A 60,948-nucleotide genomic window follows, 5' to 3' on the forward strand; every position below is an offset into this window, starting at 1 on the left:
GAAGAGGCTTCTCAGCTCTCTGGCCCCTGGGCTACTAGGATCTAGAGAGGGAGTGCAGGCTGCCCCATCTAGGACACAGAGAGCCTTGGAGCCTCGGAGTGGGGCTGTTGGGCTGGAGGACTCCAAAGGCAGCATCCCTGCTACCTCTAACTACCTCATTTTGACCTGAAAGCCAGCCGCTCACCCCGCAGGACCCCTGTACTCTGTTAGGATTCCAGGCAGTGAACCACAGACCCCACCCCCACCCCTCCTTTGCTCCACTGGAGAAAAACCTGCCTAATTCAGACTTGATCAGTGGGAATACCTCTGTTTGTCAATGCCAGGGTCTCTCAAGTGTCCTGCTCCCCAACTTTGTTCCCCGGGGGTGCTCGTTCAGGTAGGCAGAAACCTGGCTTGTCTGAAGAGGTCCCGAATCCCAATCCCCTTGGGTTGGGAGAATAGGAAGAGAGTGCTTGCAGTGGACTTGGGTCATGGGAATGGGGTGAGGGGTGAAGGGGGCATTTGACTCCACCTTCTCTACCCTCTGCGGCCTTGGGGGTCAGGAAATACTGAGTGGCAGTCCAGAAAAAGTTGACGCCCCCAAGCCTTAGTTTGGGACACTGCTAATCACCCTTCTCATTCCTGCAGTTTTAATGGCTCGTTCTTTTTTTTCTTTATGTTAATATATTTATTTTGAGAGAGTAAGCATGAGCAGAAGAGGGGCAGGGAGAGGGAGGCAGAGAATACCAAGCAGGCTCCATGCTCCACGCAGAGCCTGATGCAGGGCTCAATCTCACAACTGTGAGATCTTGACCTGAGCTGAGATCAAGAGTCAGACATTCAACTGACTGAGCCATCCAGGTGCCCCTTAATGGCTCACTCTTAACTCTTAAGTTGCCTCTGTGCGTGTCCATTTCTCTACAGGGTCAACCTATCCTCTCCCACCTCACTTATTCTTTTGGGATCCTCACCTTCTGCTCATGCTCCAGTCCTTCCACTGGTGGTTCTGTCTGATGACTTCCCAGACCCACGTTCCGTGGACATTTCCACTCCTCTTGACCAGTATCTCAGCTGCCTTGGACATTGCCTCCACACGTTGCAGTTGTGGTTACAGGAGGGAGATGCCAGGGGGGGACAAATCAGCTCCTCGGCATTGGTTTGAGGCCTGATGAAAGTAGCCATCCCTGACCTCCTTGGTCCACCTTCTTTGAAGACCACCATCCTTGGGGTGGAGAGAGACAGTGAGTTTGTTCCTTCCTTATCTTTCCAAAGAAGCAGCAAAACCAGAAGTCAGGATGGGTAGGTCTTGAGATAGAAGTGACTCGTGATGCCCCAGTCTTCCCAGTGGCTCCTTTAATAAGCAATTTTTCCTATTCTTTTTCCTTTGGAGACTTGGGGTTAGTTTGCAACGGAGCTGGTAGCCTGGTTGTTCCGTTTTAAGGATGTACAGCCCTGGAAGAAAACACCAACTAAGAAAATGAAACACCTATAAAAGTCAGACAAAGGAAAGATAAGGAATGGCTAAATCCATAGTCTTAAAAAATTTAGTAAGAAAGGGGCGCCTGGGTGGCGCAGTCGGTTAAGCGTCCGACTTCAGCCAGGTCACGATCTCGCGGTCCGTGAGTTTGAGCCCCGCGTCAGGCTTTGGGCTGATGGCTCGGAGCCTGGAGCCTGTTTCTGATTCTGTGTCTCCCTCTCTCTGCCCCTCCCCCGTTCATGTTCTGTCTGTCTCTCTCTGTCCCAAAAATAAATAAAACCCGTTGGGAAAAAAAAAAAATTAAAAAAAAAAAAAAAAAAAAAATTTAGTAAGAGAAACACAAAAAATATTAGTGAAAAGTTATGAGCTCAGCTATGGAAACATTTCTAAGCATAAACATCTTCAGAATATATATTGTTCTTAATTCATTTGAATACATTTTTTAATGTAAAATTTCTCTATGTTAAAGAGAATAATTTCTATGGGTAGAAAGAAGAATGTATACAACTACACAGGTTAAAGAATAAAGTATTTGAACATATATGAGAAAGTCAATATCCTTAATATATAAAGAGCTCTTATAAATCAATAAGAAAAAAAAACAAAATCCCTGTTTAAAAAGAAGTTCAATAAACATGAATATGTAATTTACAAATGAAGACATATGCATGTAAAAAGTAAATCCTATCAAGTAATAAAATAAGTCCAAACTAAAATAACAATGAAATTCCATTTTTTTCCACTTACTTTACTGTCAGTTATTAAAAACCAACATTTAATGTTGCTAAGAGTATGGGAAACAGGAGCTCTGATTCAAAGCTAGTGAAAATATGAAGTGATACAACATTTCTGGGGGCAGTTTGCTAATATGAATTAAACCTTTTTAATCCCTTGACTTAACCACGTTCATGTCAGGAATGTCACTTAAGACAATAATTAGAATTGTGTATGAAGATTTGCATATAAATAAATTAATCACAGAGTTCTTCATATACTTTAAAATTAAGAAGAACCTAAATGTTTGTAGAAGGACCTAAATGTTTGTAAATAGGGAATTGGTTTAATATAGTTTGACATAAATATATTGGATAGAAACTATACAGCCAATAAAAATCATATTTTCAAAGAACATTTAAGAACATACAGAAACGCTCACAATGTAACATTAAGTTAAAAAAAAAAAAAGCAGACCACAATACTTTGTATGTGATGGAAGACAAATATGGTTAAAAAAAGAAAAGGGAAAAAAACTAAAGGAGATTGGGAAGCTATGCCCATCCCTGAGCCAAATACTTGGCCAGATGGATAGACTATATGAGTGCTTCCCCTTAGATAGTTTACCCCTGACACAGGAGGTAGGGCTCTGTGATTAGCAGCTCATCAGAATCACAAGACGTGGGGCAAGGAATTTCCCCAAGGGATAGACTGCAAGATAGACAAATACGTCCACATGTTTGCAGTTGTGGAAGTTGGCTGTGGTGATGGTTGTGGGCGGGGGGGAGGTGCGGAGGAACACTGAGGGGGTGCCGTCTGCCATGCCGGAATTCCCAATGGCATTCTAACCATGTGCTTGGACAGCCACCTACAAAGCAGGGTGCAAGAAACTAATTTTTAAATGTTTCCAAAAAGCTTCAAAATAAGGGAAAACCAGAAATTACTGATTTCCTTATTTTTATTTTGTACTTTAGCATTCTATTTATTTGCCAGTTTAGTATTGTTTTCCTTTTACCTACTCCTTATAGTTTATTTGTGGTTTAGTATTGTTTTTCTTTTGGATTAAATGTGGAGGGGCAAAGAAGGGGCACAGTCGTAGTCTGGTGCTCATTATCACTCTGTGTCACCCCCAGACTGCTGGGCAGGGGGTGATCTCCAGCCCACCCAGAGGAGAGGAGCTTGGTCCCTCCTACCTGGGGAACTGAAGGGTGGGAGGAGATACAGAGTCTGGAGAGTCTCCTGGAGAGTGCCAAGGCTCTCAGACCAGAGCTCAGTACAACCCCCAGAGGACAAAGTGGGAATGAAGAGTCAAGATGGGGAACTGGGGCTCAGAGGACCTTGTGTCTGATTGAGGAGGGTATGCCTCCATATCTTCTGCGTAGCTTTTATGCCAACGCCTCCCCCCACAGCCCTCATTCCACCCCCACCACCAGGTCCTGATGCACTAAAAGCATTGAAGTCAGGTGATGCAGCAAAGAAGACGAGGGAAGCCCCCCAGATGGGGGTCGGAAAACCCAAGTTTTCACATAACGATACACTTGTGTCCGAGCACGCTGGGTGTGAGGCTTTGTACCAGGAATTTACATTTAGGACCTCATGCAATCCTCAAAGCATTCCCGTGAGGTTGGAATGATTCTTCTCTTTCTCAGAGTAAGGGAATTGGGTCCAAAGTTAAGGGAAGGGAGGAAATAAACATTTATTAAGTACATCCTATGTACAAGACTTTATATTCTTTGCATATGACAGCAGCCTGGGTTTTGTTTTGCTTGTTTAATTTATAGATGAGGAAAGGAGGCACAGAGGAGATTAGTACATTATACAAAGTGAGTGGGGAAGGTGAAGTTCAAATTCAAGTCGATTGGGCCTCAAAACTCACTTCCTTCTGCCTCCCCACTTGTTAAATAATTTACCCAGCTAGTAGGAGAACAAAAATAACCATTAAAGTAGCTAACATCCATTGGACACTTTCTTTTTTTTTTTTGTAATGTTTTATTTTTGAGAGAGAGAGCATGAGTGGAGGAGGGGCAGAGAGAGAGGGGGACCAAAGATCCAAAGCGGGCTCTGTGCTGATAGCAGTGAGCCCGATGTGGGGCTTGAACTCAGGAACCATGAGATCATGATCTGAGCCAAAGTCGGGCGCTCAACTGATTGAGCTACTCAGGTGCCCCATCATTGGGCACTTTGTATATGCTCATCTTGACATAGTACCTGCTATAGATTGAATGTTTGTGTTCCTGCAAAATTCATATGTTGACACATAACCCCCAAGAAGATGGTGTAAGGAGGTGGGGACTTTGGGAGGTGATTAGGTCATGAGGGTGGGGCCTTCATTAATGGGATGAGTGCCCATTATAAAAATGACCTGAGAAAGCTCCCTTGCCCCTTCCACCATGTGAGGTACAGCTACAAGATATCATCTCTGAACCAGAAAATGGATTCTCACCAGACACTAAATGTGCCCGTGCTGTGATCTTGGACTTCCAGCCTCCAGAGCTGTGGGAGATAAATGCTTGTTGTTTATAGGGCACCCAGTCTGTGGTATTTTGTTAGCAGCCCCAATGGATGAAGACCTTCCATCTCGTGCAGTCCTCACGCTGACCCTCTGAAGAAGATTCTGTTGTATTCATTCCCATGTTATAGATGAAGAAACGGAGGCTCGCAGAGAAGCACCCATGGTCATCTGGCTAGCAATGGCAGATCAGTTTTCTCAAGCTTGAAGCTCCTATCCTCTACTCTGCTGCCTCTGGCCATGGCCCTACTCCTTGTCCACGACTCCCCAAGGTCCTCAGGGTTAAGGAACAATAGTGACAGGACGTTGCCTGACAAAGTAAGAGATGTGCAGGGACTCTGCCATTTTGTCACTGTGGCCTGGACAAAGTGTCATCCTTTCTCATGTGTATCAATTCCCAAGGGCTGTGGTAATAAAATCCCACAAATTTGGTGGCTTAAGACAATAGGAATTTAATTTTCTCAAAGTTCTGGAAGCCAGACGTCCAAAATCAAGGTGTCAGTGGACCAAGTTCCTTCTTCTCCAAAAGTTCTACTAGGTGAAGATTCATCTTTGCCTCCAGCTTCTGGTGGCTCCTGGCATTCCTTGGCTTGTGGCCGCATCAGTCCAATCTCTGTCTTTGTCTTCACGTGATGTTCTTCTCTGTGTCTCTGTGTGTCCAAATCTCTCTTTGTTCTTATTTAGACCCTGGTCATGGCAATTAGGGTCCACCCTAAATCCAGGATGATTGCATCTTGAGATCCTTAACTAATCACATTTGTAAAGACCCTATTTCCAAATAAGGCCACTTTCTAAGATTCTGGGTGATTATGAATTTGGAGGGAACATTATACAAGTTACCACACCATGGTTGTTGAGGCAGGCTTCAGTCCCTTTAAAGATGGTGGTCAGAATGATGCACTTGACCAGTTGGGCACAAAAAAATCCACTAGTCCCTTTGGAGAATCCTTCTGCCTATTCTCACAGATGAAGGATTCCCCGGGTTATCCTTGTCTTCCTTAGAACAGTGTCTTCTTCTGGCAAGATCCTCTGTCTAGACTGGATCCTGTGGCTAAACATTGCAGTCCGGCTTTCTTCAGTCAGAATCCCCATCACCTCAGACTTTTCAGCAGCCTCTTCCTGCAACCCCAACCCCACTGTCGGCATTACGCCACTGCCAAAGGTCACACAGCAAAGAGTGGAGATGAGGTTTGAACCCAGTCAGATGCCAGACCCTAAAAGCCTAAGCTCCATCCTACACAGTCTAGGTTCCTGCTACCCAAAGTGGAGCTCGGGGATTAAGAAGCCTCGTCATCACAAAATCCCCACTGGCTCATAGGCACATTTAAGAAACACTGGGATGTTGTGACATTGCAAATCCTGATTTAGCAGGTCTGGGGAGCACCTGAGATTCTGCATTTCTCATCAGATCCCCGTGGACGTGCTACTGCCGGTCCGCGGATCACACTTGGGGAAAAGAGGGTCCACTTTGCTCCACTCTGACACAGGAGTGGGACGCAGGATGCCCTCTTCCCTCTCACCTGCAGAAGCAGGGCTCGATCTCTCTCACCTGTTCTCCACAGCCTCCCACTTACTACACCACCTGGCTCCACCATGGAGCCCTGACCCCCCCCCCCCCGCCTCCAAGTTTAAATCTCCTCCATTGCCCACCCACCCCCACTTTCACTGACACATTTTCATGACTTTCGCTCTTCCTTTTCTTCACCGATTCCCTCAGAAACAACCCTAGCAATGGCTTCAGATCTCCCTCCCTCTCTCTCTCTCTCTCTGCTAACTAGATTTTCAAAAGTTATCAACAATCTCCTAATGATTATTGATCTTTTCTTAGTCTCCGTCCTTGACCTTCTGCCCCATTGAATGCTGGTGACCAGACCCACACAGCTCAGCATGAAATCTTTATCCTGGCTCATCCGGATCGCTTCCCACCTCTCAGGCCTCTCTCCTTCATTCCAGCTCTTCATTCTGTTCCCCAAATTGTATGCCCACTTGCAAGTTCAGGTGCCATGCAAAGCTAAATCTTCAGCCCCAACTTCTCTCTAAATTTCCAGCCATGTATTTCTGATTCCTGAAACTCAAAGTCTCAAAAGAAATTCATTATCTTCCCATTTAATTCGTTGGCACTCAATAAACAAGAGTGGCTACGTGTTGTGCCATGGAAACAAAATGGCAGAGCCCTTCCCGTGAGGGGTTCCCAGGAGCAAGCCCGCCTGAGCCCACAGGTGTGCTGGTAAACCAGCTTTCCTAAAGAGAAGGCTCTGCCTTGTGGCATGTGCCAACTCTGTGTAAATATTCCATGATGGCTGATTTCAAGCTTCTAACATAACATTACTGAACATGGAGTTGGGAAGACATGCACAGAATCAGTTCTCCTGAGCTGGTATGAGCCAGCTCCAATACACCACTGCATGACCTTCACATACATACTGGCTACTGGCTTTTCTCCCAGTCACCCACTGTCAAACCTTAGAAGCCTCCTTGACAGTCTCCTCTCCCATTCATCCTCACGTCTAGTAAATCAGCAAATGTCATGATTTGCAAATGAAGCCCTAAAATTCTTTAAGGTAGATGTGATCAGTTAAAAAAAAAAAAAAAAAAGAATTAACAGCACATCAAAAAAAAAAAAAATAGCAAGATGGCAGAGATTTAAACACAATCATGTTGATAATTACATGAAACATAAACGGCCCAAACACTCCAATTAAGAGGCAGAGATTATCAACAAAATGGATTTTTTTAAAAAGACCCGATTATTTGTTGTCTGTAAAAAACACACTTTAAATATAAAGACATAGATTGAAGGTAAAAGTATGGAAAAAGATAATACAACATACATAGGGAAGTTAGCTATATTGATATCAGACAAAAATAACTTCAGGACAAGGAACATGATCAGGGATAGAGAGAGATATTTCTTAATGGTTTAAAGGTCAAATTTATCAAGACATATCGATCAAAATGTGTATAAACTAACAAAATTAAAGCAGAAATAAAAAGAAATCCACAATTGTACCTAGAGATTTTTTTTTTAATTTTTTTTTAACATTTATTTATTTTTGAGACAGAGAGAGAGCATGAACAGGGGAGGGGCAGAGAGAGAGGGAGACACAGAATCTGAAACGGGCTCCAGGCTCTGAGCTGTCAGCACAGAGCCCGACGCGGGGCTCGAACTTGCGGACCGCGAGATCATGACCTGAGCCGAAGTCTGCCGCCCAACCGACTGAGCCACCCAGGCGCCCCTGTACCTAGAGATTTTAATCCTCTTTTTCAAAATTGGTAGAGCAGATAGATAGAAAAGCAGTAAAGATGTAGAAGACTTGAATGCTGCTGCCAACCATACTGACCTAACTGCCATTAATAGAACACTCTACCTGGCGTCAGTAGAATATACATTATTTTCAAATGCACACGGAGCATTCATCATGGTAGACCATTTGCTCTACCATAAGTCAGCTATCGATACATGTAAAAGGGTTGAACCCATAGATGATATTCTCTGACAACAGAATTAAATAAAAAACAAGACAGAACGATCTGGAAGATCCTGAAATATTAGGAAACTGAACAATATACTTCTAAATAGCACATGAATCAAAAGAGAAGTCAAAGGAGAAATCAGAAAATATTTTGAACTGAATGATAAGGAAATCACAACGTATCAAAACTTGGAAGGTGCCCCTGAAACAATGCTTGGATGCAAATGTATAGCTTTAAATGTTTTACAATAGACCAAAGATCTGAAATCAACTATTTAAGCTTCCAGCTTAAGAGGCTAATGAAAGAACAAAAAAGAGCAAATGAAGCAGAAGGAAGGAAAAAGGGACAATAAAAGCAGTAAAGAAATGGAAAATAGACTTGCGGTAGAAAAACTCGGTGAAACCAAAAAGCTAACTCTTAGGAATTATCTAAAACTCCAGCTGGAGTAACCAAAGGGAAAAAAAGAGAAAGAACATGTAAATCATCATTATCAGGAATGAACAAGGGACATCATTACAAATCCTATAGATAATGAGAGGATAATTAGGAAATAATATAAATATTTTTTGTTGATTAATTCAACAATGTAGATAAAATGGACAAATTACTGGGGTGCCTGGGTGACTCAATCGGTTAAGCATCCGATTCTTGATTTCAGCTCAGGTGTACTGACTGGATCTCGTGGTTCGTGGGTTCAAGCCCCACTTCGGGCTATGCTAACAGGGCAGAAAAGACGGATGAATTACTTGGGCAAAAATTTACAAAACTGGCCCAAGAAGAAAGAGTCAACCAGAAAGAGCCCTAATCTATTAAAGAAATTTAATTTGTCAAAATTTAAAAACGATTTTTTTCTGCCAAAGAAAACTCTAGGCCAAATGGCTGCACTGGTAAATCCAAACACTTTAAGGAAGTTATATGTCAATCTTTCACAAATGTTTTGGAAAATCGAGGGGGAAGGGACCCCTTCTCAAGTCATTAGCAATTCAAAGCCAACAATAATTAAAATAGATAGCACATTATGACTAACTGGGATTTACCCCAGAGACACTAGAATGGTTTAACATTTCAAAAATCAACCAACGTAGGGGTGGCTGGCCGTAACTCTGTAGAGCATGTAACTCTTGATATCAGGGTCATGATTCGAACTCCATGTTGGGTATAGAGATTACTGAAAAAAATTAATAAACTTAAATAAAATAAATACAAAATAAAAATCCACCAATGTAAATCATCTGACTCATAATAAAAGGGAAAAATTCAATGGTCAAATCAACAGACGTAAAAAAAAAAAAACAAAAAAACTATTTGACAAAGTAAAACTTACATTCACGATAAAAACTCTGAGGAAACAGCAACACAAGGGAACATCATCAACCCGATCATCTGCCACCATCTGCCACTAACCCCAAACCTAATCATGAATGACTGGACACTTTCCAATTAAGACTGACAATGAGCAAGGATATCTGACCTCATAACCTTTACTTAAAATTTTATACCAGGTCTTAGTGCACAAAATAATTGTGTACATAGAAAATCTTTATGAAAGTATTTTTCAAAAGCTAAAAAAATAAGTGAATTCGGCAAGGGCATATGATACGAGGTAAAAATAAAAAAATCAACGATATTTCTATATACTACCAAAGAACAATTAGAAAATAACACCTAGGGGCGCCTGGGTGGCTCAGTCGGTTGAGCGTCCGACTTCGGCTCAGGTCATGATCTCGCGGTCCGTGAGTTCAAGCCCCGCGTCGGGCTGTGTGCTGACAGCTTGGAGCCTGGAGCCTGCTTTGGATTCTGTGTCTCCCTCTCTCTCTGACCCTCCCCTATTCATGCTCTGTCTCTCTCTGTCTCAAAAATAAATAAACGTTAAAAAAAAAAAAAGAAAGAAAGAACACCTAAAATTACCATTTATGTGATGCCTCGTGGCTCAGTCAGTTAAGCATCTGACTCTTGATTTCAGCTCAGGTCATGATCTCACAGTTCATGAGTTCGAGCCCCGCACCTGGCTCCACACTGACAGTGCAGAGCTTGGTTGGGATTCTCTCTCTCTCTTTCTCTCTCTATCTCTTTGCTTCTCCTGTGTACTCTTTCAAAATAAATAAATAAACTTACAAAAAAATACCATTTACAATAGCGTCAAAAAAAAAACCCATGAGATACTTAATGATAAATTTAACAAAATATACCCAAAATATGTACACTGAAAATGTACAATTAAAGAAGGCCTAAGTAAATGATAAAATATGCTGTGTTCACAGGCTGGAAAACTCAGTGTTGTTAAGATGTTAGTTTTACCGAAATTGACCTATGGATTCAACTTGGTCCCAATAAAAACTCCAAAGCTTTTTGATAGAAATTGACAGACTGTAAAATTTGTAGGGAAATTCAGAGGGCCTAAATGAGCCAAAAACATTGTTAATGATTATGAAAGAATAAATTGAGAAGACTTACACTACCTGATTCCAAGACTTATTATAAAGCTACAGCAATCAAGACAGTGTGGTATGGCATAAAGAAAGATAAATTTATTTATAGAACAGGCTAGAGAGAGTCCAGAAATAGACCCACACATACGTATGCAATTGGTTTTCCAATGAGGATGCTTGGATAATTCAACAAGGAAAGAATAGCTTTTACAAAAATGGTGCTAGAAAAACCGGATATCCATATGAGAAAAAAATTAGCCTTAAATCTTACCCTACATCATAGACAAAAATTGACCCAATATCAATCACAGAGCTCTACTTTATAAAAGCTAAAATCATAAAGAATAAAAATAAAAATTGGATAAGAAATAGAAAGAAAACCTTTTTGACCTTCGTGTAGACAAAACTTTTTTTAGAGAAAAACCATAAAATGCACTACTGAAAAAGAAGAATAAATTTGACTTCACTGAAATTAAAAATATTTGCTCTTCAAAAATGCCATTAAAGAATTAAAAAAGAAAGCCAAGGACTGGTAGAAAACCTTTCAAATACAAATGTCTGACAAAGGACTCGTACCCAGAATATATAAAGAACACTTATATAACTCAGTAATATGAAAAACACTGATATAATTTTAAAAATAGGTAAAAGATGTGTTCAGCTATTTCCCAAAAGAAGATATATTAATGCCCAGTAAGTGCACAAAGGTCATCAATGTCACTAGTCGTCAGAAATGCAGGCACAGGCGGGTTTAGAATGAAAAAGACTTGTCTTCCAAATGTCAAAGAAGATGTGGACCAGCTAGAACTCTCATACATTTTCACACGCTTTCAGTGGAAATATAACATGATAAAACCACTTTGGGAAAGAGTTGGGCATTCTTGTAAAGTTCAAAAAATATGCTCACATTCATCTCCGTGATTTCACTTCCTACCGAAAAGACGTAAAAGCATACGCTCACCAGACATGTAAATGGATGTTCCTAGTAGACTTGGTCACTGTGTCCCCATGTTGCAAACAGCCCAGGGGCATCCGGACGGCTCAGTTAGTGGAGGGTCCAACTTAGGCTCAGGTCATGGAATCAAGGTTCGTGAGTTTGAGCCCCACATGGGGCTCTCTGCTGTCAGCACAGAACCTGCTTTGGCTCCTCTGTCCCCCTCTCTCTCTCTGCCCGCCCCCTTCAAAAATAAATAAAACATTAAAATAAGCTTTAGGGGCGCCTGGGTGGCTCAGGCGATTAAGTATCCGACTCTCGGTTTTGGCTTAGGTCATGATCTCAGTTTCATGAGGTCGAGCCCCCAGTGGGGCTCTGCTGGCAGCACGGAGCCTGCTTGGGATTCTCCCTCTCTCCCTCCCTCTCTGCCCCTCCCTCACTGGTGCAGTCTCTCTCTCTCTCTCTCTCAAAATAAATAAATAAATTAAATAAATATTTTTTAAAAAAAGTTTAAAAAGGAAAAAGAAAACAGCTCCAACGTCCAGCAACAGGTGAGCAGATAAAATGAGTTATGATGCAGCCACACAATGGACTAACACTCCACAAGAAAAAGGAACACACTCTTCAGACGCTCAACAACAGGGACGAATCCCCAAACCTGGACTGTGCAAAGGAAGCTAGGCACAAAAGAGCACATTTTGTAGGTCTCATGTATGTGAAATTCTGGAAGTGTCACCTGTGGGTGATTTTGCCCTTCGGGGGACACTCGGAAATATCTGGAACCATGTTTGGTCTGTCACAAGTTGGCGAATGCTACCGGCATCTAGTGAGTAGAGAGGCTGGAGAAGCCGCTAAATATCCTACTTTGGCCAGGTCAGCCCCACCGCAAAGAATGACCCCAAATGTCCTTAGTGCTGAAGCTGAAAAGCCTCAGCTAAGTTAACCTACAGTGACAGGAAGCAGATGGGTGATTGGCACTGGCTGGGGGTGGGAGAGTGAAGGTTGCCTGCAAAGGAGTGAAGAAAATGGTTTATATCTTTTTCTTTTTTTAATCTTTATTTTTTTAGAGAGAGAGAGAGACAGAGCACGAGCAGGGGAGGAACAGAGAGAGAGGGAGACACAGAATCGGAAGCAGGCTCCAGGCTCTGAGCTGTCGGCACAGGGCCCGGCACGGGGCTCGAACTCACAAACTGCCAGATCATGACCTGAGCCGAAGTCGGAGGCTTAACCAACTGAGCCACCCAGGGGCCCCCCAAAAATGGTTTATATCTTGATTGTAGTCAAATGAAGCATTGTATTTTATGGACAATATACCTCAGTAAAATTGGTTTTTTTTAGAGAAACGACTGAAATCTTTCCTGTCATTCCCATCGGTCGGGTAACTTAAAAGTGCATAATCCTTACCGTAAATGACGCTGAGCAAATCTCTCCACCTTAAATAGACTGGAGATACCACCCCTCACGTCCTACAAAATTGAATACTGTAAAACATGGGATTGTGAGTAACTTGTTCCGCGAGTGTGCCTCAAGAGGAGCAAGTATTTCTAATAAATTTTAACCTGATAAATGAGCAATGTCTTGCAATACAAGTCGTACGTGATGCCCAACATCCCATGATCACAACTGAGCCAGAGGTTCTTGAAACTCGCTTTGAAATACGAGAGCTTTGGATGGCAAGCATGTTTCCGGAATGAGTTATGCTTGCAAACCAAGGTTTTACTGTACTTGCTTTCTAATTAGAATATGACGAGACAGAACAAAGAAAGGGGCAAGAACAAAGATGTCCCTTGGGCAGTCAACAGTATGATAGTATTTCCTACATACACGTGTGTGTGTGTGTGTGTGTGTGTGTGTGTGTGTGTGGACACAGGCACACAGCCATTTAGCTGCACATGTGCCATTTGCATGGTGCCCAACACAAAGAGACACATACTAAGTGTTAATAACGTTCGCCCCGGGGCGCCTGGGTGGCTCAGTCTATTGGGCGTCTGACTGGCTCAGGTCGTGATCTCGCGGTCTGTGAGTTCAAGCCCCGCATCAGGCTCTGGGCTGACAGCTCAGAGCCTGGAGCCTGTTTTGGATTCTGTGTCCCCCTCTCTCTCTGACCCTCCCCTGCTCATGCTCTGTCTCTCTCTGTCTCAAAAATAAATAAATGTTAAAAATAATAAAATAACGTTCGCCCCAACCCCACACTCTTTCTGCTTTTCAGCTCTACACCCACTGATGCTTTCATAAAGCAAAAGACTCCTTAACCTTTTAGCTTAAGGTGCGGTCTTCTGGAACAAGGCCCTCATGAAGAGAAGGTGGCTTCCATGGCGTGTTAACGACAACGTTGGAGCCTTTTTCAGTGGTGTCCCGTGGCTAGCTGTTTCCACCAAAAATCAACGGAGATGGGAGCATTTACACCAGGGATATTGGCAAATGCTGCAAATGAGGGCAGGTTGCCTGGAGAGCAGGTTGTTCGACCATTTGCCAGCAAGCTACGGCCTCTGACTCTGAAAGAAAGGAAATTCGTACAAAAAGAGAATGCACGTGGGTGTAAACATGGATTTATGATGTTTCCTCTTATGTCATAAACACAGTTGCAACCGCCCTGAAGACTGATCTTTCTGTAAAACGAGGGGGTGGGGGTGGGGGCGGAGCCTGGATATATTCCATTTGGTGGTTTAAAAGAACATCATAATTGGTAGCATAGGGGGCTTCTGGTTAAGCAAAACAAAATGCTGTTTTAAAAAAATTTTTTTAATGTTTATTTATATTTGAGGGAGACAGAAAGAGAGAGACAGACAGAGTGTGAGCAGGGGAGGGGCAGAGAGAGACGGAGACAGAATCCAAAGCAGGTTCCAGGCTCTGAGCTGTCAGCACAGAGCCCAAAGCGTGGCTCAAACCCATGAGCTGGGAGATTGTGACCTGAGCCAAAGTCGGGCGCTTAACCGACTGAGCCACCAGGTACCCCAAGCAAAACAAAATGTTTATGTTAAAAACCTGTATTGGGGATAAAGCTGAATGGAGGCACAGAGTTGGGTGAGATCTTAGACCATGTCCTCAAAGGAAGGGCAGAGAAGACGTAATTTAAAGGCAGGGTCTAGGGGCGCCTGGGTGGCTCAGTCGGTTAAGCGTCCCACTTCGGCTCAGGTCATGATCTCACAGTTCGTGAGTTCCAGCCCCGTGTCAGGTTCTGCACTGACAGTGTGGGCCTTGCCTGGGATTCAATCTCTCTCTCTCTCTCTCTCTCTCTTTCAAAATAAATAAATAAACTTTAAAGGAGGGACTGGCTTCTGCCTGATAGATGCGCTTTCCTGTGTTTCATGATCCCTCAAGGACGTGGAGCCCAAGACAGAAGCGATCACCTTAATCCTTGGCTGTTTTTCCAAGCCAGGAAGGCCAGGGCAGAAGGAGGGAAACATTTCCCAAAGACCAGAGGCTCTGGTGAGCTGTAGCTCTGCCCTGAGCTGCCTCTAGCTTTCTGGGTGCTGAGCTGGCCCATGAGAGAAAGCTCACCTCCATCTGGCATGGGGAGCAAAGAGACTCCCCCGATATCCCAGGCACAGCTCAATCAAGATCAGTAAAACTGAGGCCTTGGATGGGGGAGCCAGAGAGTCCTGTGGTTTGAAGGCTCTCCTAGAATTTATTTAAACCACCTTTAAAATGTGATTCCCCCCCCCCCCCCCGCCCCATCAAGGAACAGTGTGGGGTCACTACAAGATACTCATCTATGTCCTTGGGCTTGGAAATCAGACCTGGAAAACTGAAGGCCTTCTCTGAGCCCCTTCTGAGGGCAGATGCTGGGAAACCCCCCTCCGCTACCCTGGGTAGCAAAATGGAGCAGAGAGAGGTAGAGAACCAACTTCCAGCAGCCTTGCTGGGCCGGCCAAAGCCGAGCTGGGCCCAGAATCTAGGCCAGCACCCTACTGCCACCCTCCCCACGCCCCCGCCCCCCCCGCCTGCTTCTGAAAGAACCCTGGGCTCCTACAGATCTCGGGACAGACCAGAATGGAGTCATCAGCATGTCAGTACCGCCCCCCCCACTCACCCCCCCCCCCAAACCCAAGCAGAACAGGGGGAAGGGCGACCTGGTCTCCTGGATTTGATGGGGTGGGGGCAGACCTTTCCCTCTCTCTCTCTCTCTGCTGCCGTCACCATCTGATAGTGGGATTTTAAGAACTTGATCAAAAAAAAAAAAAAAAGAAAAAGAAAAAAGAAAGAAAGAAAGCACAAAAGCAGGGAGGTGGGGGGAACCCTAGGTAGAAATCAATGAAGCCTTTAAACCTTCCACACTGAAAAAGTCTGCATTTCTCTGTTGTCTTTGGGAACCCGCTGAATGGCTGGGAAACTGTTTTTAATAAACAAGAGTTCAAACGCTGAGGCTCCATAGCCAGCAGTCACGCCTTAAACTCTAAACTTTACATGAAAACTCTCCCATCCCTTTGAACTCGCCTTCCCTCTCCGGCGGAGCATTCCAGTGTTTATGCATTTTTTGAGATTGCTGGCAGGATTGCTTTGAATACTTTCCCTCTCTTTAGCAACCTCCTCCCTTCAGAACCCATTAATGCCCCACTCAGCAACATCAAGGTATTGCTTTGAAGTCCCTTCTGGCTACGGGCCGCTCACACTCTTTGGTTACTGTGCAATCAAATAATTAAATGGATTCTCAGGGGAAAAAAAAATCATTCTTTTCCTTGGTAATTAAACACTCCAGGTTGGACAGGAGTGCTGGGTTGCCAAGGGAGTGAGGATCTATAAAGACTCGGAGCCCAGAATTCTTTGCTCTTGACCCCCAGGGGAGAAAAATAATAACAAGAGAGTCTGCTCAGTCCTCACTTCCCTTGCGCTCTGGCAGCTTCTCTGGGCCCAGGACTTCCCTTCTGAGAAAGAGAGCGAGAGAGCGGGGTAGGGGGCAGCCCGGCCAAGAGAGTTCCTTTCTGGGGTGGGGGATGACCAGGGTTGTGGGGGCATCTCTGGTTCAAAATAAGCCTGAGAGGGATTGTGGCTGCTGGAGGGCAGGGAGCGGGGCTCTCCAGGGGTCCCGAGGTGATTCTGCCCCTAATATGGCTGGGAGGTGGGGGGACAGACGGAGGAGGGTGACAGGGGGGAGGGGGAGGGGAAAGTAAAGGGAGGAGAAAGGGAGAAGGAGGAAGGAGAAAGAAGGGGAGAAGGAAGTGAGGGGAGGGGGAGGTGAGGGGGAAGGAGGGAAGGGAGGGAAACAGGGAGGGAGGTGAGTGGGGAGAGTGAGAGGATGTGGACGGGGAGAACTAGGGGGACTGGGGAGGAGCGGGCAGGGCAGGGAGGGAAGCGTGGGGGAGGGGAGGGCCAGCGGACAATCTGCTTCTGTAGCCGCTGCTACTGGTCTTGTGTCTCTCAGGCCTCCACCAGGGTCAGCTTCTCCCAGGTTAAAGGGCCCCCACTTCCAGCTGGAGTGAAGACCCCAGGTCCTCTTTGCCACCTGCTCCACTTTGTGGCCTCCACAGTCCACCCCCCCACCTTCTCCTTACTCACCTTCTTGCCTCTCCCAAGACTGCCCTTCCATTAGTCTGATCACTCCCCGGGGCCCCACAAGTCCCAGCCCAGAAGTGGCTTCCCTCTGGGTCTCCAGACCAGTTCTCTTTAGGCACTTCTCACAGTGAACTGTAATGCCTTCACCAGGGGCTGCTCCGGGTTGGGGGCCGTGTCTTCATCGTCTGTATGCCCCCCAGCCCCCAACTCCTGGCACAGGCACATGGTACCTCTCGGTAGGTGTTGGTGATGAGGATGTTCATCAGAGAACAGTGAAAGTGGCCTCGGGTCCCACGAGTCACGTTACACAAAGGCCATCGTAGAACCTAAGCCTTTGGTTGCCAGCATCTAAACATGGCATTCTTCATCACTTGAACTTGAGGTTATCTCTCCGTCATCCAGCTGTTTCTCAAAGCCACCGGTTTCTCCTCTTGAATCTCTCGCCCCTCATTTCAGGCCATGTAAGGCACACACCTCAAACTCCAGGAGCCTAGACTCTCTGCCACCCAAATTGGCCTTGAGAACAGATCCTCCCTCCACCCCCCCCCCCCGGGACAGGAGCTGTATTATTAGTCAAAATTCTTTTGGTTGAGTATGACAAAACACCCAAGTCAAATCGACTTAAGAAAAAAAAGAGATGACAGGATTTACTGACTCACAGGCTGGGCAGTTGAATCTAAGGATCCAAGGGATGCTGACAATCACTTGGGTGATTGTTCTCCCTCCCCCTCCATCGTGTGGCTCTGAATTTCTTCGTCGGCTTCCCTGGCAAGGAAGCTCTCTCCAGTCCTTGGCCCCCAAAAGCTCCACGATTTTGCCCTACCATTTTAGAAGCCCCAGTAGAAAGAGAGCACCCTATTCTCCAAATTGCTGGCCCAAGTTCCATGGCTGAATCTCATCGGACCAACTTAAGTCACGTGTCCATCCCTGAGCCAATCATGGTAGCCAAAGCCATGGACTGTATCAATTGGCCAGATCATGTGCCATTCTTTTAGGTGAGTGCTCTTCCCCGAAAGAAAACCAAGGTGCTATTATCAGGAGATGAAAACGTGGATCCTGGCCCCAATAAAATAACAGATGACCACTGCAAGAACAAATCTCACTGGTGTCATTTATGGAGATTCTTGGAAGACGGTGACTGGGAAAACACTGTGTGTTGGAAGCAAAAGGGCGCAGATAAACCAGGACAAGACTTCATCCGATGTGGTACAAAGGCGGGAGCGATGAAGCTCGACAAGCAGCAGTCGAATCAAGCAGCCATGATCCAGGAGCATGACTTCCCAACAGATTGGGGGGTGGGGGGGGGGAGGCGAGGTAGGCAGGAACTCCAAACTACTCCTTCTGGGTACAGAGGGTATTCTACAGTTCCTAGAGCATCAGGAGCCTATGCGGGACCTCACCTGCCTCTCTGCCTCCATAGAGGAGAGGCTGGGCTATGCTTCATTTTGGAAAAGGAGGTTCCGGTTAGAAGAATCAAGACAGATCTGCACAGTGACCAGGGCGGTTTGCAGAAATGGCCACCGAGTCTGCCGGAAACAACGAAAATATTCACACATGTCGAGGTTTACCCTAAAAAATGATGAGAGGCTCAGAACTCTACTGAGCAAGAGAGCATGCCATATATTGGCAGGAGATCCACCAAAATGTTATCAATTGGTATCTCTGGGTAGTGGGATTATAGGTGGGTTTCTTTGCCTTTTGTGTAATTCTACGTATTTTTCCTTTTTTTTTTTTTTTTCACCATGATTATTTATTTTCGTGGTTGGGGGAGAAAAGTACAAACGAAACGGAAAACAAAAACAAAAACAAAAACACCTCTAAAGGGAAAACACTCTACAAGTCAACCTTTTCCTGCCATGATCCACTCTTCTTCCATTTAATTCATTTTCTCACTGTCCCTCTGTCTCTCGCCCTGGGGACCGACCTGGCTGTCCCTCAGTCTGGATAATTGGCCTCTGGCCGACTGGGAAGCAGGTGGCTCAAACAGTCCTGTCCCCTAAAGTGAGATTGGGAGGGGTCGCTGCTTCTCCGGGCGAGGCGGGCTTCCACTGAGCCTGGCGAGAGAAGCGGCTCAGATGGAAGGCAGCTGTGACCCTCCCCCAGAGCGCGCCCCTCCCCCTTCCCTCGCCCCCTGGGCTCTTTCAGGCTGGATGAATGAACAACAAAGGCCTGTGGCCATCTCAGGCATGCCAAGAAGTGGGTGTCACCTGGAGGACGCTTCAGCCCAAACCTTTTAAGTTGACACACCATGACTCACGAATCATTTATACAATTGATTATCGCCGAGAGATTTTACCCTGGTGGAAACAGACACCCGGGCACCCACTGCCTGGCTGGGGATGGGAGCTGAGGCTCGGTTAACCAATGAAGGTCCCTGCCAGGACACAAACCCTCCCCTGAAAGTCCGTAAGAACGGCCCGCTCACCAGTGACCAGGGGGCTGATCCCTTCTCTTGGGAAAACATGGTAGAATCGCCCTCATAGGCCTGTGCCACACTCAGAATCCCAGAGAGGAGGCGTTTTGGACATCTCCTCTAGTAAGGGTGCAGCCTCCAGACCAGAAGAGGCCCAAAAGCCATGGAAGGTATATTGGCTTTCTATTCTCCACCTGGAAATCTTTGGAGAAGAACATTTCATAATTTCTCCCAGTGACCTCTTCCAGGGTTTTTTTTTTTTTTTTTTTTTTTTTGGGACAGAGAGAGACAGAGCATGAACGGGGGAGGGGCAGAGAGAGAGGGAGACACAGAATCGGAAACAGGCTCCAGGCTCCGAGCCGTCAGCCCAGAGCCCGACGCGGGGCTCGAACTCACGGACCGCGAGATCGTGGCCTGAGCCGAAGTCGGACGCTCAACCGACTGCGCCACCCAGGCGCCCCACTTCCGGGGTTTTTTGATATCCTGCTAGCCAAGATAATTTTTGGAGAGATGGTTGCATCTGCTTTTCCTACGGCTCTACCATGAGCATCAGGGGAAAGGGGTCAGATTCCAGCTTCCCCTTCAGGAGGGCCGAAGACGGGCAACCTGGATTTTCTGGCGTGACCCAGGCTGAGTGGAGATGAAACCAGAGGCGTGTGAAGTCGTCAGGACGGAACGTGCCCAGGATAAACTGGCCTAGTCTGCACGGGGCCGTGAGGGCAGGTGGGCAGGGAGGATGCAGTGATGTGGGAGGTAGCGGTGAAGGGACCGGCGGGCAGATGGAAAAAAGGAGATCGTGCACCTGGTCACGGGGCATTTCTCCTTGAGGTGATTATTGAAGTTTTTGTCCTTGAAAGATCTGTGCTTTTCTTTGCCTGTTAGGACAGACAAACGATAGGAGTCGCAATTTTGCCAGTCGGGAGAAGGACACCACTCTAAGCGTTTGTTAGGGGTTGGATCGTGTCCTCACAAGAAGGTATAGTGAAGTCCTAACTAACCCAGGACCTCAGAATGTGACCTTCTTTGGCAATAAGGCCTTTGCAGATGTAAGTCAAGATGAGGTCAGCTGGGCCCTAATCCAGTATGAGTGGTGCCGTTATAAAAAGGGGACATTCAGGCACCGTCACAGACGAGTACAGAGGAAGGACTGTGGGATAAGACGCTGGGAGAGGGGCGCCTGAGTGGCTCAGTGGGTTAAGCGTCTGACTCTTGATTTCGGTTCAGGTTGTGATCTCACGGTGGTGGGATTGAGCCCCGTGTTGGACCCTGTGCTGAGTGTGGAGCCTGCTTGGGATTCTCTCTCTGCCTCTCTCTTTCTCTCTGCCCCTCCCCTGCATGTACTCTCTCTCTCTCTCTCTCTCTCTCTCAAAATAAATAAATAAACTTAAAAAAAAAAACAACAAACCCCCACAGGGAGAAGACTCTTAATGTTGGAGTTTTTCAGCCACAGCTCAGGAATGCCTGGGACCACCTGAAGCCTGAAGAGACAGGAAAGGCTCCTTCCCTCCCAGGTTTCAGAGGGAACACGGCCCTGTCGATACCTTGTTTTCCGATGTCCAGCCTCCAGAACTGAGACAATAAATGTCTGTTGTTCTAAGCTACCAGTTTGTGGTGCTTTGTCACAGCAGCCCCAAATGAGTACAACTTAAAGACATTTTTTTCTTAAATGTTTATTTCTTTTTGAGAGAGAGAGAGAGAGAGAGAGAGAGAGAGAGAGAGACAGAGTGCGAGCAGGGGAGAGGCAGAGAGAGAGAGGGAGACACAGAATTGGGAAGCAGGCTCCAGGCTCTGAGCGGTCAGCACAGAGCCCGACGTGGGGCTTGAACTCGTGAACCACGAGCTCATGACCTGAGCTGAAGTCAGACGCTCAACCGACTGAGCCACCCGGGCGCCCCATAACAAGTTTCGCTTTTTAACAGAAAGTAAATTAATACAAGGTTTGAGGCGCTTAGGCATTCGTTTAAGGAGTCAACAAGTGGAATAGACTGAGCCTTTGGCCATGACTTCCAAATCTCCTAGGCTCATCTGGCCTAGGAGTGTTCATGTGCCATGGGCACAGCCATGTCGTCAGGAAGCAGCCACCGCTGCCGCATATCCAGGAGCTAGTGGCTGGACACTGAAATGGGGAGTCCAGACATCTGTCCCAGATCCACGCCCCTCAGTACCGAGGATGCTGGGAACAGACGCCCACGTGGTTGCAATAAAGCCCTATGACTCCATGACTTTGTTGGCAAACACAAACCCGAGGAAGATGTCTCCGTCTCCCAGTGAGCAAACCCCAGTGATGGAACCCACTTTGAATCTAGAACACAAAGCAGTCTGGAAAATGTAGAGTTTAGCTTTCCAATCTCTGTATTTGAGACAGCACACTGGGAACAAAGAGGAAGGAAGGGTGAGTGGGCAATCCAAAGCATCGACCACAACTGGAGTCGCCCGTCTAAATGCCAGATGCCCGGTTAGGTATGAATTTCAGATAAACAACAGATATGTTTCTAGTATAAGTATGTCCCAACTACTGCAGGGGACATACTTATATTAAAAAAATTACTCATCATTTATATGAAATTCAAATTTAATTGGGCGTCCTGTATTTTAATTTGCTAAATCGAGTGACTCTAACCACAGTATCATCCATGGCTGGTTTCCAGTTTCTTCTTGTTGCGATCACTGGGAGATGGTGGGAGGGAAAGCCAACCTCAACCCCTGTGACCATCGGATCCTCCCCTGCTCCTCTCCATGTCCCATGTCTGATACAGATAGCACGAAAGTCTCAGGGGCTCCCAATAACATAATTTGGTCCAAAGTTGAATTTGGGAAAATGAAGCAAAGTCAGATGGAGAGTTAAGAAGGGTGGTGTGGTCACAGGATGTCTGGAGGAGTCTTACTCAACACTCTGTGTATCACTCAGGGTGACTTTTTTTTTCTGTATAGCTCTTTTTATTTTCTTTTAAAGGTTTTAGTTTTAAGTAATCTCTACACCCAAGGTGGGGCTTGAACTCACAACTCCGAGATCAAGAGGTGCATACTCTGTGCACTGAGCCAGCCGGGAAACCCATAATGCTCTTGTACATCAACGTCTGAGCCACAGACCCTGTTCCCTGTTCTCAGAGTGGTTTACCACTCAGGGGAGGAAGAAGAAAAGGAGGAAGGGAGGAAGTCACCATAGGCTGAGCACTGGAGGAAGTCAGGTCCTCCTGGATTCTGAAGGGGAAGCCGGGGTAGGCAGGGAGGGGTGTCGGGGGCCACATTGGGGCTTGCATATCACAGGTGAGAGAAAGGAGGGGAAAAGGCTGAGCAGAGTCAGGGATAAAGACTGGATGGTGGGGATCAGCAGGTGATAATGGCAACGGATGTGTATGAGGCCTTGAGCACGGGCCAGACTCGCCAAGAACTCCGCACACCTTCGCAACTTTCATCAGCACAGTGAAGGTGTTAGTGACTCTCCTCAGTTTAGAGTCAAACCCAGGAACGGGGACGTTCTTTGCTCAAGGCTACTCAGCTTGTAAATGGAGATAATACCAGGAAGGCAGGCTTGGATCAGACTGGGCAGAGACTTGACTATCCAGGCTTGAGATGTAAATTTTTTTTTAATGTTTGTTAATTTTTGAGAGAGGGAAAGACAGAGCATGAGCGGGAGAGGGGCAGAAAGAGTGGGAGACACAGAATCCGAAGCAGGCTCCAGGCTCCGAGCTGTCAGCACAGAGCCCCACGTGGAGCTCCAACTCTCGAACCATGAGATCATGATCTGAGCCAAAGTTGGACGCTCAACCGACTGAGCCACCCAGGCGCCCCTAGGCTTGAGATTTAAATGGATGGCATAGGGGCACCTGGATGACTCAGTTGGTTGAGCGTCCGTCTTCAGCTCACGTCACGATCTCGTGGTTTATGAGTTCGAGTCCCACCTCTGGCTCACTGCTGTCAGCTTGTCAGCACAGAGCCTGCTTTGGATCTTCTGTCCTCTCTCTGCCCTTCCCCCGCTTACACACACACACTCTCTCTCTCTCAAACAAAACAAAACAAAAACAAAAACAACCAAAAAACAACACTAGATGGATGGCATAAACATGGCTTGAAGGCCAACTATGGGCAAGTCACTGGAGAGCCAAACACAAGCCACTCTCTCAGACGGTCTGGCAGGATGTGGCCAAAGCCCTAAAAAGGAATTTTGATCTAGAGATTCTACATGAAAAACCTACATCCTAATAATTAAAGACTATTTAGCGATGAATACCGAGGGAGGGTTTAGGTGGAAAGTGTTCACTACAATGAGACTTATAATTGCAGAATTTGTAAACTATATAAATGTCCAACCATAGTGATGAGTTAAATAAATGCAGCCATACATTCAGCTCGTGTTGTAGAACAATACAGAAAAGTATTTATTGATATGGAAGTATGCCAATGACATATTACTGAATGAGAAATACAGATTACAAAATAGTGTATTCCATATGGGTGCCTGTGTGCATGTCTGTGTGCTTTTTTTTTTTAATTTTTTTTTTAACGTTTATTTATTTTTGAAACAGAGAGAGACAGAGCATGAACGGGGGAGGGTCAGAGAGAGAGGGAGACACAGAATCTGAAACAAGCTCCAGGCTCTGAGCTGCCAGCACAGAGCCCGATGCGGGGCTCGAACTCACAGACCGTGAGATCATGACCTGAGTCAAAGTCGGACACTTAACCGACTGAGCCACCCAGGCGCCCCCATGTCTGTGTGTTTTAACCAGAGACAGATACTGTAAAGTGTTAATAGTGATTATTTTCATTACAGGTTATACTCTAGTTACCAGAGGCAATTTCTGTTTTCTTTTTTCCTTCCATTCTATAATGCCTACTAAGTGCCAAGCACCATGCCGGCCATTACATACATAATGGTGAATAAAAGGATATTTACCCCCCGCCTCATGAACGAGTAAGTGGGCAATGAAATCATTATTGTATAGGTACAAATGAGAATGTGCAGTGAAAGGGTGAAGGAAGTTCTGTGGTGGAGAGGGCCAGGTGAGGACATACAGGGGCCCCCGATGGTCAGGGAAGATCTCTTGACATTTAAGTCAACACCCAGAGGCTGAAAAGCAGACAACCTCAGGAAGGGCTGAGGGAGGGGCGAGCCCGGCACAGGGAACAGCATATGCAAAGACGCTGAGCAGCAGAGCATGTTAGGGACACTAAAAGGTCGGTGTGGATGACGCACAGGAATTTATGTTTTCAGAATTAGACATTATCCGTATGGAGGACCCCCTTCCTGGGACACAGAATACAGCATAGGTTCACTCTCATATCAGAATTTTAGGAACTCTGGTTGATAAAGTAGAATAATGATGCGAAGGAAGGTGTGGATCACTCTTTTGAATCATCTACGCAATTTGGGGAGTTCCTGTACAACCAAATTAAGTTCCTCTACAACTAAATTCTTTCTTAAAGGTAAAAAAAAAAAAAAAAAGGAACATTTCTTTTAAAAAAAACATTTTTTTAAGGCTTATTTATTTTTGAGAGACAGAGAGAGAGGGTGTGAGCAGGGGAGGAGCAGAGAGACAGAGGGACACACAGAATCCAAAGCAGGCTCCAGGCTCCGAGCCGTCAGCACGGAGCCCGACGCGGGGCTTGAACTCATGAGCCGTGAGATCATGACCTGAGCCGAAGTCGGACTTTTAACCAACCGAGCCGCCCAGGCGCCCCAATAAAAGAAAACTTAAAGATGCTCTGGGGCCAAAGCTCTGCTCTAAGCTGAAAGCCCTCCATCAAGCAGCCTAACAGCCCATTTGTCCGCCGCCCTCTTGGTTTTGCACCCGGGGCAAGGGAAGGGGGACGTGGGAGCCCAGATGTTGCAGCGTTAGGAATGGGGCGGGGTGGGATTTCCAAACGAGGAGCTGATAATAATACAGGACGTCAGAAGGGAGCTGAGGTTTCCCTGGGACAGCAACCCCGGAAGGCCACCCAGGCCAGGTAAAGAGCAGCTGGCAGCTAACACACAAAAGGCAGAGAAAGAGGACCTCCGAGGGGAGCCGCACATGTGAGTGACCGCCTGGCCTGCTTGCCTTCTCACGGGTGCGACGGGCCCCCAGACGGGGTTGGCACAGGGACTCGAGCCCGGGTCCGTCTGAGCCCCAGGCCTGCGTTGTAGCGCGTTATGCTTGCGGGATGAATCAAAAGGCCTGAAGATTAAAAGCCAGAAGCTCCTACCCGCACCACACACAGCAGGTTATGTCTCGTTGTCTTTTTGGATTGCAAAGAACCTCACAATTTGGCAGTGGGTTTGGGACACCGTCCGCTGTGAGCCCCCATTCCAGCCGGGAGGGGAGGGTGCGTCAGGCCGCATCACGAGGACCGAGATCGAGGACTCCTGCGGCCCGGCGTCCCGATTCCCCGGCACCCTGGCCTGGCCCCGCCAGCGGCCGCCCCCGATGCCTCCTCAGGCTGCCACGCTGAGGCTGGCCGGTTCAAGACGGCCGCTAACCCCACGCGGCCAGGACGCCGGCCCTCCCCTCCCCTGTCACATGTTGCAGCAGGGACGGAAAGCCACCCGGATCTGCTGCAGACCCCATCTCAGGAAAGCTCCGTAGAAGAGAAGTCAAGTCCAGCAGATCCTCTTTTCCTAAAATGGGTCCATTATAGGACTCTTCGAAAGTAGACACGCTCTCCCAGATCGGAATTACAGCCCGGCCTCCGAATGCCCGACACACCGGGAGGTAACCTGGTTTGTGGAGTGAACCACCACCGACGGCCGGCTTCCACGGCTGCACGAAGCACACTATCCAGGGAACCGTGCAGTTTTCCTGCTGAACCACCTTCTTCCCACCACCTTTGCAGCCCGGACGCCTGCTGAAGGCATCGTTTGAGTTGGCACAGCCACGGAGCGGGTGCCTGGATAGCCCCGAGCTCAAGGGTCATTCGTCCCGCTAGACATTCCAGATCCACGCACCATTTCCTGGAAACGCAAGGGTTCCTGGGAGAAGGCCATCTCAGCTCCGTATCTCCGGTCCCCGCCTGGCCGGATCAGAGGAAGAGGCAGCACTGGAAATGGAGAAGTTGTCTACGGCCTGCTCCGGGACAAGAAAATCCTCAGCCAGTAACCAGGTGATTTTTTTGAAGCACTGGTTTTTCAAAACCCCCAGGTGGGGTGAGAAGACGTGGGGGACAGTCAGAGCTGGGCTCAAGCAAGACGGGACATCAAGGGCAGCTGCTCACACTCGGAAGGGTGCCTCTGCCCTGCTCCCACCCCCGCGGATGCAAAGACGAGGCCCACGTTTTGAAAAATATAAAATTTTAATAAAGGCTACATCTCTTAATTGCAATAATTATTGTACCAAGTAGATTTCCTTAAATGAACTCTTTATAGTGCATAATTTACAGTATAAGTAGAACAAAATGCCATGGCGAAAGTCGTTGAGTACAAGACTTGTAATAAAAAGGCGTAAAATATATTTATACATAAACCCCTTTCAAAAAACAAGGGAAAGCTTGAGCCCTCAATATAGGGCGACGCACGGAGCAGGACCCCGTGCAGGTACAGGTACTGTACTGATTTAAAGTCAAGCACTAGAGATAGTGGATTAATACTCTCTTGTCATACAATATATACAGACATATAGTACAAGGAACAATGGCAAACAGAATGTACAGATGAACTTCACACAAAAACCCGAACGTCAAAATGAAGGTGTCTGGAGGAAAGGGTGCTGCTAGGTCTTGCCACAACTGTCCGCTTCTTTGCAGGGCAAGGGGGGGGGGGGGGTGGGTGGGCCGGGGTGGTTTCCAGGACGGCGGTGGTCCAAAGACTAATTAAAACAAACAAAAAAACCCACAAAACCCAAAAAACCTCCCCCTCCCCCAAACTCCAAGGAGTCGTTATCTCAATAAAAGCACAAGTTGAACTCCAAGGTTCTAGCAAGCCTCCGCCACGGGGCGCCGGACCTTGGTGGGGTTAGAAAAGTTACTGAGTAAATCTGGGGTCCCAAAAGGGAGGCTTCCCACCCTGCACCCCACAATGGATCCCCATCCAATGTGATGACACTACATGGCAGTGACGTTGCCACATAAATCAGGGCCTTTACGACAAAATAGAGCAGCACAGAAAGAAAAAAATGCACCAATTTCTGCGTGTGTCAATGGTAGGGCACCATTTGTAAAAGTCTATCTTCGCTTGGAGAAGGGCAGGGCAAAGCATAAGAAATCCTCTTTTAATGAAGAAATCATTCATGCAGTCCTAGCTCAACCCCTAAGTTTGGATAGGGCAATTAAAACCTCCTCTCTCCCCCTTCTGTGTTTAAAGCAGCATATCCATAAACTGGGGACAGGGGGAATCAATTGTTCAATAAATAGCAGTAAGGGTTCCTGTTCAGGTAAGCTATACACAGTTTCTCTTAGTTTATGGATTTCAGATCCCTAGGCAGTCATATATTATGTATGGCAGTCTCTCAAATACAGTCAGTATCTTCAATAGCCAAGAGTGGTCATGTTTTTAATAAATAGTTCAGGCTTTTCTTATCTCAGTACCCAGCTCGTGAATAATGAAAACCAACCTCCCCCTCCCCCCACCCTCCTCCCCAAGTGGCCAGTGGCCAATTCTCCCCTAGACTTCGTCTTCTTCATTGGTTTAGTTTTCCTTCAAAAGGTCTTGTCGCGGTCCGTCACGGCCAAGGCCGGGGGCGTGGGTGTCGGCCCCCACAGTCCGCCAGAGCCCGACCCCAAGGGCTCAATCGATCCTCTCCACCTTCCCCAGAATCCTGCCTTCGTACATGGGGAGCACGGCCTCATCGTCCCAGATCTCCTCAAACACGGCTCCGCAGGCAAACTCGTCGCTTGCTTTTTTGAAGTAATACCTTAAAAGGAAAACCCAAAACGCGTCTTGGTAAGACTGCATTTTCTGCTTTGTTTAAAAGACAGGTTACGTCAACACCGAGACGACAAAGGGGTCCTGAGGGTTCTGCTGCAGCTGGCGTGCATGTAAACCTCGGCCCGCATCCGACTGACGACGGCCACCGGGGCGTCACGGGAGGCCACCCCGGGAGCAGCGGGCCGGGCGGCCAACCGCCTGCGGACAGCTCCGAGGCTGCGGTCTTCGGCCCGGCACGCACACCAGGGCAAGCGCACGTTGCGGGCAGAGCTGTCTGCTTTCTCCCTTTTTACCAAGGGGGGCATGGGGAGGGCAAAACTTGCCTGGTGCATCTGAAGTAGCAGCTGAGACGGGCCCCTCAGAGAGGCCCCAGCCCCAGCCCCCCCGCAACTGCAGAAGTCCGGAGAAGGCAGAGACCCCAGCCTCCGCTGCCCACAGGCCCCGCTCTCCTGGCCCGACCCTGGCTCAGCCATGGGGCAGGCTGCTCTCCTCAGTGGCCCCTGCGGGAGGCTGGCCAGCCCCACCTTGCTTCCCAGGGCTGCAGACTGGCCCCGGCCCCGCTGCTCTCCCCTCTTCGCCCCGTTTCCCTCCCACCCCTCCGGGGTCAAACACTAAAGACCCTTCTATTATGCCCGTTGATTAAAGGTTCCTTTTATCCCACCCCAGACTCCTTTCTTCTAAGGCTGTTTAATTGTGTGGACGCAAATGACCGGCCTCTCTCAGGAGAGCCACATTCAGAAACGACGGCTTGTCCTCCAGGCGGGCTCACCCCCAAGCCCCTTCCTTCCCCGGTCCCCTTCCAGGGAGACCCCCTCAGGCGGATTAAACTCGCCCCTGCAAGCCGGCACCTCCAGCCAATAAAGGCCACTCACGGAGGGAGGGTCACGATCCTCTGGGGGTTGGGCGGGGGGTGGCCGGCTCTCTAAAAAATGCAATTGTGTCTCAGGGTTACAGTTGGTTTTTGTTTCTGTCTTTTCATTAAAAAAAAAAAAAAAAAAAAAAAAAAGAAGAATTCCCCTTGGTTAGAGCTAAACTTCTTTCCTCTTTAATGAAGGCAAGCCAAATACTTTCATAGGAGATAAGGCTGAATAAAGTGAACCAGCTGGGTTTAGTCAAGGTTCCTGGTTTTTAGCCCTCGCAGCTGGGCCACAGCACCGGGGTGAACGGCACGGCCCGGACGGGTCAGTGGGGAGAGCGCTTCCTATCGAGGGGATCGGAACACTCGGGGGGCTGGAGAGGAGATGGGGGGGAGGGGCACTGTGCACAGGAGATGCCAGAGGGGGGTGGGGGGGAGGCCACCTTTCCCACAAGGGTCTCCCGTTCTGACGTCCCCCTCCATTGGGCCCCACGGCCCCCCAGCTCTGACCCCCCGGGTCTACCGAGTTGGGCCCTCTCTGAGCACCTCTGAGCAAACACACAGTGACCTTTCACAGAAATACAACCTCTTCCAGAGAGGAGACAGGCCGCGTTCCCTCGGCCCCAGCCCCAAGACTTCAAACACACTGCGCTGCCCTCATTTTCTCCAAGAAACGGGCTTTTCCACTGCAACATGCTTTCTGTGGCAAACTTTGCTTTCTTCTGACATCTGGCACCGATAGCGTCTGGCACGTCTGGAGAGACTGTTCTCCTTTTGAACCCCTGCCATGTTGAGATGACTCAATGCAGCCCAGGTCCCCCACTCCCGTGGCCCCATCCCCGCTGGGCTTTTTTATTGGGGGGGGGGGTGTTGCTGAGGGGGAGCCCCACCCCTGCCGGGCAGGCCAGGCATGACACCCTGTGCCCCCACGAGCCAGGAGAGCAAGTACAGAGAGATAAGGCGGCTGGGAAGGGCCTGGCCACAGCCTGATCCAATCAGTAAAGAATTCGAGAGTCAACCATTTGTGCAAGTCTTTGTGCATTAAAGGGGAGGCCGAGGCTTCAAAGCCAAGCTTATTAAGTGTGCCTTAGAAAAAAAAAAAAAAAAAAAAAAATCAGAGCCAGATGTGGCCGGAGTGGCTGAGCGCGGACCCTCCCCTGCAGCCTCAGCTCGGCGCTCCGTGGCCCTTTTTCCCCTGAAGGTCACCTGCAGCTCCACTCAAAGTCCAGCCGAGTCAAAGCTGAGATCAAAATGAATCCCTGGAGGGGCACACTTGTGTAATTAGTTTCACCTTGTGTCTGTTCAAGATAAAAAAGAAAGAAGACGACGACGACGAAGGAGCGGAAGCAGCCAGGCCCGTGCCTCAATCCCTCTGCAACATTTGCAGCACTGTCTCTGCCCCGCCGTAAAATGGAAAGATCTAAGCCCAGCTCCACACCCTGCTTCTCGGTCACTTACAGGGTCCTGGCCTCAGAGCCCTATCCTTTCCCTGCAAAAGGAAAGCACTGTGGGCCCCTGCCCCAGTCAGCTCCTAGGCAGAGTGCCTGGGAGAGATACGCAAGGCCCGCTCTGGCAGGGACAAGGTCTCGGGGTCCTGGAGGTGGACTCCGGGAGCCAGCGCCCACCCGGCAGGTTGCTAAGTGCTATTCGGGTTCTCCGTTCCCATCCTGGGCTGGCGGCGGGAATGGGCGGGCACCTTCCGAGCACGAATTGTGCTCCTCCCGAAGCTGTGTGCGCCCGGGCACCTCACCTGCCTCCCCCTTGCCCTGGTCCTGCACATGGCACCCCAGACACAGCTGTAGCAGAACCCACACGTTCCCTTGGGATGAAGGCCATGTGAGGGGCGGCTAGGCCTCCGGGCAAACGGGGGTGGAGTCATCACCCACCCCAAGTTAAGGGGAAAGTCACCAAGAAAATGGTCCCTGCTCTTGGATCCTCTCGGGGGCCGTAGGAGGCCAGGTGAGCATCTCCGCTGAGCAGGCAGGGAAAGGAAGCCTGGGTTGGGGGGGGGGGGGGGGGGGGCAGGTTCCCTTGCCAAGGCCCCAGCAGAAAGAGTAGCCAGCCCTGTCTGCCTGGTGCCCACCCATGGGTCCTGCCCCTTCTCTGATGAGCATTCCTGCTTCACATGGCCCGTTCACCACAGGAAGTAGTTCTTCAGGCAGAAAGGCTGAGTAAGGAGAATGCTGTCTAGATTCCTAGGCGATGGTCCCTGCCCTTCCCCAAGCCTTCAGCGTGAACAGTCTCTCCTAGACCCAAGCCTCCCTCACTGGTCGGTCCGTCTGTCTCTCCCCGACACACACCCCTCCTCTCCCTTGCAGGTAGGGCGTCCACAAGATGGCCCAAGCCCAGCTCTCCTGGCAAAGCCCCTTTTCTCCTCAGAGTCTCATTCACCTGGTAGAAAAAGCCCGTCCCGGTCCCCACAGAGCCCTCCCAGAGGCCTCCCTGCTGCTGTGTTATTTCTGTCAGTGGTGAGGGGAGAGAGGAAATGAGAAGGAACCAAGCACCAGGCAGCCCAATGGCCTCCCGAAGCGCCTGCCTCCTGGCCCCTCCCGGGTCCGGCCGGGCCAGGGAAGCGACTCTGGCTCTCGGTTCTGAGCAAACAAACTCTGGAGCGGCAAGAAGCCGCAGGGCCCTTACCTATAATTTCCCTTTTTGCTGAGCTGCTCTTTAAAGTGGCCCAGGGTCAAGCTCTGAGCCTTCAGCATCCTCCTGTATGGAATTTCTTCTCCACAGAAAAAGTATGTGACGACCAGCTCGCTGGCCTGGAGCGCGTGCACCGCCGCCAGCTTCTTTGGCTCTTTGTGACTGAAAAATAGGATGGAACGCAACGAGTTCAGCATCTGAAGGCAGCAAGTGCTCCCAGCACACACACAGGCTCTCAAACAGTCTGCAGAGATGAAGTGGGGCTGTAGCTAGAAGCTCAAAGGGGGCTTGGGTGTGGGGGGCCCCTGGACCACAGAGGCAGCCACCTCTGGGAGCACACAGCCCACCTCCGGGTCACCCGCATGGCGCACACAGGAAGGGAGAGTTTCCTTTTGGTTGTAGACACTGCTGTTGTTTCCCTCGCTAGCTCCAAAAGGGAGGGGGGGTGGGGACAGAACAGTCTCCTTCAGGATGGCACACACGGGGTGCCAGCCAATGAAGACGGGAGGGCAAGCGACCACAGAGCCATGGGGATGCTGTAGAGACCAGAGCATCTCCTGGGATGGCATGGACGCCAGAGCCCCCTGGGAAGGCAAGCCCAGGCATTGTGACCTCCCTCGTTTATTCGGAGTTTGTAGGGTGGCATTAACAAGGAAAAAGACAGCTGGTACCCTTAAGGTCGACCAATGAAAACAAAAGGGTCCAGGGCGGTGGCTTATTCAGGACCTCAAACGTTGCTCATCGCTCAAGAGGAACAAGTTAAGCCAAGAAACCTCGAATCACTGGGCCCATCTCACACCCCTGCAGATTTCTTTCTAACTGCACCAGCCTGTAAAGGAACCAAGCTTCTCAGTCCACTTTGCAACAGTGTAAATTGACGACAAGGATCGTGGCCCGACTGGGGAAAGCAACCAACAGAGCAAACAAAGCAAAACAACAAAGACTGTCCTCTCTCCATCTCTGCAATGGCGGAGACTCCTCTTCCTGCTCAAAGTTTCCAACTTGCTAACTTCAAGCTGAACGAAGGCAACTTTTCCATCCAGGTCTGGGGACCCCTTTTATCCACCTGCTAACGGCGTCACGTCTCAGCTCTTTGATGGCGGCGTGCCCAGGAGCCCTGAGCCACCCCCCTCTTCGGGAAACAACACCTGTGTACGAGCCACGGTGCGTTTCCCGGTAAAGGCCGAGTTTCCGAGATCCTGGTTTACGGCCACCTCTGCATCTGCTGGTCCTCGTTGCTAATGTTAAAATCGAGGTGATTTTAACCTACTAGAAAAAATTTCCAAAAAATCCCAACGCCAGAGAGTTGATGCCCTGAAACGTAAACCACGAGGCGGATCCCAGGAAGGTCGGGGTAAAGACACTCACTCTTCTGAAGCCAGGCTTGGGTTAGAGGAGGGCGTGGCTCCCGCCTGACCAACGGCCGAGTGGTTCCTGTCCCTCTGCTGACTGGCCGCACAGCACCTGAGGGCACACAGCCAGAGCGGAGGATTGAGAGAGAAGCCTGCTGTCCCCTGGCAAAGGGGGAGCAGACAGAAAAGGAGTGCCCTGTAGGCCCTAAAGAGACACAGAGCCAACTTCCATCCCAATGGGGCACAGCCATCCTATCCTAGGTTCCCTGGGAGCCTGGGACTGGACACTGCCGGCCCAGGCAAAGGGCTGAGCTCTAAGTTCGCCACCAGTCACGGCTTCTTACGTGTTCATCTAACCGGCTTCACGTGATCAGGGCGGCTGTAGGGAACGGGATTTGTAAGGAATTACTGAAATTCATTCTCCTGCAAGGCCTGACTTGCCTAACAAACAGATCCTTTACCGGCTGGCTCTTTGGAACAAACAGAACTAAGAGGAACAATTTCTAGCGGGTGGGAAGGGGACTCGTTATATGGCCAGAAGCCTCCCGTCCTCCCTGAGGAGCGACGGAGACCCAGGTAGAGAGGGCAAGAGGCCCTTTTTTGAGAGGCCAGGTCCCAGCCTCTGCCTTCACTTCACCTCTGTGCTGCTTGCACTCACCGCTGCTTGGGGGGCTTGGACACCTCGGCCAGCCTGCGGCAGGCTTCCTCTAGCTGCGCCAGCGTGTTGGGTGGGGTCAGGGGAGGCATCGCGGGGTCCTGGGTGAACGGATGAGCTCGGGGGGCAGCGCGGGGGTGCCCGTTACTGCCCCCCAGCAGGTGGTGCCGGCCGGCTCGCTCGGCGGGGGACGCGCGGGCGCACTCTAAGGGGTAGGCCCTTTTTGTGCTCTGGGCACTGAACAAGGAAGGAGAGAGAAAGCAGAAGGAAAGAAACTGAGTTAGAGAAACTGGAAAATATGACTTCAATAGAAACTTCTCTATCCTGCCCTCAAAGAGAGGAGAGAAAAAAAAACCCCTACCATAACACGCACAGGGGGTGTTGCCAAAACATGGCATTTTTGTGGTCTGCTCAGTCCAACGTTTAATATTAAGGCGGCAGGAGCAAACAGTCATATTTGTTTTCGGCCCACTGCAAAATTAGCCATCCCCACGATACCTCTGTGGTGACTGCCCGTGACCCCCGCCGCCGCCGCCGCAGTGTTTACCTATGGGGCTTGGGCTTGCTCTGCCGCTCACTCTCCAGCATCCACTGCCAGACATCCTGCGACCTGTCTCCTTCCTCCCCGGGCAGCTGCAGGGCCCCGGGTCCGCCTGGGGTGCCTCCTTCCCTGGCTGGCAGGGCCGGGCCCGGCTCCACGCTTTTCCCGGTCCGTCTGGGCGGGGTACCACCTCTGCTGCTGCGGAGAACCAAGAACCACACCCATCCCAGGGGCCCCGTTACACCTCTGGGACCCCTGGAACCGGTGGGTTCAGCGGGTTGGGGGGGGGGGGGACGGCAGGGGGGACACCAAAGACCCCGCCCCCCGCGCCTCCCTCCCGGAAGCCAAGTGCCCGTGACCTCTGACCCCCACCGGGAAGCTCCAGAATCGCCAGTCTGCGCTCACACTTACCCGAACTGCTCGGCCGGCACGGGCTCCAGAGCCCTGGGGTGGCTCTTGCATTTCGAGCAGCAGTAATACTCGGAGCCCCCCGGGCAGAAGCAGCGCACCCTCTGTGCGGCCTCCGCCTCGATCTCCTCCTTGGTCTTGGGGAGGGCGTGGTGGTGGATGTAGTGGTGGTGGACGTGCTTCGTCGTCTGCTTGGTCACGAAGCCCTTGGCTCCCAGGAGGGGGCAACCGGCCTGCGAGGCGGCCACGGGGGGCAACTTGCCCCCGGGCGGGAGGAGGGGGTGGTGCTGCTGGTGGTGGTGGTGGTGGTCGGGGGAACGGGAGCGGGGGCTGTAGCGGCCCACGCCCGGCGACTGGCAGCCGGGGGTCTTGAGGACCCTGGACAGGTGGTCGTCCAGAATGGTCTGCGGGTCCTCCTCGTAGCTGCCGGAGGGCAGGAGGGAGAGGGGGTGCGGGGTGGGGCCCCCCTCCCTGGAGCTCAGCGCTAGCTCAGAGGCCTCCTTCTCTTCATCCTGGAGGGAAAGGCAGCACAGGGGTGGGGCGGGGGGTAAGCGGACAAGCAAGCAGCAGGGAACGGCCAAGTCTCCAGTGGGCGGGGGGAGGGGCGGGGCCGCGGCCGCGCAGGGTCAGGGGGAGGGGCGGGGCCACGGCACAGAGGTGGGGCCGCAGCAAAGGCACCTGCCAGCCAGCCCTAGGGTGGGGGCGGGGAGAGGGACAGGGCCCAGCACTACCTCTCGGATCTGCTGCAGGCGCTCCTCCAGGCTGTGCCGGCTCTCCAGCTCCAGTTTCAGCTTCTCCAGCCTGGAGATGAGCTCGGCCGCAAAGGTGGCGGGCTCCACGGGGGTCATCTCCTTGGGCAGGCGGTGGGTTCTCTACGGGGCGCGGGGAGGGGAGACACGATGCACGTTCAGGAGGGCCGGCCCGCGGCGCCCGCCGGAGCTTCCCGGGCGCGGTGGCCACGGCCACGGCCGCACGGGCGGGCGGAGAGCGGCAGGCGCGGCGCCCCGGCTGCTCCAGAGCTTTATGCGCCGGCGCCGCGACCTCATGGAGAGCCATGGTCCCCACCAGCGTTTGCCTTGGGCAGGAGCAGTTGGTCGCACTCCGAGAGGCCCCGCTTGTTCTCTCTGTAGTACAACCAGCCCATCAGTAGCTACTCTGAAGTAGAAAATCTTCAAAGACTGTTGTCAAACATCAAAAAAAAAAAAAAAAAAAAAAAAAAAAAGGCAGCCCTCTGAGGTGGGGAGGGGAGAGGGACAACTCAAGGAATAAAAAGTAGAGTCTAAACAGAAAGGGAGCTGGAAATTAAAAAAATAATAATAATAATAAGATTGGAAGGGAGGTGGGGGTGGGGGAGGGAGAAAAGGGGGGAAAAAAGGGAGTCACACGGCCGGATCAGAAGAAGTGGTAATTTATTTCCTGGCCGCACACTGTGCACCTTTGAGGTGGTGTTGTCTCAACACTGTCCTAGATCTCCCTGGTTCTCTCCACCCCTCCTCCCCGTCTCTTTGTACAGAAAATGAAGAAAGATGCTGCGGGCTAGTAGCAGAACACTGCTGAGCTTGGCTGCCTGAAGCTGATCTATCAAGGGAAAAGGGAACATCTCCAAATCAAGTACAGAATATAAAAAGGCATCGAGGATGCCTGCCAAGAGCAGCAAACAGAGAACTCCCACCGCCCGGCTCTCTGTCCTCCTGTCCTCCCGCCACCCCCTCCCCTGGCTTGTCTGCCTCCCTCTTTCTCACTCCCCTCTTGCTCTGCCCTTTGCTTTAGGGTAGGTGGGGGCATCGGAGAGCCAACCTGTGAAAGCCGGCTTTTCCCTGCAGAGAGCAGGCCTCACCACCGGGACCGGCAACCACTTAGCCACAGAACGGAGTGGGGGAAAGAGAAGGCCCCCCGACCCCAACCCCCACCCCCACCCCCTGTAGGAGCCGGCCCTTCTCATGTAGGCTGGCTCCGCGCAGCCCCGATCAAAGCGCTGCCTTGTGGAGAAAGTCGATTTGCACACCCCAGGACCAAATCATCTAATTTACAAGCTTGGGCCACAGAACTTTTCTTTATTAACACACGTTCGCCCCCTGCATCCCCCAACGCCCAGCCGAAAAAATCTGTATCATCAATACTGTTGTGTTTGGGGGGTAATATTACTGAGGAGGGGAGGGGGATGCTGAAGGTCCCCAGAAAAGCATCCTAACAGGCCAATTTTAGGACAAAGTCTGCCCCGTGGGAGGGGCTTTTGGAGAGGAGTTGCTCTAGCAACCAACACCCCATGCACTAATGCAATGTGGGATTAGCAATGCGACGTGTTAATTTTCTGAATGCAACCTAACTGATGAACCAACTGAATTCTTGGAAGCCGGCAGAAAGGATTCACAGACAGAGATGCCGCTCAAAGGCGGGCACTCTCTTCCCCTGCCCAGGGAGCAGTTTTCTTGCAGTCTGGGTCTCAGCAGATTGCATGAGGCTTCTGAGGCTTTGCGGAGTATAGGGGGCCACATGCTGGCTGCCCTCCGCGACGTGGAAACAGATGGGGGAGAGGCCAGGAAAGCATCTTCACACTTTGGTGGCCTCTCACATCAGTCACAGGGAGAAACTGTTTTATGAGATCCTTGCTTCCAAACACTTCACTCGTTCTGCATTCATTAGGTGCAGATCCAACTGCAGGTACTAAACCAAGTTCTGGGGTTGGGAACAGACAGGACAGAACAGCTGCCCTCCAGGGCTTGGGAAGTCAACAGGAGAAATGGCCAAGTACATAGACGAATGGAGGACCGAAACGATCGCGCTGTACCGTCAACACGAGGAGAATGTCTCAGGGACAGGATTTTCCTTCTGCAGGAGGCAGAGATTTCTCTAGTCTCCTCATTCACGGATTCAGTCAATATGTCTCAGTCAACACCTGTTACGTGCCAGGCGCTGTTCTAGTCTCTGTGGACAGGGCATTCAACATCACAGACACAACTCCCTACCCTCAGGGGACTTCCATTCTAGCGGGAACCCGATGAGAAGCATGGACTAACTCCTACCATTTCTTCGTTTCTGGAAAAGCACTGGTATGGTTTTCTCATGGAAAATTTTCTTTCTTGAATTGAGAAAACGTAGAAGTTCAAGTAGGTCATCATGAGCTCTACTCTGCTCAGCATCACACCTCAAGGAAGCATGTAACACCTCTTGCCTGGCTCCTCCCTTCCCCTTCCCCTAGTGGACCCCCCCCAGACCCTGCTCCTCCTCTTACCCTAGACCTCCCTCCTTCCACCTCCCATCCCTTTTCTTCAAGACTCAACATGGCTGAAAACATCTGCCTTCCCCACTAGACTGTACTCACCGGGAAATGAGGTAGAGACACTTGGCCATTGGCCTTCACACTGCGATGCATTTCTCTCTGGAGCTGTTTCTTACTCCCCACACGATAAGGAGGGATTCCATCTCTAACGGAAGAGAAAAGACAGAAGCCACAGGCTCACGAGGATGCTTTCAGGATGTGGGCTGATTCACAAGCCATTCTGAGATCCCACCGGAGGTCAGAGCCACCCGCCTCCATGCAAGTGTAACACCGTCCTGGGCGCCATGGCTGTTCCCAAGGTTGGATTGAAAGATCAATCCAAGGGGCGCCTGGGTGGCTCAGTCGGTTAAGCGTCCGACTTCAGCTCAGGTCACGATCTCGCGGTCCGTGAGTTCAAGCCCCGCGTCGGGCTCTGGGCTGATGGCTCAGAGCCTGGAGCCTGCTTCCGATTCTGTGTCTCCCGCTCTCTCTGCCCCTCCCCCGTTCATGCTCTGTCTCAAAAATAAATAAACGTTAAAAAAAATTAAAAAAAAAAAAAAAAGAAAGAAAGATCAATCCAAGATCAAACTGCCAAACTCCCTCTCAGGTTCAGGATCGTTGGCTTGGAAAGAGCTTAGTAAAGCTCATCTCTCAAGCTCTGCCTTAGAACGGATTACATTCCAGCCAGCCCAAAGTAAAGGCTCCCCTATTTTATTTTACAGGCGTCCCAAGTAGGAGAATCTAAGGCCCCTTTGGTCCTCCCAACCGTCTGTCGTACTGCCCCAAATCAGGAAACCAGGGCCTTATGGAGCCCACCAGGGCAAAATATTGTAAGAAGAGGGACCACGCCCGCAGAAGACTGAGCCAGGCATTAATGAAGGTGTGTGTAATTCTCCAACAGTCAAGCTCCCGACTGTTTCCAAATTTCTTCCTTTTATAAATCACCACAAGAGGGGCGCCTGGGTGGCTCAGTCGGTTAAGCGTCCGACTTCAGCTCAGGTCATGATCTCACGGTCTATGAGTTCAAGCCCCGCATCGGGCTCTGTGCTGACAGCTCAGAGCCTGGAGCCTGTTTTGGATTCTGTGTCTCTCTCTCTCTCTGACCCTCCCCCGTTCATGCTCTGTCTCTCTCTGTCTCAAAAATAAATAAATGTTAAAAAAATTAAAAAAAAAAAAAAATCACCACAAGAATATCTTTGGGCTCCTTCCTTCCCTCAGCTCCAAACCCTCCCACCCCCAAACTAAGGAAGTGCCAAGGACACACGATTAATGTGGGCATAAAGAGAAAGCCCCTACTATGTGGCATTCTGTGCAATTCGTTCAAATGTTTGAGTACCTGCTATGTGTCAGACCTTGTTCCAGGCACTGGGTGAGACAGCAGTGAAGGAAGGGGACAAAAATGCAGACAATTGCCCTCACAAGGCTTAAGGTCTAATGGGTGGCAGGCAAGAAGCAAAAATACAAAGTCTACAGCAGGTTAGAAAGTGGTAAGCACTAGGACAAAATACAGGGCAGCAGATGGGAAGAAAGGATGCGGTGGGGGGTGAGGGGGAGTTCCGATGGAGTTCTCGCAGTGAGGGTGACCTTTGAGCAAAGACCTGAAGGCAGGATGAGCCCCTATGTCCTTCATCTTTTATTTATTTTTTTTTTTTTTAATTTTTTTTTTTTCAACGTTTTTTATTTATTTTTGGGACAGAGAGAGACAGAGCATGAACGGGGGAGGGGCAGAGAGAGAGGGAGACACAGAATCGGAAACAGGCTCCAGGCTCCGAGCCATCAGCCCAGAGCCTGACGCGGGGCTCGAACTCACGGACCGCGAGATCGTGACCTGGCTGAAGTCGGAAGCTTAACCGACTGCGCCACCCAGGCGCCCCGTCCTTCATCTTTTAAAGCAAGTGGACTTAAGAAAAGCCTCCACCCCGGCTATTCGGCACTAAAACATGACTTGGCACTCGTAGGATTTCTTTTAAAAAGAACTTTGAGCTCGAAAGTCGTCAAACGCTCAAGGTGTGACTATTTTCCCATTGCCGTCCCTTCTGGAGGCCACTTATTTACAAAAGCACCAGGGTTCCAACACTCCCATACTGAATCATACTTGGAGGCTGTAAACACCGAGATTAGGTAGTTGGTTATTTCCCTTTTCCCGGTGTTTTGTTCATCACAGGGTGGAAGGAAGAAAAACATCTGGGCTCATCAGCAGTGGGTGAAAGTCAGCAATGCCTAAAAATACCCGGGAGCACACGGGGGCAACTGGTTGACCTCTAGCTCCTCATGTGTGATGCCCTAAAATTCCAAGTGGCTGAAATTTCCAGAAGTCTGTTGACCTAGGCCAGATCACAGGGCCACCGCGGGGATGATACAGATCGACCATGGTAGGTCAATACATCAATGAGGTATGTCAGCCCAACTCTGGCTAGGAATTAGCACGTGAAGGAGCCTTGTACTGAGGACACAAGGGGAGAAACAGGATTAATCTAAAGCAAGGACATACACACAGGGTGAGCCCCGTCCCAGAGAAAGGCCAAGAGGGCCAGAGACAGCATGCCAGTTGACCAGCGCAGGTTGAGAGTCCCAGACATCTTCTCACTCACTTGACCAGGCCCTGGAAGGCCAGGCAGGATAAAGGGTTCTAGGTTCAGAAACTTACTGAACCACCTGGAATGTATTCACCGGAACTCCATGTTTTCACTATGGGATCACCTCCAAGACGGGAGAAAACTGGGTGCTCACGAGCTGAGCTTGACCAGCTGTTACTGGCTCGGCCAGTAACCAGATTCTACACCAGGGGTCTGACTCTAACTCGAGGCTGCCAGCCCCCACGTACCGGTTCCCACTGTAGGTCAGACACACGTGACGTATAATCCGGCTTTCTTCTCACAAAATCCCAAACTCACCAAGTTTTAAGATGGTCAGGGACTCTCTGCAGCTCTCCTAGAGTCAGTCAGTAGCAGTTAGACCCAGGGTACAAATCTGAGCCACTGCTGGGCCCCAGAACAGGTGTCCTTAACTCAGCAACCCACCCTCCCGCCCCACCTGGAGGTGCCAAGCTTCCTGATGGCCCATTCGTTAAGCCCTGTGAAGTCACGTGACATTCTGAAGGGGCGAATGGAAGATCTGGGGAACATTCTGGAACATCCTACCCCACCACTCAGCACTCGCTGGCTATGGGGCATGCCAGGTGGTTCCCAAGGCACAGTGAAGATCCCCTTGTCTCTTACCTAACGTTCCTTGTGGGGTGGGGGTGACCACGGGGGTCCCCTAGATTGGGTCTCACATTGGTATAACCAACTTCTACTGCCCCAGGGCTGCAAGACAAGGTCCCTGCCTTTCTCTCCTGACCAGCAACTCCTCTGGGGACTTAATAAGGATAGATGGCCTCTGCCCCAGGCCTCCTTCCTGACAATGTCGGGGGGAAGGAATCAAGCACCCCCCAGACTTTGCCGTGACACAGGCAAGGCTTCAAGAGTCCTGGAGGAGGTCCCCATCCACCTCCTCCGAGACTCTGTCCTCGGGTGCCGGCTAGTAGCCTCTGCTCTTCCCCTTTCCACACAGATGCAAATTAGTGGGCTCTTTTATACCTCTTTTGCTCCTTCCACACAGGACAGAAGGAAGAAGAGAACTGGAGGAAGTGCGTAGAGCTTCTCTGCGGGGGAAGCAGGTCCCTGGCCCATCGAAGGCAAGAGGAACAAATGATTCCAGCACCCCCACCTCCCAACCAATGCACGCCCCCACCACACCCGGGGCAGATGCCAACAGCGGGACAGGAAACTCGTGACCAGGGCAGACAAGAGACGTCAACTTGTAGAGGCTCAGAGGCGTAACCGGTGCCTTCACGGAAATGGCGCTTTACCTCGCCACCAGCCAAGAGTCCTCTTCCAAAACAGCCGCTCATTCCAGAAGAGGGCCACTCTTCTTTGTGCTCAGGCCCTAAAAGTCTACGATCCATTTCCTGGATGCTCAACGCTGTGAGCTCAAGAGTGTCCGAGTTTTGGTCCCTATACCATCTCCTTTGATTATGAGCCTTTTAGCTAACGAGCCCGCTGCTGGGGCCCAGCTGTTTCTGGGGAGCAGTGGTTTTGAAGTGTGGGCTCCACTTAGCTGCCATTTAAGCCGAGCCAATTAGCTTAGCCTTTTGACTCCGCCGTGCCCCGCCTAACCCAAGTGTCGTCCTCCCGAGGCTTCGCCATATACGACTCACTCGTACACGCGTCCACTCGCATTCCCATTTGGCAACCACTCAGAAGGCAGCCTCTGATGGCAGCCAACATCAAAAGCCTGGTTTGTAAGATAAGATAATATTTGAAGTTCACTCAGATGCTTTCCCTGGTGTCCAAAGCAAACCCATAAATAAGATACAAGGAAATAAAAATAAATAAGGAAAAGAACCTGAGCCACCCCTCCGCACGTAACGCAAGGGAAGCATCTTGCGCTGGTTCGGTGACACCCTGGGTGGAAGCTAATGTCGAGCTGATCCCGACTGTTAGAGAGGGCTGCTCTGCGCAAACAGCCAAGACAGATGCCCTCACGCTGCAGACGAAGCTTCCACGCTTCCGGGCAGCCTCTAACACAGAAGCCGCGCTTAGGCGGCGAAGAACCTGCTGCTGGTGATGTTTTCCGCCTCTGCCCACCCCCACGGGCTGCATCTTCCCAGGCGTGATGCCCTAGAACGGTCCCCACAATCCTCTGTGCCCAACACTCCAAGGACTGGGCTTTAGGACTTCGCTGGCAGTCTGGCAGCTAACTTCCCCCCAAAAAAAAGAAAAAGAAAAGGAAAAGAAAAGAAAAGCAAGCAAGCAAGCTATTTCTTCTGAGAATGCAGGTTTCAGAGTAACAGGCTCATAAAACAGCCTTCTCAGAGGCCTACCATGAAGACCCAATCCCCAGCCATCTTTAACAGGGCTTTCTACTTAGCAGGAAAACAGAAGTCAGCAGTGGGCTGTGGGAGAAGGCAATGATTTCTTTGGAGCCCCCGCCAGCTCTGTACCTGTGGGCCCTGGCGCCCGGTTCCCTGAACAGCCAAGTGCAGGCCGGCCCTGCCCAACTTCTACTCGGCCCTCTTTGCAAAGGCCCCCAGGACTTAATTGGTCCTGTGGCAAATGAGACCATTGCTTCTCGGGCTTGTGTCTAATGAACTCCAACCTTCTGGAGTCTATTGAAGGCCGCCTGTGACCCCCTCTCCCCCTCCCCGGCCGGGTCCCCTCCCCAGCTCCCAGCGGGGCGGCCAGGCCCCACTCCCCAGCCCCCCACAGACCCCCTGGCAGCCAGAGCCGGCCATTGTGACAGGGAGAAACAGCCAGGGTTCTTTTCACGCTTTATGGGGCGCTCCTATTCACTTGTTCAAGGAAATTTCAAAGGGGCCTGCTACCCTCTTATCCCCGCTAAGCTTCCCCAGAAGAACAATGGGCTGAAAGCGGTTCAGTTCAGCTTTTCATCCCCCACACATTTTATTTCTCGCCTGCTCCGTGCTCTCATCTGTGCGAGGCCCACAATTGGCAGAGCTCTGAAGAGGGGTCTAATCCCAGCCCTGGGAATCCCGGGTGACCCGCCCAGCACTGGGCAGATCACACACACCCAGGGCCAGCCGGCCAGAAAGCGGCTCACACAGCCCGGGCCCTCACGCCAAGCCTGAGGAGAGCAGGAGGGCCCAGGGACCCCCAGCGCCTGGCAGCCTGAGACCCTCGGGAACATCCTCCTCCCTCATCCGATGGGCTCTTGATCCGGAGACCTCTCTGTCCCCCACTGTAGGCAGCATGAGGCAAACCGCCCTGGACAAACATCTCCCCAGAGAGAAGGACCCCGCACTGCTGAGCAATTCGCCCCCAGTTGGTATGAACATGCCCAGGGGGGTACAGATGTGACGGCTGCATAGGATAGCCTGCCCACTTGGTTGGGAGAAGATTCAGACAGAGCACCTAACACTCCCGTCAAGAAGATCACACCCGGGCCGCCTGGGTGGCTCAGTCGGTTGAGTGTCCAACTCTTGGTTTCAGCTCAGGTCATGATCTCAAGGTTCATGGGTTTGAGCCCCACATCTGGCTCTGAACTGGCAGCATGGAGCCTCCTTGGGAGTCTCTCTCTCTCTCTCTCTCTCTCTCTCTCTCTCTCTCTGCCCTTCCCCTGCTCACTCATTCTCTCTCTCAAAATAAATAAATAAACTTTAAAAAAAAAAAAAAAAAAGAAGCTCAGACCCAACATGGAGGCCCCAGGTCTCCGAGCCTTCCAGGCACTTTCCCTTGGCCTTGGGGTCCTGGGTCCTCACCACCAATCCCAGACAGCTACACCGCAGGAGGGGTGGACAACACTGAGGTCCTGCCTCTTGGGACCCAGTGCCCCAAAAAGAAAGCTGCTCATCAAGGGCTTGCCCTTTGCTGTCTCTATATCCAAGTGGACTTTCCTGGCCCACACCCAGCCCCTGGCTACCTAGAACAGCCGGCTGGCCAAGGTAACTTCTCTGATCCCAGACGGGGGCTAGTGGGTGTTCCAAGTCCACAAGTGTCTTAGCTGAAGTGGGAAGGGAGAGAACTTTCAAGTCGTCTCTAAATAAAATTGAGAAAGTTCTTCTGGGAAAGCATTAAGGAAGTGGGGGGCAGTGTGCAGGGGAGAAGTTGCACATGTGCTCCCTCCTACCCCTCCTCCAACCCATTACAAAAGAAAGCAGTGTGATTCCCTCATAAATAAAAGAAACGCAAAGTGGCTCAAAGGTCTCATTATCAACTGGTCCTACTAACATCTCGTGCTGGCAATTTACATGCTTGTGGGGAGGGGAGCAGTAGGCAAAGAGCAAGGACCTATGTCTGGTCTGGATTTGAGCTCTGTCTTGCGGGGCCAGCACTGGGCCTTTCTGTCCCATCTGTGAAAGTCACGAGTGACTGCCTGCCTTCCTGCGTGGGTCTTGTGAGGCTCAAACATGTGCGGGGACTACACCACCAAGTTAGCTTACCATGTACCCAGAGTAACACCTCCATCCATGGTGGGGACTGAAATGCAGACAAGGACCAGGAAGCAAGCCAAAAACAGTCTCTAAGAAAACTAAACAGAGGCCTTTACAGTCTTAACTGCATCTGACTTAGGAGATTCACTCAACCCCCTCGTTCAAATCCAACTTACTCTCATTTTACTCAGAAAGTAAGGCCCCCATGCAATCCACAAATAAAAGCTAAAGGGGTAATGTTGCTAGAGGCGAGCACACACACAGGAGCAGCAAAATGACAGCGGGCAGCATGACCGAGAGAAAAAAGAATCAACTGTTTTTTCAAAAAGCCAATATGTGTGTACAGGGGCAGACAGCCTTACCTAACCTTGTCCTCCAGGAGATACTACAGTAGAGCATGAAAACAGATCTTTGTATTAATTATCGGGATCAAGAAATAAATTATGCCTGGGGCGCCTGGGTGGCTCAGTCCCTGACGCAACCGACTTCGGCTCAGGTCACGAGCTCGTGTTTTATGAGTTCGAGCCCCACGTCGGGCTCTGTGCTGACAGCAGCCTGGAGCCTGCTTCTGTCTCCCTCTGTCTCTGCTCCTCCCCTGCTCATGCTCTGTCTCTCTCTCTCTCAAAAATAAACAAACATTTAAAAAAATAATAATTAAAAAAAGAAGTGGGTTATGCCTAATACTATCCAACATAAACCAAAAACGTATTCTTTTAAGAACTGTGGCGATCAAACGATAATTGTTCTCAGGTGCAGAGACGAAAAGAGTTCAGTCAATATGAAAAACTAACTTCAGTGGAACCCCTCATTTCTCTATTTTGGATGGAAGAGGTGTACCCTTATTCTATTTTTACTATTGCCAAAACACTCGTCTTTTATGAAAACGGAACCTTTCCCCTGGTGGATCTCTCTCCCTTGACTAACAGGGGAATCTGAGACAACACAGTGAAAGCCGCTGGGGAAAAATCAATGGCAGAATCCCAAATCCACCAACCTCATCAACTTCTCTTCCAACTGGTTCCATGCCACAGGCCAACAAACAGGACACTGGCCAACGGAAACCAGGTGATTTCAAACAAACTGGAAGAGTAGATGGTCCAGTTTTAGGAAGCTAAAAGGAGAAAACTCTACACATGCCATGATACATGGCTCAGTGGGTTTGCCTTTCAAAACTGGTCCCTTAGCAAAAGAACTTCCTACTGCAAAATACTTGTGGGAAAGCCTTTGAAGACCATTTCTGGAGTGGTAGTTCTCAACTGGAAGTTGGGTGAGCTCTTGGGGGAGTTTTGCCCAATCCCAGGCTCTACCTCTCTTGCTTCTCCTGAATCAGAACCTCAAAGGAGGGCAAGAGATGGGGACACCCAGCTCAACACACACACACACACACACACACACACACACACACACACACACGAGACTCAGAATGGTCGCTCTCTACCCGGAGATCACCACTGCCTGACCTCAAATGACTTACAATGCATATTGTGACCCCCACCTGACGGCCTGCTGACATCATCAGACCTTCCACCCCGAGGACCTGGATTGTGGTTTAGAAAGCAAAGGAACAAACGCTAGGTGGGTGGGGGGCTGGGCGAAATAGGTGAAGAGGACGAAGAGGTACAAACTTCCAGTTTTGAAATAGGAAAGTCAGAGATGAAAAGTACGGCGAAGGGAATATCGTTAAGAACACCGTAGCAACATTGTATGGGGACAAGTGGTGACTACACTTATCGCGGTCAACACTGAGTAATGTATAGAATTGTCGAATCACTACGTTGCACACCTAAAACTAACGAAGCATTGTGTCAACTATTCTTCAATATGTTTTTTTTTTTTTTAAGGAACAAACTCTTAGTATGCCAAGTACAGCCATCTGCAAAAGATCCAAGATCAGACTCTGGAGAGAAGCCCTACTTAGGGGAAGAACCTGACGCGTAGCAGGCACCCCACCAACACTCAGTGAACTGAATCGTGTCCATTTGAACACACCTGTGAGGCAACATTACACCCAGTGGGCCTTCAGAGAGCGCTGGACGTCTGACCCCCACCTTCAATGCCTTTTCCTTCAGAAAAGGTGCCACCCTTCAGATGCCACCCCATCTCCCGCCTGCTGGTTCCGCAGACTGGATTACCTGGGTTTCGAGACCAGCCAAGCACTTCTATCCAGGGAAGAAAGGCGGAATGGCAACCAGAAGATGGGTCTCTCAACTCACGAAACCTCTGGAGAAGCATCTTAACCTTCTACCTTACTTTCGTTTCCTACCAGTCAACTTTCCTTTCAAGGCTCTAAGCTTGACTCCACCCAGGCTACCACATCACCGCCCCCAAACCAGCACTGGCACACTCCCCTCCCGCCAAGCAAATGTACACACACACACACACACACACACACACACGGGGTTTGCAAAGCCAGCTGAGGATGGCTGGCTGAGGACTCTGCCCAGCTGGCCTGGTGAGTCACTGCCAACCGCGTACATGAGGGGGATAGCAGGATACTTACACACTACTGTCCGTCATGGACATGGAATCATCAGTCAGTGCATCGCTGGATATTTCGCTATCATTGGCGCTGGTGGCTGGCGCGAAGACATAGCCAGAACCTACGTGGTATGGATTCACAGGGTCGCTCCTCTTGAAGGACCTGCGGGGAAAGTACAACAGCAGTGCGTCACGGCTTCGCACCAGACACCCAGGTAACCAGGCAATCCGGGGACCCGCGAGTGCATGATCCTGCCATGTGCTCAGGCCAACCTGCTGCCCAGGGCCAGGTGCTCATCTGGGCAGACGGCAGGGGCCACTGGCTTGCCCTGGGGAGAAAGCAGGCCGGGATCCTGTGCTGCCAAGGGCAAGTCTGTCAGGGGTGACAGGAAGCCATAAGCAGCCCAGGGGACCCTACCAAGTGCTAAATACACACTCAGATAGAGGAAGGAAAAGGGGAGACTACTGAGTGAAAAAGGAGAATTAGTCCATACGGGTGAAGGGTCTTCTCCCTCCCCACCACCATACCCAAGCCTACACTGGAGGAACACAGTTCCAGAGCCCCCAAGAGGTCTTTCGCATCCCAACTCCCTGTCTGGGGTCTGTTGGCGTAGTTCCAGGTTTCGAGCAACCAAAGGCCTGGCATAACCTTCTCATTTCAACCTGGGTCCAGTACACTGGTCAGATGGGACAGAGACACTCAAGGCTTCCACCCCACCCGGAGCTGGGCCTCTGCCGCGCCCTCCCCCACCTGGGCAGCTAGGCTAAGGCTAAGACCAAGCCCCACAGGATTAAAATGAGCAGCGCCGCCGCCGTTTCAAAGGAAGGTCCAGGCCCCTCCTCCAGTGTCTCCTGCCCTTTGTTTCGGTGGCCTCAGCCTCCCCATTCTGCTCTCTTGATCTCCTCCCAGAACAACCAGTGTCCCTATCCCCTGCTGGGCTGCATTCCTCTTGTGTCACCAGCAAGGGACATAGTGGGGAGGGTGGGGGAGGGTGAGGAAGGGGCCACTGTGGTCCGCAAGCTGCAGGAAGGGGGGCCTGTCAAGCCTGAAGTTGCAAGAGGCCTCAACGACAAAGAGCCCAGCACACTCGACTGAGCCCACCCAGTCTACGCCAACAGCAAAGAACTCAGCTGGAGGAGAAGCGGAAGGCCCAGAAGAGAGAACCTATTCCAGTAGGCCATTGCACAGGTCTCTAAAGATGGCCTTGGGGGTGGCACATGAAAGGGACTCGTGAAAGGTCAAAGCAGTCTCCACGCGTGATCGCGGCACTCCTATTCACCAGTATGTGTGCAGCACTGTGCTGAGCTCTGGACTGACCCAGCCCGGGTCTCTGGTCTCCTGGCACAACAGGGCCTGGTCACAACAGGGGGCGCTGCCACTGGGGAGGCAGACTGTGTCATCACTGGCCCACAACGAGGGGCACACCTTCACACACATCCTTTCATCCCCAGCCCATGCTTGCAGCCACCTGAGGGGAGGAGGCGTTCTGGGCACACGGGTGGTGGCCCTGCAGGACAGCAGCCTGTCCCCAGGTCAGAGCTGGGACTCGCCTGCATGACACAGATCTGTTTGGCTCTCATCCAAACCCTTCCTGCCTCCCAATACAAAGACCGGCCTTAACAGTTTAAAAAGTTCTAGCAGCATGAGTGACCCAGGCCGGGCCCCCAGGTTGGACCGATGGACCGAAGGAGGGTCGGGTGTGGGCAGGGAGTTGTGGCCACAGTTTGGTGTGAGGGAGTCAACGGGGGCAGCTGGGATGGGAAAGACGTGGAAGGGTCAGGGCCCTCCAGCTCGAGTTGATACCACAAACAAGAAAAGTTACATCCAGGGGCGTCTGGGGGGCTCAGTCAGTTAAGCGTCCGACTTCGGCTCAGGTCGTGATCTCGCAGTGTGTGAGTTCGAGCCCCGCGTCGGGCTCTCTGCTGACAGCTCGGAGCCTGGAGCCGGCTTCGGATTCTGTGTCTCGCTCTCTCTCTGCCCCTCCCCTGCTCATGCTTGGTCGCTCTCTGTCTCTCAGTAATAAATAAACATTTAAAAAAGAAAGAAAGAAAAAAGAAAAGTGACATCCAGAGTCGTAACACGTTAGAGCCAGAACGAACCTCTAGCAGAGAGGACCTAGGCCAAGCCCCTCAGTTTAGAAATGTGACTAAAAACGAAGCATCTCCACAGACGGCACGGTTAGTCCAGGCGGGCCCTTGTTTTTGGCGCAGCTGTGTGCCCAGCACACAGTAGGTGCTCAAGGAACGTCTGCGGCCCCGGCGTCATGCAGCCTCACGACCGTGGCAGGAGGCGCGGAGCCCCAGGTGGGGGCCAAAAGCCTGGTCGGAGGCCACCTGGCTGGAGACCTGGCCACACAGGGAGCCCACATCCGGACTCCCACAGGCGCTCAACATCAGCAGGGACCACCTTAGAAATGGCAGGTGGGTGCAGAATGAACCAGAAAGCACACATGAGGAATGTCACCCTTGAATCTGCTGAATACCTTGGACCAAGGGATGGTCCACTGAACGGGCACTGGGACACTGGCCCTGTCCTTGTATCTGTAGAGGGCAAGGAGTCTCAGGATATCCCCCCAGGATATGCCAGGCTAATTAAATAAGAAGGGAAGGTCCTCCCGGCCTCAGAGCTGGTCCTGCGTCAATACGGGATTTCCAGACACCAGGGCTGGAGAGAGAGAAGCGGTGGGAGCAGAGGAGAGGCAGATGACTTTTCCTGGGGAAGAGACGGGATGAGGAGGATTCAGTAACAATCCTCGGAGGCAAAGGATGGCGGAGGATGGCTGTGTTGGCATCGTCACTAACGGCAGAGCAAGAGGAGACTGGGCTCTTAAGTCAGGACGAAGAAAGTGCTGCCTGCTGGTCCGAGCGGACCCATGGATGTTATGGAATCACCCGAGTCTTGAAAACCGTCCCGGTCCCAAGTACCCAGCTCTCTGGGGCGCCTGGACAGGGTTACTGCCTCGAAGCAGGATGAACGAACGAGAGGAAAGTCTCCAGGGTCCCTTCCTGGCTTCAGAAGCCCAGGGCAGGTAAGCGCTCTCAGCCCTGGACAGGGAACAGGAGTGGAGAGGCGAGAATGGCTGCTGGCTCAGCCCCCCGGCCGGCAGGTGACCACGGTCACGTCACCGCCTCCACTGACGTGGGGTCTCCACCCAAGAAGCACACGGGTCAGACTTGGCCAGCGGCACCAAGTTCTTGCGTTCTCTGAAGACTCCAGAGCGCCGTGATTTGGGGAGAGGATAGTCCTACTCCAAAAACCCAACCGCCAACGAAAACAGAGCGGCCGCAACTCTCCTGCAGGGTTGGTGGTGACTTCTCCTTTTTTCAGTTTTATTTGTTTTAATTTACGTCCAAATCGGCTAGCGTATGGTGCAACAACGATTTGATGGTGACTTCTAACCACGCGGCACCGGTGTGTTTGCACGCTGGATGCCTGTCCTGTGCAACCAGACCGGAAACTCCACGAGGGCAAGGACCGGATCGGTCTTCTCTGCGTGCGGCCCCTCAGTGGCGGGGGGCGGCGGAGCGTGGCAGGCGCTCTAGACTTTGCTGAACCTCCTTAAAAGACCTGGGACCATCCTGTGGGTGGCTGGAAAGTTCTTTTAGTCTAAGAGACATCAGTACAAGATCAGGAGAGCCCAGATAGCCCTAAAGAGTGTCCGGACCCTCTCTACCCCTCCAGTGCTGCCATCTCTGTGGTATCAACGCACTGACAAGGTCCTGGATTCAACCTCTGCACGGAGAAAAAGAACTCACTAGAAATCCCTCCCTCCCCGACTAAGAAGACGGCAGACTCCAAACCGTGTGTGCGCACGGCCTCGCACTCACCAGAGTGGATCACAAAACACATGGATCCCCAAAGAAACTCGTCCTCCGTCACTTCCAAAACAGAGGGCTCCCGTGTGACCCGTACTTAAGAACAGAATACACCGCTCTCAGCTCACTTGGCGGCAATAAAGTATTTGGATTTCCCTACGATCGTGACAGAGGAAGGAGGGCAAAGCAGAGGAAGGGGCCGGGTTGTGGAGGAGAGACAGACGGAAACTCCACTTTTCAGAACCCAGAACTTTGTCAGAATTGCCACATAATTTTAAGAACACGGATTAGAGCTCTTTTCTCGTATCTTAAAAAACAGGAAAGAAACTCAACCACGCTACAGTAATTGTACCCAGATGCTTTATTTCTCCGGTGCTCCCACAGTTGCCGCAAGGATTTTAAATTCCTACAGAGAGTGGGGGCCTCTGTGGCAGACTTCGCACCGGCGTGCGTCCACGGACCCCCATGTGCTGTCAGGGAGCAGAAGTCCTGGGACCTTAAGGGGAGGGAAACTGCTGGCCTTTTCTCCCCAGCTTATTCTTTTTTTAATTTTTTTTTTCTTAATGTTTTTTTTAATTTATTTTTGAGACAGAGACAGAGAATGAGCAGGGAAGGGGCAGAGAGAGAGGGAGACACAGAATCAGAAGCAGGCTCCAGGCTCTGAGCCATCAGCACAAAGCCCGATGCAGGGGTCGAACTCACAGACTGTGAGATCATGACCTGAGCGGAAGTCGGACGACTGAGGCACCCAGGCGCCCCTCCCCAGCTTATTCTTATCTCTTATCTCCATGAAGGTGCCGTGGCCCCGCCGCACCCCCCCCCCCCCCCCCCCCGCACACCAGTGCACAACAGACCTGACCTTTGGGATCTCCCTCCGGATCCCCACCCCCACCACCAAAACAACGCAACTTAACAAGTATTTGCTTCTAAAAGCTGTGCCCTAGGACAGTGTACTTACAAAGTCACTGCCCAAAAGGCAACCCTCTCTTCAAGAAGCATTTTCTAAGGCAAGATCAAGAGGGCGTTCAGGGAGGGGTCTGGCACTCACGTGGCACTGAGCGCCAGAGCCATCAGATAGGCAAACTTTCACCAGTAGTCTCGGCACACTGCCTCCATCAGAGGCTCCGTCCTCTAACTCGGGGCTCCTGCCTCCAGCGTATCTTTCCTATGGCATCAGTTTCTTTGATAATTGCAGCCAAGCTGGATGCCGGTGGCTTCCAGGCCTCATCGGTGAGTTCTTTCAGAGAACAGGAAGCACTTGGAGCCAGCAGAGGGCCATCTGCTGGGCCCGACTTATCTCAAGGGAGGCCGGAGGAGAGCCACCAGGCACCAGAGGATGGCACCAGCGCCAGGGCAGACTGGGAAGGGCACAGGGAGCACTCTGTGAGCCCAGCACTGTCTCCTTCCCAAAATAAATGCTGGGCTGAGCTCCTAATCCCACAGCCCCTCCACACACACACACACACACACACACACACACACACACCTCAGCGTTCTCTGGATATGTCTGTGTGCTGGGGTTTTACACGTGCTCTACCAACGGGTCACTCTTGCTCTAAGTTATTTATAGAGACCATCAAAAGCCCAGGCATCCCACTCAAGCACCCACAAACCAGAGTCCTTCCCTCCGAGGATAATTCCTGCTCTTCCGTTCCAACTATTTATATTAAACCTGACACCAGATCAGTAAGGACACAAACAAGTCGTTACAAATGAGGCTCCTCTGAGCGCCCAAGGAGAACGCAGGGCTTGGAAGGCACCCAGCTGCCGGGGCTGCTCCTCAACAGCTGATGGGGACCCTCAGCAGGACTCCCGGTCTCTGTTTCATTCACGTTACTAACTTATGAAGCCCATCCCCGAAGCCCCGTCCCTCGCTCGATGAGGAGTGCGCTGCAAGGAGGGGCAGACCTGGAAGAGCGGGAAAGGATCCCCCATCCCAGTAACGGGCTGAAAAGACAGACTTAAGCTCAACAGGTAGAGGAAGTTGAGGCCCGGGAAGGGGGGCCACTCTAAAACTTGACGGTGACTGCGGGCTGGAGGCCGGGACTCACTCTCTGAAAGGGACATCCTCACCTGGTTGCCCTTCTCACACATGTACTCATCATCAGGATTAAATTATACTAGTTCTAATGCTTTACGACTATTCAGAACGTTTCCCTTCACGAAGGGCTCCCGGGTCTATTGTTTTGATCCCATAAGAGCAACCTAGTACATGAACAGGACGGATGGTGCCTGTCACTGCACAGAAGGACACATGGGGTTCATAAGACTTCAGCCCAGGTAAGCAGGCAGTGGACAGGGCTGGGACCCAGGCCTTGGAAGAATTTGGGACACCGCCCAATACATCACAGGCACGCCTGAATATCTCGCATGTGAAAATGAAATCGGATGGCTCTTAAGTTCTCTGTGACGGTGCCCGGTTAAGACACATGGGCTTCATGTAATCCAGGTAAAATACTTCATTTCAACCCAACGCTGGGAGAAAGCACACACAAATAGAGCCTGGAAACCTCAGGGGCGGATGAAAAGGTGTCTCTATAGATCAACGATGCCAGGGGTTCACAACCAAGAAGGCAAGCCCTGGCAACACAAAGGATCTTTGGCCGCTGCCCCTGGGGATCTAAAAAGCTTCACAAGAGTAATCTCCAGAAAGTTTAATCCTGGTGATATCCCACTGGAGGGCTCTGGAAAGGGGAGGGGCACAGCGAGGCTGGGTCTCTACTGCCCACCCACAAAGGGGAGGGGTCACGAAGGGTCCTGCTTGGGAGCGTTTTTCTTAGGGTGAAAAGTCCCAAACCACCAAACCAGGTGCAGTTTACAAAGGGGGCACTCTGGGTCCTGACTCGGGCAGACACAGAAGCTCCACTGTTGGAAAGCCCCTGGAGAAGCAGCCTTACCACAGGGCTTAAGTAGTCTCAGCTTCAGCTGCCAAACTGGAGGGCAAGGAGGCCAGCAGAGATTTACCAGAATGTCCGCCTAACGGAACGGGGCAGTAACAGGTGCCCAGTGACTGCCCAGCCACAGGCGCCAGACCTAGTAGCTTCCCTTCAAACAACCTGAAACCATAAGCTTCAAGACACTGAAACAACTCCTTTCACGTGATCCCATGCTTCGTTTCAAAAGCCAATCCAGCGCTACTTAGGTGTAGACCAGATGTCTGAGTGTGAGTAAACTCGCTCTCAAGGCTGTAGGAGCGCCCTCTGGTGGCTGGAGAACAAACTCTTCGCTCCCCATGGAAAGTCAAAAAGCTCTTGGCCAGCCCCTAAGTCACTGCTTCTAGGCTCCGACATCACTATCCTGCCCCCTCGTACTATCGCTTTTGACACTGAAGGCCCCTCTCTACAGGGAGAGGGCAATCTCCACGGAGGCAGCCACCAGATCGCATCCCCGGTTCCAAACACATGAAGAAATACAGAATGGAGAGCAAGATGAACCATTCAGGTAGCTATGGAGTGCCCACCGCCCCTTCCACGGCACGCCAAGGGCAACGACCTCAAAGAAAAAGGCTCATTCTGGAGAGCTGGAAGGGGAGAGAGGGAGAGACACAGAAAGACTCATTCTAACGGGAGGTCTGAAGTTGCTGGCAAAGGTCAAGAATCTTAAGACTTGGCCATTCTCCTTCTGTAAAGGGCTGTTGATCTTTGAAGCCTCTAAAAGGGAGAGTACTCCAGGGCCCCGTCCTCTCCGTCCAAGACTCTTCTCTGCCAGCACCAAGCAACACAACGATCAGCTGAGGTCTGACCCTTGGGCTGCAAGCATTTAAAACCTAGATTCATATACCAGCAGGCTCCAAAGCTAAGGGTCCTTTTATTCAGGGAAGTCACAGGACCTTGCCTAGTTAGGATAGGTTTCCTGGCGGCTACATACCTAATTCTCCAAAGAGAACCGCAGCTAGAGTTGTTAAGCCAACTGCTGGCTCTTATCTTAACAGAAAAGTTCCAAAGACCCCACTTACCCCCATGTCCGATGAGAGCACAAACGCTATTTCCCAGGCTTCCACGACCCAGCTGCCTCCCCAACCACATTAATTCCACTCTCCACTGATTAGTGGTGAATGACCCCTTCCAAAAGTGGTGTTTAGTGTATTTGGTGACTCAGAGGCATCAAAAGCTGCTGTCCTCTCCCTCTCTCCCTCTTTCTCTCTCTCCCTTCTAAGACTGGCCCAGGATAATAAGTAACCCGCATTAATGAACACTGCTTGCCCCTGTTTGAAGTTAGCCCTGGAAGACTGCAGGTATGCAGCTGTGGGAGCACACTCTTCCCCACTTTAAACAACGAAAAGCCAAGATCAAAGGGTTCGTGGCCAGCGGTCCTAGCTCTCAACAGACCTTTGTCGGTCTCAGCGGCACATCCATCCAACCATCCACCCCACTCAACTCCAAACATCTGCAAGGTCCGTACCCTCCTCCAGCCCTGGCCCCCTCCCCGGCCCAGGTCTTACCTGTATCCATTTTCAACGGTCTCCGCGGACCTCGCGTTGGCTGTAGCCCTCAGGGTTTTGCTGGACAAGCCCACCACGGTGGGTGACAGTTTGCACTTGAAGTCGGCACAAGCCCACTCCTCTTCCTCGTTCAAGGTGGGGAGGTAGCCACACACGACCTTTAGACTCCCCAGGCCCCCGTTACTCATGTAAGCTGTGTTTTCTCCCCCACTCCTCACATATTCGAGGTATATATCAGAAGTCAAAAACATCTGGTAGGCATTTTCCTCCATCACCGACTGGATCTCAGTCTGGGCCTGGTCGAACATGATGGAGTCAATCTGCTGCTTCCTGATGCCATCTCTAATGTAGGTCTTGGTGGCAGGCTTCAGCTGCTTGGAGACGATGCTGTTGTTCTCGATGTACCGTTTGTAGATCGCTTTGGCTACTCGTAAAGTTTTGGCATCCTTCAGGTTCATCTGCCTGAACCCATTGCAGGCAAACCAGAAGTCCAAGGTATCCACGCATTTGTCCCTCTCCAGGAAAGTGCGGAAGAGATAAGCACCGTCTTGATCGCCCAACAAATAGTGCAAAGACTTGGTCCACCTGGTCAGAGGGGAGTCCGGGGATGCCCGCCCCTCAGGCTCTCCCAGCCCACCCTCGTTCCGCCTGGCGTTGGAGGAGACAGGCATGGGTTTGGTGACCTGGCCCTTTCCCACCCCGGGCTGGCACGGTGGGGTCTCCCCTTCTTCCCCCGGAACGGGGGGCCGGGGGGCATCCTCGTGGAAGCTGCTGCTGGGGTCTGGGAGGCGAGTCACCAGCACAGCACTGCTCATGGCGAGGGAGCTCTGCGCACGGAGTTCGGGAATTGTTCTCTTCCCCCAGCTCCTGTCAGCGATCAGCGTGGTCTCTCTTTCTCTCTCAAGTCAGCAGGGGCTCATCTGAGCCTCCTTTCTGGAAAGAAAAGGAAGGGGGGAGGTAGGGGGAGAGAAAGGGGTATTGATCTAATCAAAACCAGATCTACCCAACATCAAAGCAAGAAAGTAAACAGGCTTTTCAACTCCTCAAATTCAAATCAAGCAACCCAGCTATCTGCGAGGTGCTCATCTAAAGTATCCGACGCTGCTTTTTCAAAGGCGAAATCTGAGCTCCCAGCACGTTTTGGGAGGAGGAGGGCGGGGAAGGTGAGCTGTAAGCTCGGAGGGTGGGAGCTGGAGGTGGGGGCGGGGGGGGGGGGGTTGGAAGGTGTAAGACCGAGCCTTCCAAAAACCCACTCGGCCTGGGCGCACGCAGTGCTGCCTGGGCTCCGCTACCCACCCACCCCCCCCACCCCCGTCAGCATCAACTCCAAAGACGCGCACCCCGAGCCGCCGGGCTGTGTGCAGGTGAAACCAATTTCGGTAAATTTCCCCACTCGGCTCTCCGCACAGATAACTCGAGCTCCAAACGTGCCCTTCCCCGGCATCTGGTTCCCATTCCCCCCACCCACCCCTTCCCTCTGCGCTCCCCCTTCCCACTCCTTAAAAATTCAGAAGATCCTCGACCGAGAAAGAAGCCCGCCCAGCAAGGAGCGGAATGGGCTCCCAGCTGGAAAACGCCCCCCTCCACCCAGATGTAAATGTTCGCTGCGCCCCCGCCTCCCGCCAAGAATCCGGCTCAGTCTACACCTCGGTGTTCCCCGTTCGCCAGAACCAGAAATCAACTCATTCAGGCAAGACTTTGATCTCCAAACTTTGCGAGAGAGCAGAGAAGCCTCAAGACCCGCCGCCCCCTACGCCCCCCACTTCCGCCCCCAGCTCCCCTCCCGGAGCCACAAACCCTACAAAACCGGATCAGAAACCGTCTCACGCTACCATTGCCTCTGCCAAGAATCCCAAACTCTACTGACCTCAAGCCTGTCTTTTTTCCAAAAGAAAAAAGTCTTATCTGACCAATAAACAAGCCGCTTTCCCTAGCACTGGAAGGATCAAACTAAGGAGGGCAGGGGCGGGCCGGGGGGGATGGGGCGCGACCCCGAACCAGGGGCCCCAGGCCGCCGGGCTGGGCAGCTCCGCCGGCGGAGTGGCGGGGCCGCCGGTAGCGCCGCGCTGCCGGGGCGGAGGGAAGGTGGGGCGGCCCCGTTACCTGGAAGACGAAGGCGGCCCGAGGCCGGGCTCTCATCTCCGCGGAGCCCCACCGGCCCGCCCCCCACCCCCCCGGCCCAAATCCAACCGAACGCTTCCAGAGCCCCGGCGAGCGGGCCGCGGAGCGCGGGGCAGGAGCCCCGGGAGGCGCTCGCGGCACCCCGAGCCCGGGTCGGTCCCCGGCGCCGCCGCTCGCAGAGACACCCGCAGAAAAGGCACGGAAAGCAGCAGCCTAGTCCAGAAATGGCGACGCGCGGAGTCTCTGCCTCTCCGCAAAAGGGGCCGCGGCGGCCGGGGGCGCGGGGCCCGGGCGGGGAGGAGGGACGCGGGGGACGCGGGCGCCCCGGGCTCGGGCCGCTCCTGCGCGCAGACTGAGCCCGGGCCAGCGCTCGGGGCCCCTAAGCGCGGACCAGCGGCCGGGAAGGGAGGAGGGGAGGAGGGGAGGGGGGAGAGAGGCGGGAGGGGAGGAGGGGGCGGAGGGAGAGGCGGGGGGGGGGGTTGGGAGGGGGCGGGGGGGAGGGCAAGCGGGGGGCGCCGCCACCCTTTCATCCCACCTTCCAAAGGCACTCCCGCGCACACTCACACCCCGACTCACATCCATAACAACGCCTGCGACGCGACCCCCGGGGGGGATCTGCCCCCTCTCCGCCCCCGCCGCAGCCGCCACTTGCAGAAGTCTCTCGGCCGGGCCCCCCGCCACCCGCTGGGGAGGGGGCCCGGGCGCAGGGCGCGCGGGGCGGCCCGGCCAAGCCCCCCGGAGCGCTGGGCGCCGGGCCCGCCGCTCCCCTCCGCGCCAGCCCGGAGAGCGCCCCGAAATAGCCGGCCTGCCAACTTCAAAGGGCCGCCGGCACATCAAAGCGCGCGGGCCGCCCGGCCGCCGCGGCCTCGGCACTCACCATTGATCCGCGCGCGCGCTCCGCGGCGAGACCTCGCAGGCGCCCCGGGCAGGGCCCCGGCCCCGGCCCCCGGATCGGCTCGCAGCGGCGGCCCCGGGCCCCCCCGGGCCGGTCCCGGCGTCGGGGAACATCGGGAGTCGCGCGGCAGGGGAGGGGGGTGCGGGGAAACAACAATCCCGGGGTTAGAGCAAGATCCACCGGGAGGGAGGGTGAAGCGGCGCGCTCCGCCGCCCCTTTTATGCAAAAGACCCGAGTGGGCCTCCGCCCCCGCCGCGGCCGCCCCCGGCCCCTCCGGCCCCCGCCCGGCCCGGCTTTCAACACAGGTCCTGTTTCCAGCAGTCACTCCGCGCACCAAATGTCCTCCGGGCGCTTCCAACAAAAACTGCGCTGTGGATTTAACTGTGCACTTCAAAGGCGCGAGCCGAGCGCACGGTCCTGAAAGGGAGGTACGCGCCGGCCGCGCCCCGGGCCGCCCCCCCCGTGCCCCTGCCGCCCCTCCCCAGGGCCGTCCGGCTCGCACCACCCCACCGAGCACGGGCTCGGCCCGGTCGGACCCCCTCCCGTCCCCGGCGCCCGCGACGCGGCTCGGCGCGACCTCGCCCCCCGTCCAAGGGGGGCTTTCTTTGAAGCGGCTCCGCTGGGGCCGCGCCTCCACCCCCACCTTTTACAGCAGGGCTTTCCGCGGGGGAGACGGGCGCCTCGGACGCCGGGCGGCCGCGAAGTCCATTGCTGTGAAGGGTTATTTTTATTTCCCGGCTCTCGGGTTGTTACTGAGTTGCCAGGACCTTATCAAAGCGCAGCCGGCTCCAGCCGACTCCCCCGGGCCGGGCTTGGGGAGCCAGTGATCCCGCCGCGCCAATCACAGCCGCGCTCGGCCGGCCCGCGCCGCCCGCCTTAAAGGGACAGCGCCCCGCGCCGGCACGGCCCGGCCCGGCCCGCCCCCGCCGCACGCCCGTCTCCCGCGTTAACTCTTCCAGGGTCCTCCTCCACCCCCCTGCGAGGCCCCCGCCGCCCCGGGGGCGCTCTCAGCCGGAGTTCCAACTCCGTCTTTCAAGTTCTCCGGCCTCTTTGCTCCAGCTTCCTCCCCCTGCCTGCCCTCGCCCTCCCCAGCTCTGGAAAGCAACAGTTTATTGTAGCATTCTGGCCGTCGCAAGAACTGCAAGCAAGCAGATTTTTTTTTTTTTTTTCTATCATCAAACACTTTTCCACCTCTATTCAAGTTTCCCTGGGAATTTGGGCTGCCAGGATCTTGTAAAGGGAGTTCCAGTCCTGGGATCGATTGACCAAGTGTCATAGGGCGAACGCGGGCCTGGACGCGGAAGGCATGTGTGTGCCCTTGCGCGCCTTTTTCTGAGTGTGGTGCGTTTGTGGATGTGTGAAGATGGGGGGTGTGAATCTGCCAGCACAGGCCTGAGTGCTGGAGATGGGCTCTGACACCTCGTTAGGGAGCATGCCTCAGTTCCCTGAAGATTTAACTCCCAACTTACCAACCTGGCCGCCAGAGCCCTTCTTGGGCGCGCAGAGAACATCTTTCTGTAACAACCGCATTCCCAACGCGCTATTGCCGGCGTCGCCTATGCTGCCATATGTTACGTATTAAACAGACATGGAATGTCTTTTTTCTCCTTGATCTGCAGTGTGGATGTATTGAAAACTCCTCACCCACTGTCACCTTTGAATGTCACCTCCCCACATGCCGCCAGTAATGTTGATGAGGCACAACAGTCTCTTCTCACTTAATGTAACAAGAAAACAGGCCACAAACCTAGAACGTCTATTGCTATAGAATGGTCCCTCATATGATGCGCTATTAACTTGAAAATCTTAAAGGTGTCAAATTGTTTCAATAAGTGAAAAGGGAAGCCCAGCGCAGACACTGGGCCAGGCTTGGGGTCCCCAGCTCTACTCACTTTCTTATTTACTTTTTTTGTTGAATTAATGGATGACAACGCTTTTCAATGCAGAAGGGCCTGTAGCCTATCATGAGACCTTCGGAACTTTGAAAGATGCAAGAAATGGGTCTCGTTAGGCTTCTGTAGGAAGAGAAGGATGGTGAAACACCCATGATGTGCCGGAAAAGAATAAGCAGTGGGGGGGCTGTGCCCTGCTGCCCCCAGCCGGTGGGGCTGCAACAAGTGACTAGAGGCCTTTGCAGACCACGCTGCCAGACTTTTTCGCTCCCGAGAGCCCAGGCGGGTGACATTTCCCTTCCCAATACCTGCCCTTCTGTGTCCATGGCTCACCTCCCCAGGCAGCCAGGCTGACAGCCAGCCAGCAGTCCAGGCTAGGGATTATGGCCACCTCAGGGCAAA

The 60,948-nt window shown here is 51.8% G+C and overlaps 1 protein-coding gene across 4 annotated transcripts; it reads right to left on the reverse strand.

Moving 5' to 3' along the window:
- Positions 1–26,669: 26,669 nt before the first annotated feature.
- AXIN2 (axin 2) lies at positions 26,670–59,438 on the reverse strand. 4 transcript variants are annotated; one of them, XM_058702923.1, is made up of 11 exons: positions 59,298–59,438; positions 55,639–56,571; positions 47,404–47,544; positions 38,036–38,138; positions 35,445–35,585; positions 34,717–35,225; positions 34,312–34,503; positions 33,768–34,001; positions 33,126–33,221; positions 31,752–31,919; positions 26,670–28,244 (listed from the first exon to the last, which is right to left on the reverse strand). In XM_058702923.1, exons 2-11 carry the CDS (start codon positions 56,451–56,453, stop codon positions 28,118–28,120), a joined length of 2,526 nt encoding a protein of 841 aa, XP_058558906.1. In that variant the 5' UTR covers positions 56,454–56,571; positions 59,298–59,438; the 3' UTR covers positions 26,670–28,117. The 4 variants fall into 4 exon arrangements, with proteins under 4 accessions (XP_058558906.1, XP_058558905.1, XP_058558907.1 ...); XM_058702922.1 differs by lacking the exon at positions 59,298–59,438 and adding an exon at positions 58,637–59,072; XM_058702924.1 differs by lacking the exon at positions 59,298–59,438 and adding an exon at positions 57,742–58,122.
- Positions 59,439–60,948: the final 1,510 nt, after the last annotated feature.

Source organism: Neofelis nebulosa, chromosome 16, assembly GCF_028018385.1.
Source record: "Neofelis nebulosa isolate mNeoNeb1 chromosome 16, mNeoNeb1.pri, whole genome shotgun sequence".
Taxonomy (NCBI): Eukaryota; Metazoa; Chordata; class Mammalia; order Carnivora; family Felidae; genus Neofelis; species Neofelis nebulosa.

Excerpts from the sequence above, each read along its gene's own strand:
- AXIN2 (XM_058702923.1), bottom strand. The coding sequence starts at position 56,453 with ATGAGCAGTGCTGTGCTGGTGACTCGCCTCCCAGACCCCAGCAGCAGC. Across the intron at positions 35,586-38,035 it reads TGTCTCTACCTCATTTCCCG|AGAACCCACCGCCTGCCCAA; the intron begins GTGAGTACAGTC and ends CGCGCCCCGTAG. Across the intron at positions 34,504-34,716 it reads GTGCCGGCCGAGCAGTTCGG|CAGCAGAGGTGGTACCCCGC; the intron begins GTAAGTGTGAGC and ends GGTTCTCCGCAG.